The 67402-nt window shown below is 50.3% G+C and overlaps 6 protein-coding genes across 9 annotated transcripts in view; 3 read left to right on the forward strand and 3 right to left on the reverse strand.

The window, feature by feature from the left end:
* Window positions 1–3790: 3790 nt before the first annotated feature.
* EIF1AD (eukaryotic translation initiation factor 1A domain containing) lies at window positions 3791–8458 on the reverse strand. Its single transcript, XM_039244854.1, has 6 exons — window positions 8229–8458; window positions 6819–6992; window positions 6565–6673; window positions 6357–6465; window positions 6151–6201; window positions 3791–5665 (listed from the first exon to the last, which is right to left on the reverse strand). Exons 2-6 carry the CDS (start codon window positions 6903–6905, stop codon window positions 5521–5523), a joined length of 501 nt encoding a protein of 166 aa, XP_039100785.1. The 5' UTR covers window positions 6906–6992; window positions 8229–8458; the 3' UTR covers window positions 3791–5520.
* Window positions 8459–8806: 348 nt separating this feature from the next.
* On the forward strand, window positions 8807–10484 carry BANF1 (BAF nuclear assembly factor 1). The gene is made up of 3 exons (XM_039244855.1): window positions 8807–8908; window positions 9598–9735; window positions 9953–10484. The coding sequence occupies exons 2-3, from the start codon at window positions 9613–9615 to the stop codon at window positions 10097–10099; spliced, it is 270 nt and encodes an 89-aa protein (XP_039100786.1). The 5' UTR covers window positions 8807–8908; window positions 9598–9612; the 3' UTR covers window positions 10100–10484.
* Window positions 10485–16626: 6142 nt separating this feature from the next.
* CST6 (cystatin E/M) lies at window positions 16627–17974 on the forward strand. Its single transcript, XM_039244678.1, has 3 exons — window positions 16627–16872; window positions 17371–17496; window positions 17818–17974. The coding sequence occupies exons 1-3, from the start codon at window positions 16627–16629 to the stop codon at window positions 17902–17904; spliced, it is 459 nt and encodes a 152-aa protein (XP_039100609.1). The 3' UTR covers window positions 17905–17974.
* A 2549-nt stretch (window positions 17975–20523) lies between these two features.
* CATSPER1 (cation channel sperm associated 1) lies at window positions 20524–30490 on the reverse strand. Of its 3 annotated transcripts, XM_039244851.1 has the most exons (13): window positions 30321–30490; window positions 29271–29759; window positions 28088–28300; window positions 26421–26534; window positions 26086–26236; window positions 25658–25749; window positions 25402–25545; window positions 25173–25236; window positions 24898–24970; window positions 24732–24792; window positions 23230–23305; window positions 20856–20970; window positions 20524–20694 (listed from the first exon to the last, which is right to left on the reverse strand). In XM_039244851.1, exons 1-13 carry the CDS (start codon window positions 30463–30465, stop codon window positions 20668–20670), a joined length of 1764 nt encoding a protein of 587 aa, XP_039100782.1. In that variant the 5' UTR covers window positions 30466–30490; the 3' UTR covers window positions 20524–20667. The 3 variants fall into 3 exon arrangements, with proteins under 3 accessions (XP_039100782.1, XP_039100781.1, XP_039100783.1); XM_039244850.1 differs by having other exon boundaries at window positions 29271–30490; XM_039244852.1 differs by lacking the exons at window positions 20524–20694; window positions 20856–20970; window positions 23230–23305 and having other exon boundaries at window positions 24898–24936.
* A 20984-nt stretch (window positions 30491–51474) lies between these two features.
* On the reverse strand, window positions 51475–59329 carry GAL3ST3 (galactose-3-O-sulfotransferase 3). The gene is made up of 3 exons (XM_039244875.1): window positions 59216–59329; window positions 55500–55736; window positions 51475–53086 (listed from the first exon to the last, which is right to left on the reverse strand). The coding sequence occupies exons 2-3, from the start codon at window positions 55622–55624 to the stop codon at window positions 51916–51918; spliced, it is 1296 nt and encodes a 431-aa protein (XP_039100806.1). The 5' UTR covers window positions 55625–55736; window positions 59216–59329; the 3' UTR covers window positions 51475–51915.
* A 2881-nt stretch (window positions 59330–62210) lies between these two features.
* SF3B2 (splicing factor 3b subunit 2) overlaps window positions 62211–67402 on the forward strand; it is a 16013-nt gene continuing 10821 nt past the window's right edge. Inside the window, exons 1-9 of one of the 2 annotated variants that reach the window (XM_039244835.1) lie at window positions 62211–62379; window positions 62557–62606; window positions 62909–62986; window positions 63713–63961; window positions 64176–64226; window positions 65873–65990; window positions 66516–66616; window positions 66924–67020; window positions 67210–67301. In XM_039244835.1, coding sequence (XP_039100766.1) covers window positions 62247–62379; window positions 62557–62606; window positions 62909–62986; window positions 63713–63961; window positions 64176–64226; window positions 65873–65990; window positions 66516–66616; window positions 66924–67020; window positions 67210–67301 — 969 coding nt within the window. In that variant the 5' untranslated portion in view covers window positions 62211–62246. The remainder of the gene's footprint in view (window positions 62380–62556; window positions 62607–62908; window positions 62987–63712; window positions 63962–64175; window positions 64227–65872; window positions 65991–66515; window positions 66617–66923; window positions 67021–67209; window positions 67302–67402) is intronic. The other variant, XM_039244836.1, reaches the window with a different exon arrangement.

Genomic DNA, 67402 nt, shown 5'->3' on the forward strand with positions numbered 1-67402 from the left:
TGACAAGAAAGGAAAACGCACAATATTAGATATAAATAAGGAAACATAACATGGATATAGTCAGGATCGCAAACGTAAGGCAGTTCTGCGGATAACTCTGCGATGAGTTTGAAGGCATGGACAAGATGAGAAAATGGGAAAACATTTTTCCTTGAAAGTACCACGGAATTCAGAACAGAAACCTAAACTATTATCACCAAAAATCTAGAGTTAAAAATCTCCCCACCCGGGGAACCTGGGTGGCTCAGTCGGTAGAGCAGCTGACTCTTGATTTCAGCTCAGGTCATGATCCCAGGGTTGTGGGATCGACCTCCACATTGGGCTCCACACTGGGTCTGGAGCCTGCTTGGGATTCTCTCTCTCTGTCTCTGTCTCTTTCTCACTCTCCCCCCCCACCCCCACCCCTGGCTCCTCTCCCCAGCGTGTGATCTCTTGCTCTTAAAACAAAACAAAACTTCTCACCACCCTAAACATGCCAGGCACAGTTGGTTTTACAGCAAGTTTTACCAAAATTTTTAGAAATCCAAAATTCCAATACTGTACAAGCACTTGTAATGAAAATAGAGCACTCTCCAACTCATTTTATGAAGTTGGCATAACCTTAATACAAAAACAAGGGCAGCACAGGAAAGAAAAAACTTAAACCATCTCACTTCTGAGCCTGGATGCCAAAATGCCCCCCAAATATCAGAAAACCAAGTGCAGCAGTATATTGGAAAATATATTACGACTGTTTTAGTCCAGGAATGCAAGGATGTTTTAGGGTTAGACACTGTCAAGGCAGCTTACCACATTTACAGGTTAAAGGAGAAAAAACACATGGCTAGCTCAGATTACTAGGTGTGCTCCTTGGCACCTATATGCAGGTGGGGGTGTGGTGAGGGAGGAAGCGGTTGGGAAAGTCCTAGTGGAAATGACCTGCTGTAAGGCTGATGCTAAAGTGATACAGGCACAGAGCCTGAAGGGCCATAAGTCCCAAACCTAACCCAAGGAGGTGCCACTACTCTTCGCATGGACTGACCAAGGCATGGGGGAAGGGCAGGGGGGGACCTCTTAGAACACTCAGCTCATTCTGGGAGTTCTACTCACTCATGGTTGGATTCTGCCACTAAATTGGGAAATGGAGGGGGCATCCAGCTTCAGAGAATGACAAAGGGGAGTACTATGCAGAACACAGGGCTGTACCTGCATCAGGAAGCTTAGCTATGACCCACAGGAGCTAAATGACTGATGAGAGATGGAGAAATGGCGATGAAAAGGTTTTAGGGGGAAAACAGGGGCTATGAAGTACATCACACAATCACTGAAAGCTAGAGAAATACCTAAGGGCAGGCTTACAGATGCAAAGCCAAAAAAAAAAAAAAATCACAGAGACACATGATTGAGTGGTTAACAGTCAAAACAGTACTTAGAGGAACATTTGTAGCCATAAATATGTTAGAAAACATGACTGAAATTAAGCATACAGCTCAATAAGGTAAATAGGAGCAAATAAACCCAAAGAAACAGAAGGAACGGGCCAATAAAGTAGGCAGACACCTTGCAAAGCTAGTCAAACAAAATGCAGAGAATACAGGACAAACGTTTGTTAGTTTTATCTGCTCTCACCCGTCCCCTTAGTCTGGTAAAAGAACCGCTCTATTGAGTGGGAGCATGCTGTACGTATGGATCAGGTTTGGCTCATCTCGCCTCCCGCCAAACCCCCACCCTCCCTGTTCAGCCGTGGCCACAGTGCTTGCTCAGGAGGAAGTACACAGATGTTACTGAAGGAACTCTTTGCCTGTAAGGACTGAGTGTAAACTGGAGCCTCCTGCTAATAACAATGGTAGCAAGAAAGAGCCTGGGCCACCTACAGAAACAGGTTAAGCCAAGAAATGAATGAGAAAGGGTCCATATGAAATCATGCTGGCCCTGGATCAGCTCTGCCTCGAGCTGTAGTCTTGGACTTCTGTCAACGGAGCCGTAGTTTGCTTCCGCTAGTTGGAATTAGATTTTGTCACTTATAAGAAAGTCCAAAATAATACTCCAAACAGCTTGAATACACATGAAATATGACTCAAAAGAATAAACTGCCAAAATGGACTCAAGGATAGAAAACCTGAACAGAATGGCACAGAATTAAAAAGCAAAGATCTACCCCTTAAAAAGGAACCAAATAGGGGCGCCTGGGTGGCTTAGTCAGTTAAGCATCAGTCTGCGACTCAGGTCATGATCTCATAGTATGTGGCTCTGAGTCCCGTGTCAGGCTCTCTTCTGAAAGCTCGGAGCCCAGAGCCTGCTTTGGATTCTGTGACTCCCTCTCTCTTTGCCCCTCCCCTGCTCATGCTCTCTCTCAAAAGTAAATAAACATAATTTTTTTTAAAAAAGGAACCAAATAGATATTTTTATAAATAAAGCCTACCAAACTTTAAGGCAACAAATAACTCCTGTTCTACAAATTATTGCAGGACAAAGGAAAAGATTATGATTAAAGGTCTCCAAATCCGTTCTACAAGGCTAACATAATGCTGTCTTCAAAATGGAACAGGGACACCATTAAAACAAAAAGTGAAATTGGCCCAGAAGTAAATACAAAAGTCCTTAAAAAAAAAAAAAAAAGAATAAATCCTCTAAAGGATTTATAAGGCTTTTTAAGAGAACCCAAGGACGGCTCAACGTGAGGAAGTCCGTTCACGGACATCAGCACAGTAATAAAATGAAGCCTTTTGGTTAACTTAGTAGATGTCAAAATCCATTACTGTTAAATAAAGGGTAAAAAACCTTTGGTAAGCTGGGAACAGAAGGAAGCATCTTCAGCCTAATGACATTTATCTACCAGAAGCCTAAAGCAAGAATTCTGTGACATGACATGAGAACCACTCCCACTGAGAGAAAAACAAGGACGCCACCCAACACTACGCTGGAGGTCCTGGCCCCTGTAATCCCCAAAAGAAAATGAGTGTCAAGGATAAAACTACCACCAGTAGGACATGATTGGACTACCTAGAAAGCCAAGAGAATTAACTGAAAAACTACAGAACTAAAGAATTCAGGGGCGCCTGGGTGTCAGTCTGTTAAGTGTCATGATCTCATAGTTCATGAGTTCGAGCCCTGCGTTGGCTCTGTGCTAACAGCGTGGAGTCTGCTTGGGATTCTCTCTCTCCCTGTCTCTCTCTGCCCTTCCCCTGCTTGCATGCACACTTTCTCTCAAATAAATGAACTTTTTAAAAATGTTTAAAAAAAAATTCCTAATTCTAAAATTCTAAAATGAACCAGAAATGTGAAAGGCCACATGAAGACCACCTTACAGAAGAATGTATATACCTCATTTCTGGAAAGACTCAAAACAGTTAAGACAGCGCCTTTCTCCATATCAAGCTAGATATATTCATTTATTTACTAATGTTTATTTTTGACAGACAGAGCTTGAGCAGGAGAGAGGCAGAGAGAGTGGGAGATCCAGAATCTGTAGCAGGCTCTAGCCTCTGAGCTATCAGCACAGATCAGCAGAGAGTCCGAGGTGGGGCTCGAGCTCATGAACTGTGAGATCATGACCTGAGCTGAAGTTGGACATTTAACTGACCAAGCCACCAGACACCCCTCAAGCTAGATTTAAAACCCTGCAAACGAAAATCTCAACAGGATTTTTAAACGGAAATTAACAAGTTCCTTCTAGAGTTCTTACGTAAGAGAAAATATGAAATTTTCAAGGAATAGTGAGGCAGGGGTGAGGGAGCTATGAGATTATCCTGCCACAAAACGTGGTAGGTACACATAGAACAGATTAGAAATTCCAAAGGAGACCCATAAATATGCAGGAATTCCGTTTATTTTAAAAAGACATTTTAAATCTGTGAATGAAGAATGACCCCCTCAGTAGAGGATATACAGAGGACTATCCCTTTAGAAAAAAAGTGACTTCCCATAAAAAATAAATTTCAGATGAGTTCGATATACACATACATATCCTTAACTCATCTGAAATTTATTTTATGTACACAAAGACACATATACACATGGATATGTTTAAAGCTGTTCTAAGGTAGAGAAGGAACGTGAACAGCAGCAGATAAATGAAGCATGACAAAAACCAAAACTTACACAGTCCTCAGGCAGGACAGACAAGCTAAAAAGCACAAAAGGTTTAAGTCCCACCGGATTACATGGGGGAAATTAAAGACAGGACAATCCAGAAGCACATCTGTATGGCTGGTAAGGAAAGGAGAGAGTTCCCGCCAAAGGCTACGGTTTCTTAATGAAGCGTGTGGTCAGCATAACCGGGGACGGGGGGATTGGTAGACAACGCAGAAGTTTTGAGATACAACATCCCAGAGAAGATCTGCTAGGCGGTGCCGTGTCCGCTTGAAGTCTGTAATAAAGAACTTCACGTAAAGCCAGGACCTAGGTTGGTGGTGTCCTGTACTGGTTACTTGAGCAGAGGCAGAGAGGGAAATGGTTGGCCAGGGTTAGGTCTCACAACATGAATACAGTGTGGGGAAACAAGGCAGCGGAGGGTGTGGGAAAGCAGAGATAGGAGAATAATGGTAAGAAGGGGTGGGGCGGGGGTGGGAGGGAGGACTGCAGATAAAGAGGAGGGAGTTGAGCCAGTAAGCAGGAAAAGCCAGGAGGTGGTGACCGCCCAGATGTGGGAATTCTAGAGGGGCTGCAACTCCTACCAATGGCAGGGGTCCAGGAAGTGACCAGCGATGGAGGCAGCAGGCCTGAAGTGGAAGACAAGGAACTAGGGGGCCACAGTGCTGGGGAGGCCACCCATGAGACGTAGACAATGATGACAGAAGCAGGAATAGGAGACTAAGCCAGGAGGTAAACTCTTCAAGGTCTGAACAGTGATTAGGTCAATGTCAACAACGAACAGGGAGTGTAGGGCCCAAGGGAAAAGCTTCAAAGGACAAGGGGGGTGGTTTGCAAGAGGGCCGAGGAGTCTGTGTAGCCAGAAGGCCTAGCCACAAGGCCGCCACCAACCAGAGGACGTACCCAGCAGCACAGAGGTGGGCGTTCCTGCAGTGGCTACAGTGGCGGTGACTAAGTGACTGCCAGAAAAACAGCTTAGGAGGCACTATGATATTTGTCCTGAGTGCCTCTTAGAGGCGGGGGTGCTAGGTCCTAGAGCTGTGTTCCTGAATGCCTGACTCAGTATTGTTTGCAAGCAGGCAACAGAGCGGTTGCCCCGTTATTAAATACATGCACGAAGGCACAGCACAGGGCCTGGCGCTTATTAAGTGTCCGGCAAGAATCCAGGAAAGGTTCCAGCCATTTCCATCTCCTGCCTATTTAGGACCTGCACCAAGGAGCAGTTTTTAACTTCACGAGTCCCTCCTCCCTCCAGAGAGCCACTCAGACACCAGCACAAGTCGTCACCCACCAGGGGTTTAATTCTCCTTGAGCAGAAGGTCAGCTCAGAGAGAGGCCCTGCCTTGTCCCCTGTCCAGAGGGGGAAGATGTGCAGGACACCCGAGGAATGTCTGAGCTCAGAGGAGTCAATACTAGTCTCTGGGCAAGAGAAGTGGGTCGAGGGACTCATCAGGCTGCCTCCTCCTCCTCGCTCTCCTCCTCGCTCTCATGATACTGTCTGCGGTTGGTGTTAACAAAAAGGTCAGAATCATCTTCAGAGCTGGATTCTTCTCCTGAGGACTGTGGCTCCACCGGGAGTTCTGGCTGAGTCTGTCTGCATGGGGGAAAGAGACAGGGTTACCCCGATGCCTTCTGGGAAAACTAGATCTGCAATTAAGGAGCCCCACAAAAAGGCCAAGAAAAACGGTCTAAAGACTACCTCCCACCCCACATCAAAAGTTTGCCAGAGCCACTGGTTTTAATAAGGATTCCAATCACCAACACTTAATGGACTCACACTACATACTATCAGACTAAGCAATTTTACAAGCATTAACTCCTTTAATCCTCACAAAGCTCTCATTTCATAGGCGGGGGAAATCCGGCTTAAGACATCAAGTAACCTGCTTAAAACCATTCATTTACAAGTGGTAATGCCATGATTTTAACCCCAGGCATCTGACTTTCAAGCCACACTCACAACCAAACACTTAGGCGCTCTCACCAGAGACTCTACACAGAGAGAAAGAATGTCTCTATTTGCCCCTCCAGCCTCCAAGGCCTTAACCCCTATTTTCTGTTCTAAGGCTTGTTCCTCACCTGTTCCTGCTATTGTTGTGCTTCTCAGCCACTTGTGAGAAGGCCTCTGGCCTGTACCAAGAGAAGAGCCACGGTCAGAAAAGACAGAAAAATCTATGAGCAAAAAAGCGGTTTCCAGCTGTCCTTGCCTGGGATGCCATGATCTCCCCTCCCCCAACTCCACAGCTAGGAAGTCAGTCTCCCCAGAAATGAGACAGACACCCTACCAGAGCCCTTCCTTCTGCAGTGAGCGCACATGGTCTTTGCAGAGCACGAAGGAGATCTCAGCCTTCACTTTTTCTCCCTCTTCAATCGGGTCAACGATGAGGAAGTCGCCTGCAGGTTAGAGACAAGAAAAGACACAATAAATCCTGCTTGCCTGGGGGAAACCAAGCCCAAAGGAAATAGCTGTCTCCTACAGGGCGCCTCTCTCACCTCTCTTGATCCAGATGTTCTTCCGGTATTTGGAGGGCATGCTCACTAGGAAGCGCTGTCCCTGGGCTGTCTCCACCTCATGCAGATTGTTCCCTGGGGTCCTGAGTACCTGGTCCAAGAAAGACCAAGAACGAGTCAGCCTCATCAGCCGGCTCGAACACTCAGTACACTGTGCTGCCCCCACCGCCATGCCAGGGTCCCAAGGGGAGCAGAGGGATGGGGAAGCAGAGCAGCTTATGCCCAATGCCACTCACCCTCACGATCTGCTGCTGGTCGGAGGGCACCATATGCTCCCCCAGCACCTCCTTCACCACATGCTTCCTCTTGGTGGCCTGAGACATGCTGGGTCCCGTCCCAGGGTGGCGAGGGATGGGGAGACTGTCAACAACTCCTCCTGAGTTTCTTGGATGGCAAGTTCGGAACCAGGACTGTTCCAAGACGGAGAGAGGCCTTTTACTGACGAGTGACTATGTCCTGGTTAAGAACGTGACCTCTAAAATCTAATTACTAGGATTCAAATTCTACCTTGGATATGCCCTAGGTGTTCAACTTCCCTAGTTTCAAGAGAGAAATCGTAGCTAATTCCGATCACTGTTAGCAGAATAAAATGAGGCAAGCAAAGCACTTAGTACAGCACACGGCACATAAAAACAACTCATGCTTGGGTGGCTCAGTAGATTAAGTGACCAACTCTTGACATCGTCTCAGGTCCTGATCCTGAAGTTGTGAGATCGAGCCCCGCAACTGGCTCTGTGCTGAGCCGGGAGTCTGCTTGGGGTTCATATTCGTTCTCTCTCAATACAAACATTTTATTTATTTTTGTTGTTTTTAACGTTTATTCTTGAGACCGAGAGAGACAGAGCATGAGCAGGAGAAACGCAGAGAGAGAAGACCCAAAACCTGAAGCAGGGTCCAGACTCCTAGCTGTCGGCACAGAGCCCGAGCAGAGCTCGAACTCACCAACAGCGAAATCATGACCTGAGCCAAAGTTGGGACACTCAACCGACTGACCCATGCAGGCGTCTTCCGAAATAAACATTTTATTTTTATTTATTTTTTAATGTTTATTTGTTTCTGAGAGAGAGAGCGAGCATGAGCAGGGGAAGGTCAGAGAGAGGGAGACACAGAATCTGAAGCAGGCTCCCGGCTCTGAGTTAGTTGTCAGCAGAGCCCGACGCGGGGCTCGAACCCACGAACCGTGAGATCATGACCTGAGCCGAAGTCGGACGCCCAACCGACTGAGCCACCCAGGTGCCCCCGAAATAAACATTTTAAATAAACATTAAAAAGAAACCCTCTTATCACGTGTACTGGCATCATCACAGAAACGAAATACATGTTCTACTTCCGGCAACCACCCGGGAAAGAGTGTGAGATCAACTGTATGCTCCTCAACACATCTGTACATCGTTAGCACAGCCACACAACACAGATGTTCGATTTTTCAACACACTACAGGCAGAGACCGATGGTCCGAGCCAGAAACAAGTTCATAAAAGGTCGGGTAAGCCAGCGTGGTCTGCGGCCTCTGCTGCTTTCTGGCTTGGGTCCGAAGACAGGACTGGTACCACCAAAGGAAACCCCAAAGTGTCACCTCTAGCCGCTGTCCCCTGCCCTCCTCCCTCCCCTAGAGGAAAGACGCTGAGAGCGAGACCCACACTTACTCTCTGGCCTTCGTCTCCCACGGGCTGCCCGAACGATCTCGTTCTCCAGGGCGCTAAGAGCAGCTCGCCCACGACTCACTTCGCAGCTAAGCCAGCGAAGGCACAGGAAAGGGGCCTGCCGGCGGTCACGACGACAACGGCGTGGACATAGACTCACTTCCCCCGCACCTCCCACTCCTACCCGATTCCAAGCCGGGCGACGACGAAGACTAAGCGAGCACTCCTCTGTCGGAGCCTTCCGAGCACCGTACTTCCGGCGCTACCTCGGAAGCCTACTGGCTCCCCTCCCCCGTCTCGTCCGTCTCTCTAACTCTTCCCACCGCCAGGTCGGCCAAGGCTAAGGTTTTAGGTTCCCGATGCCGTGCAGCGGGGACTGCAGTTTTCCCTGAGGTCTCAGCTTCCCTGAGACCGGACATACTGCCCCGGAAAGCGAGACCCCAGAAGGCCGCCGAGCTCCCCGAAAGGCAACCCGAAAGCAAAGCCCACTAAAAGCGCCGTTGAGGTCGAGAGCGCCTCATCTCTATGGCTCTAGGCGGCTAGAAGCGCCCAATTCGGAATTTTTTTCGAGGAGGCTCTTGAGGCGACCCGGAAGCGGAAGTGGAAGAAAGTTCTAGTGGGTTGAGGTATCGCTCGGAGCAGCTGGGTGGCGGGAGGAGCCGTTACGGGAGCCGGAGCTGCCGGTGAGCACTAGCTGCGGGGCAGGGCCGGAGCTGGTGGCGGGAGGAGGCGCGGGGAGGCGAGGTGGAGAGGGGCCTGGGCGCCGTAGCGGCCTAGAGGACGCGCCGCCGGAGAGGGCCTGGCCGCCGTGCGGGGAGAGGGCGGGGCGCGGCGCGGCGGCGCGTGGAGGGGGCGGGGCGGCGCGCGTGGGGCGGGGCCTGTGGGCGGGGCGGCGCGCGAGCGCGAGCGCGGACCCGGCCGCGCGGGAAGAGCAGGTGTGCGCGCTCGCTCTCTGGCGTGCGCGGGCAAAGGGGCCAGAGAGACCCTTCATTTGCTCTTGGGGCCAGGAGAGCCGCTCCAGGCGCGGTCAGTGCCTTAGCCCAGCCAAGGTCACAGAGGGACTGACAGCTTCGGGGCGGGCCCTGGCTACTGACTTTGGGAATCTTCCCACTGCCCCGAGTGCGCCACCTGTGAGGGCAGGAGAGTTTTTTTTTTCCCGGGCACCGCTTAAAACCCAGTTTCCGCGCAGAAGGGTTCTTTTCCCCGACGGGGAACACAGTCTTCATGGACCCCGGTTCTCTCCTCCGTGAAAGGAGGAGAATCGAGTTAGCCGCCGTAGTGGCCCGTTTCGCATTCTCTTAATAGATCAGTGCCCCTGGGCCCTTGGGAGTCCCGGTTTCCAGCCCTAACTACATTTTCTTGGGATTCTCAGATTAAGCCGATCGAGATGACAACCTCCCAAAAGCACCGAGACTTCGTGGCCGAGCCCATGGGGGAAAAGCCAGTGGGGAGCCTGGCCGGGATTGGTGAAGTCTTGGGCAAGAAGCTGGAGGAAAGGGGCTTTGACAAGGTGCGGGGCGACTGCGTGCACGTGGGCAGAGGGCACGCCACCATGTTTCCTGGCAGTTTGGGGGTGAGGAAAGAGCGAGAGTCACTGTCGGGGGTGGACAGTGGTGTGTGTTCTGAAGAGATAGCCAGAGCCTGCCCTGCTTGTCAGCCTTCCGTCGTTTGTTTCTTGGTCCCACGGAGCACTTAGCAGCGTTCCCTTTGCTTTGCCCGTTTTGCAGGCCTATGTGGTCCTTGGTCAGTTCCTGGTGCTAAAGAAAGATGAAGACCTCTTCCGGGAGTGGCTGAAGGACACGTGCGGAGCCAATGCCAAGCAGTCCCGGGACTGCTTCGGGTGCCTCCGAGAGTGGTGCGACGCCTTCTTGTGAGGCTCTCTGGGCAGCTCCCAGCCCCCAGCCCCAGCATGGAGTTTCCAGAGTTTGCAGCCGCGCGGGGACTCCTCCCCTGTCCTCCACAAAGAAAGAGATTGTCGTACTCAGCCTCCGATGTGCTCCAAGGTCTTTCGGGAGTCCTCTCCCCTCACCATTTCAACTTTTTTGAAACTCTCGCCCTTGCATGCATCTCCCTTCACCTTCCCCTGCCAGTTTCATGTCAACAATTACCCACTTCTCCGACTGGATTCCTGGCCCTTCCCTGACCCCCCACTCCCCCTCCCACCTCTGGTCCGTTTTATGCTATTTGGCTCCTTTTTTGGCAAAACAGTCACTGTCCTTGTAAAGTTTTTTAAATCAATAAAGTCAGTGGCCTTCGTGACTGGGCTCTGTGCATTGAAAAGCAGCTGGGCTGGGACTTCCCCACGGGCCCAGCAGGTCCGCCACACTCCTTATCAGTGCAGATCGAAACTAGCAGCCTCCTTCCCACCCTGGAGGGCAGCCACCCTAGCCACGTAGGCCTCAGCCAGGTGCCTTGGAGTGTCCCTTAGTAACCTGGCAGAGAGTGTGGGTTGAGATCTTCCTGGGATCTGGGCGGGCTGTGAGGTTCCAGGTATCATCTGAGTCCACAGCTGGCGTAGGCAGCACCTGGTGGAACAGTCAGTGGGAGTCCAGGGTGCCAGGAAGAGGGTGAATCAGATGTAGGTAAGAGTTCACCTGGCGATCGTCGTGTGCTTTCCTGGTCTTTGGGTGGAGTGGACGGGGCCTCTGGCTGTCTCTTAGAAAGAACATGAACATCTCAACTATGAGGGCTTGAATGAGTTGTACTTCTGTTGGGTATATTTTTGCCCTGGTCTGTTGAACACTCGGTATGAACGAGGCCCGCAGCTAAGATCTTTGCAAACATTTTTTTTTTCTCCCATTGTAATAGGTAATTGTTTTCTCTTTTACAGGTGAGGAAACCAGAGGCTCAGAGAGACTAAGTCATTTGACCATGGACTTACTGCTAGGAAGTAGCCAGATTGGCCCTCAAAATGTAGCTCAAAACCCACGGACCCGAGGGCCCTTTGTTCCCTGGTCATGTCACTTGACCTCTCCGAGCCTCTGTTTCCCACTTGGAAGATGAGGTTGTTGTAAGGATCAGGTGAAACGCTAGCTGCTTAGCGCCCAGCCCTGCCTGGCTCTCATTCTGTCCCTGGAGCACCAACGAACTGCTTGCTTACAGAATTTTCCCCAGAGGGCTTACAGTCTGGTGAGCAGAGCACGACAGGTTTTAAATGCAAAAACTGGGATACGATGAGAAGATTCTCGTGATCCCAGGGAAAGGAACAACTAAGGAAAAGTTGGTAAATTCAAATCCATTAATAGAAACTTTGTCTAAAGTACCAGAGAGAGTGGCAGGGTAACCCAGGGTGGGAAAGGATATTTGCAAAACCACCAAGGGCTGCATCCAGAGAACTGGCCTGTAAGATGAAGCGACCACGAGATAGAAAAAGTAAAAGACCTGAAAGGCAGCCATGAGAGGAATACCCAAAATGGTGGATAAGCTTATGAAAAGGTTCTCAATCAAATCATCAGAAATGCAAATGAGATGCTATTATGCCCTCCCTGGCGAAAATTCCAAAGTCAAACAATACTGTGGGCTGACGAGGGAATGAAGCAACACTTTCCATCCAGCTGGTGGGAGTGCAAATTGGCGTGAGCCCTCTGGGAAACAGTTGGGAGGTTGGGCGTTTTCTAGTAAAAAGAGAAGACCCCTCCTGCCACCTAGCAGATCCACTCCCGGGGCTGTCACTAAGGTCACTCGCACACCCGCACCTGGAGTGTTCACACCAGCTTTATTTATAACAGCCCCCCAACTGGAATAACTCTAATGGCTGTCAGGGCCAGTGAACACGACCAAATGACAGGTGAATTTCAATACAGAGTGAAGCAGATGTCAAATGCTGTGATCTCATTCATGTAAAGTTGACAAGCGGATCCTTGCTCAGGGGTCTCTGTATGGGCAGTAAAACTAGAAAAAAAAAACAAATGCTTATTGTAAAAGCCAGTAGTAGAAGTGGCAGTAATTCCCTTTAGGGGAAGGAGGTGTGAGGAGTGGGGGGCTTGGGGGTGGGGGTGGCCGTTTCCATTTCTTGACCGTGTGGTGACGACACAGGCTTTGACTGATTGTTTTTTGTTGTTGTTTTTTTTTTTTTTTTTAATATTTTTATTTCTAGGAGAGAGAGAGAGACAGCGCGAGCAGGGGAGGGTCAGAGAGAGAGGGAGTCACAGACTGAAACAGGCTCCAGGCTCTGAGCTGGCAGTCAGCACAGAGCCCGACGCGGGGCTCGAACCCACGAACCGTGAGATCATGACCTAAGGGAAAGTCGGACGCTCAACCGACTAAGCCACCCAGGCGCCCCATTATTTGTTAACACATACGTGCTGTTGTGCTTTTCTGTTTAAGCTCCGTCTCAGACTAGTGGAAGGATAAAAAGAAAACCAAAAGTAAAGCCCCCGGGACAGCGCGGTTATGTGCTTGGTTGGAAAGCGGAGTGGTTATCGGCGGGCACCCTCCAGAAGGGCACCGGGAGGCCAGAGCAGGGCCCGGCTTGCATTGGAGACCACCTTCTGGGAGGATGCCGGTGTGACTCCCAGCCCGCCGCGGTAGTTCAGGCCACATTTCTGAGGTTTTCCCGGATGGGCCCAGGGTCACCTCAGAGTCCCCTCAGCCTCGACCCCTTGTGTTGTGACGCTGTCACGCGGGCCTGCTGCGCTTAGGCAGGGGCTTGGCAGGGCCGTGCCCTCCCCCCACCTCAAGCCTGACCCCCCCAGGGAGCTGCTGACGCGCAGTGAGGTAATGGAGACCGCCTCCTCCCCCACAACACCCTGCCCAGGGCGCCTGCCAGGTTTTGCCTCTCCTTCTGGCAAGGAGGCCCGCCCAGCAGAAGCTTGTGCGCCACGCTGCCTGCTCTGCCGCCTCGTCGTGGGCTCTTCCCTGCCTTGCCCACGGTCTCTGTCTCCGAAGTGGCTGGAACCGGCCTTCTCACCTCTCACTCGGGGCTCGGGCAGTGTCTGTGACAGGTTAACAGGTTGAAACCCTTGATGCGGGCCCCTCAGCGCATCCCACCCAAGTCCCTGGTTCAGTCCTAGAGCAGCAGGGGACAAAAGGCATCTAGAATGTGCTTGGTGACTGTGGCTTCAGAGATCCAGCCCCAACTTAGCCTGCAGGACAAAGGGACCGAGGCCTGTAGTGTCGGAGAAAGCAGGCCTGAGTGGGGACGGGTAGGAGGGTATCCAAATGTCAACCCACACGGCTCAACAGGATGTGCCCGGCCAGGGGGCATGGGTGGGCAGGGAGGTCAGCCATTGTGGCCCACCGTTCCTCCCTCCCCGGCTGTCCCCAGCCAGAGCTTGACCCACTCGGCCGCTCTAGTCGTGAGTACTCAGATCTGGACAGAGCTCGGGGTGAACCCAGCTTCCGTGCTCTGGAGTCCTGAATGGGTCCTGCTGCCCCTGGAGGGAACTAACGAGGGGGCACAGGATGAACCCCTCCCCCGCCCCTCTCTGGCCCAGGAGCGGCCCGGATGGTGTGAAAGGCTCAGAGTGTATGCTCATGGCCATCACCCCCCACCCAGTCCCGTTGCCCACACCCCCTCAGGGACCCAAGGCTCTTTCTACTGTCACTCCTGGCCTTGACCGAGGATAGCCTGAAGGCGCCAGCCAGACCTGGTTCTGATCTCCGGTCCTCCGTGGCTTGCTGTGCAGCCTGATGCCAGCTGCTCACTCTTCTGAGCCTCAGTGATCTCTCCTGTTGCCTGGTGTAGGTTTGTAAAGATTCAACCAGCTAATGAGCCCGAAGCCCCTGGCACTCTGGGGCCACAGATGGGAGCTGCAGTCACAGCTGGACCTCAGCCTTCTTTGCCTTAACGTCTCTTTTCCGGGATGTGGTTTGGGAAAGGGGAGCAAAGCCCTGGGGGAGGGACGATCCGTGGCCCAGCTGAACGTCCAGGGAAGAGAGTTCGAGGCGGGCAGCACAGAGGCCCTGGGTAGCCTGATCCTAGGGTGAGAAGGATGTCGAGAGCCCACCCTGGTCAGCAAGCCCCACCGGCCAGGGGCAAGAGGGGGGTGCCGCGGGCAACCTGGATTGGGATCCATGGGCCACAGCACAAATGAAGACTATGCCCTGCGGCCTGTAGGGACGGCCACCCCAGCGCTCACATCTGGCCCAGGCCTCCTTCTGAAGCCAGAGTGATCCGGACAGGATGGAGCACAGGCTGAGGGCTCGTCCCCAGCCCTGGGAAAACCCTGGTGGGTTTCCCTGCCTCCAGGGAGCCTCCCCCTACACAGCAGACCTCATATCCCCGCGGAGCGGTCCAGGACTCACAAACTAGGACCCTGGCATGCGGGTACCAACGGGCTCCACCACCGACACTTTTCCTTTGACCTCCCCCACGTCCCCCCTAGTAAAACGGCTTCTGCTGAGCAGTTATGAGGATGAAAGAGTGTGTCGAGTGTGTCGAGACCCCAGGGCAAGGCCTGGCACGTATCGGAAGCCCATCAATTGTTTTTTAGCCTTCCCCATCCCTCTTTCCCACCAAGACACGGCTTCTAGCTGCGTGACCCTAGACAAATGACCTGACCTCTCTGATTAACCTTCTTCATCTGAAAAACGAGCTTGATGCGTCCTACCTTAGGGTGCTTATGATAGACCAGTGGGTGAAAGGTCTTTGGAGATTGTTAGGTTGTGTTCCAAACTGTGGTACTCGTTCACCGTTCACCGGCACAAAGGAGTGAGGGGGAGGGGAGGGGCCAGGGACTAAGGGACCCACAGGCCTTTGGTGAGTCAGAGCCGAGGCCTTGGCTAATTTTCCAGGGAGCTGTTGGATGTAAGAGTAGCCATGGCTGAGCTCAAACAATGGCAAAGTAGGACTGGGAGAGCTTGACCCCCTGGGGCTGAGAGGCTCCTGACCCCCTGGGGCTGCCTCTCCCTCCTCGGCCCTGAGCCTCTTACTCCACCCCTCCCAGGTTCTCTCGGGTTGGGTTTCTGCCTCCCCATTGAGCCAAGAGGGAGCCAGCTCTCCCACAAACGGGGATCTGTCCCTTTAAGGCAGACACCTGAGCCTGCCGCTTGTGACTTGTTCCTTGGAATCCCAGATTGGTTTTCACAGCTGAGCTGAGGGGGTGGGGAGCAGCTGGGCCAGGTCTCCCTGGGAGGAAATCACTGCCCTTCCTGGCCCTGGGATTCTGCGACTGGGAATTTTGCCTGCTCATAATATGCATCATCATAATAGCCACCAACAGTTTGTCAGGTACTTTAACCCACTGCTTCTTACAAACCCCAAGTGGGATCCTTGGAGGGCCTAAGCACAAACAAGATCTTAGTGCCCCAGGGCAAAATGCACCCCCCCCCCCCACAAACTGTGATTAAAAGTACAAGCTACACCAAGCTCTAAAACACAAATAAGGAAGCCCACCAAGATTCAGACTTTTCCCCCATTAGCTACTTCAGTGCTGTTATTAATTACCAGGTTTTTCAAAAACAAAAACAAAAAACAAAACCTCATAGTGTCCTATTTTGCTGCTACCTTCAGCATGCGCAGTTGATCTATGGGTCGCCCAGTCTCGGGTGTTAATATCGGAATAACTTTAGCAGGTAAGAGTGGTCACCTATCCTCAGATGATGACACAGAGGCCTTGGGAGGCCAAGGGACTTGTCCAAGTCACCAGTCAGTAAATGACAGAGCCCTTTCTGGCCATCTTTATCTTTGGGCTCAGTGTGGTTCAAGACCGCAGATGTGAGACTGACTGCCTGGGCTCAAAAGTCAGCATCTTTATTTATGTCATTTATTCTTTTTTTTTTTTTTTTACTGTTTGGATGAATTTTATTTTATTATGTCATTTATTCTTTACTAGCTGGCGTCCTGGGGAGAATCAGTTCTCCCTCTCTGCATCCTGTTGCTTCCTGTGTAAAGTGGAAACATTACTAATTCCCATTTCATGCTGGTTGTGAGGGTCAAACTGTGCCCAGCTCAGCACACTAATCTCCTTTCCTGTTGTTTTTATAGGACCAGAACTTCTCTAAGCACTTTGCCTGTTGAGTCCTCCCAGCTACCTATTTTACAGAGAGGGAAACTGAGGCAATGAGTGATTAAGTGATTAAGTAATTTCTTCCATGTTACCCGGGTAGTAAACGGTGGCAATAGTAAGTCCTCGCTAATGGTTGTTGGTATTTCATACCGGTTGAGCCTTCCATGAGCTGTTTGAGCTGTTTGCATCGTGGCACTTGCCGGGGACTGTCACCGCCTTTTCCCTCACCAAACTGGGTATGTCCCTGGAGGGCAGGGCAGCATCGTGGGGGACACAGGTGTGCTCGGGCCTTGGACTGCCCCCTTGGGCGCGAGGAAGAAGAAGGCGGGCTCTCAGATCGCCCAGGTTCATTGATCCCTCCCAGGCTCGGCGCTGGGTGGGCGGGGCGGGTGGGGCGCTTGCCTATAAAAGCGGCGGGGCAGCGCGGGCCTGGCACTGACAATCTCGAGGTCATGGCGAACCTGAGCTTCTCGCGGGCTCTGGGCCTGGGACTGGGGCTGTTCCTGCTCTGCCTCCTGGCGCTGCCCCGCGATGCCTGTGCTCTCCCGGGGAGTCGCTTAGTTGGAGAACGCCAGGACCTGTCACCCAGCGACCCGCAGGTGCAAAAAGCAGCGCAGGCGGCCTTGGCCAGCTACAACATGGGCAGCAACAGCCTCTACTACTTCCGCGACACCAGGATCCTCAAGGCCCAGAGTCAGGTGTGGCTGGGCGAGCGGGTCAGGGGCGAGGGGCAGCCCCCCCTACCCCAGGCTAGGGCAAGGCCAGTAGGGCATTGAGCCGGCGGCCAGGTTAAGGGGGTACCTCAAGAGTAATCAGGACATTTTAATACAATGTATTTTTTAAATTGGATTAATGCCAAGAATTCATTATGAACAACATATCTAGATTTCAATGGGCAGGATGCAGCCCTGTCTCACTAGCCTCACAGATGCCCTGGCCCTGAGGGGAGGATTGGGGAGAGGGGAGTGAGGGAGATAGAGCAATGGCCTTCATTCAGGACATGAGCACACCCGGGTCTCAGCTTCCTGTGTGGCCCAGGCCTCTGGCCCTCATCCCAGGGATCGCCCCTAGAAACTTCCCCACCCAGGGTCTGAATCCCGAGGCCGAGGCCAGCATACTGAATGTGGAGAGGTGAGAGGTCAGGGTCAAGGGTAGTCTTCCAGTACCCCTCACCTGCTCCTGCCCTCCATCCCCAGCTGGTGTCTGGTGTCAAGTATTACCTGACCATGGAGATGGGGAGCACAGCCTGCCGGAAGAACATGGCCGCTGGAGATGGCATAGATATCACTGCCTGCCCCCTGGCCACAGGAGTGCAGGAGGAGGTAATAGCACCCCACTGCCCAGCACCCAAGGCCCAAGGTTGTCCAGCCTGAACTGGTCTGCTTGGCCAGGCTGATATCTGGCTGAACCTGTCCCTGCCTTCTGGATGACTCAGCCGCCAGGCCAGGGTGGGGTGCAGAGAGGAGGAGACTGGGGTTTCTCCCTTACGGGAGTGGGCTAGCAAGATCCGGGAGCTAGCCCTGGCCATCCGACTCTTTGTCCCTTTGAGCCCGTGACTGCCGCTCTCGCACCCCAGAGTGCAGCGTCGCAGGCTGAGGATGGCATTGCGGGGCCCACACTCACCTCTCCTTCTCTCCCTGCAGAAACTGCGCTGTGACTTCGAGATCCTCGTGATCCCCTGGGAAAATACCTCCCGGCTCCTAAAGCATAACTGTGTGACCATATCCTAGACCCCGTCAGGCATGGGAACCGGAAGGAGCAGGTGCAGTGGGGAAGGCCCTTCAGGTCCATGGACGTATCTGTCACAATAAACTGTTGCCACTGCTTCTCACACTGGACTCTCCTGAGTGCTTCCCTCCCCTCCCCCAGGACTCAGAGCTCCCAGCCTGTGAGAGTCCTCTGCCCGCACGTGGGCTAGCAGAGTCCCCACAGGCCATGAGACCATGAGGGTAGGGACACTGGTCAAGTATACACTGTGGGCCATATGCCAGAGGGACTTCTCAGTGCTTTGCTCCAGGCAAGACTCTTGGAGGGGGACGGACAGGAAGCCCCAAGGGGACCGGAGGTCACATCTCCTGTCCACAGGAGGGATGAGGGGACAGATGCAATTCGATGTCATTTAAAGAAAAAGGAACTGCAACATTTTATGCACAACTGCAGATGTGGGTGCGATTGATACTCACTATCTGCACACATACACACACACACACACACAAACCACAGTACACACTTGGATGCTCCAGAAACACAGGTGCACACAGAAGCAACACCCTCCACCCCAAGCAACCCAGAGATATATATAGACCTCCAAACACACAGCCGCAGAGACCCACATCCCCCCCTGGGAGCTGGGCCTCAGACACAATGCACGTGCGCGTACACACACACACACACACACACACACACACACACACACACCGGAACAGGAAGAGCAGTGACTAGATCCCTTGGGAGCACCAGGTGTGGGCCCCAGCAGGCCCCGGTGGGCTGAACTGCGGTGGGTGCGGATCTGGGGAATGTCCCTGCCCCTGGCTTCTGTCCCTCCAGGCAAGGCCTACCATCCCCCATCGTGCCTGCCTCCAGTCCCCTGCCCGGTGCTGGGACCTAATGAGGAGAAGCCCCGGGTCCCAGGCCCTGCCCTCTGTTCTCAGAGGCCACATTGGGGTAGGGATGGGGAGGTGGAAAATAGAGGTAACTTCCAGAACACTGAGGAGCTAAAGGGCTGAGTTTGACTGGAACTAAGGGTGCAGGGGAAAACTTCAGCCCTGCTTGAGCCTGTCAGACAGGCATTTCAGACAGCCCAGGGGCATGGAGTGTGGAGGCCAGCCTCCCCTCCTCCCGTGTGCCACCAGGCGGGAGCCTCGACACTCGGACTGGACCGGCACAGCGGAAGTGGCAGGAAATGCTCGTTGAAAGAATGTGTGAGGTGGTGTGCGAGGCGAGGCCTGGGGATACCTGCCAGGTGGCCTCTCTGCCCCCGAATCTGTGAATCTGCGCAGGGATCCCAGATGGCATTTCAGCTTCAGTCTATTCCCAGGCCTCGGGCCAGCGAGGGAGGGCTGCTTCTGCCCCAGGGCCTGGAGTTTTCACCTTTATCTGGCCCAGCCTAGAGGTGGGGGGAAGACTGGCCAAACCGTCGCCCCTCGGCCCCCACTGGAGTCCCGCTCCCACTCGAGTCCTGCTCCTGACCCCCTCCAGCCTGTACTGTGCCCCAGCCTCACTCTACCAGGGACAAGGTGGCTGTCATAGACAGTGCAACCCCCCGACTCTGGCTGCGAAGCGCCGGGGCCGGGCTCAAGCCTGACTCCGCACTAGGTCTCCGGCACCCTGCACAGGCCCAGGCATTTGTGGACCTGGGTCAGAGCCTTACCTCCAACAAAGCCATGGGGACAGGCTCTGGGCATTTTGCCCAGGTTCAGGGTGAAGGTAGGGGAGCTCGTCTAAGCCCTGGACCAGGCAGGGTGCGGAGTGACCATTAGTCTCATTGCCTGCTTTCCTCCAACAAAGGCTCATCCATCCCCCCAACACACACTCACACTCACACACACTCACACATGCTGTGTTCTCACCCTCCCCCCATCTGCACCCCCACCAAGGCCAGAAGGACTTGAACAGCCTCCACCCTACTTCCCTCACTGAGGTTCTTTATTTTTTTTTTTTTAATTTTTATTTATTTCTAGGAGAGAGAGAGAGAGACAGCGTGAGCAGGGGAGGGTCAGAGAGAGAAGGAGTCACAGACTGAAACAGGCTCCTGGCTCTGAGCTGGCAGTCAGCACAGAGCCCGACGCGGGGCTCGAACCCACGAACCGCGAGATCATGACCCAAGCGAAAGTCGGACGCTTAACCGACTAAGCCACCCAGGCGCCCCCCCTCAATGAGGTTCTTTAATGTGACCCCAGGCAGGGCAGGGTATAGCAATGACCTCTGACCTCTGGGTGCATGCTATCGCCATCAAGGCGGCACTCTTGTACTGGATCCTTGACAGGCCCCGATTCCTGGGCTCTGAGCCCCTGTTTCTGGAACCTACTGATCTCCCAGGCCCCGACAACCAGGGGCTGTTCCAGCTGGTTCTTTTTCTCCCAACTCCGAGGCTAGATGGACCTTCCTCCCCAAAGCAAGGCAAGTGCCCACTCACCCCTCCAGCACTGAGCCTGGCCCCCTTTCCAGCTGCTGCTAATGCACTGCGGGCCTGAGCCAGGATGCGGGCCCTGGCAGGGCGGGAGGGGCTGGAGGGGACCGAGAACAGCGCCTGCCATGCACAACACACTCTCTCTCTCTCTCTCACACACACCAGTGCACACAGTTCCTCTGCCCTGTGCCTTGGCTTACCCAGGGAGGACACAGAGACATTTGGGGTTCTAAAACTCTGTTAGGGCCCAGCCCTGCGGGCCCGAAACCCATTCCAGCAGATGTGGAAACTTGTCCTGACCCACCCCGGTGGGCAGCTTGCCAGAGGCCGAAGGCGTCATCCCGAGTCTCTCTCCATCCAGGGGTCACTTCCTGAAGTCCTCGTCTCCAACCTGCAGGGGTGGGAGGGAGGGTGACTGAGCCAGTACCGGCCTCTGTCCTCTCGCATGCCCCCGTGACCGTCAGGGGCACGTCTGGGCGTGAGCCACCCATGCCTGGCTTTCTGGGGTCCTGCCACAGGCCAGCCCCTCTCCTCTGGTCCTGCCCGGCTCACCTCAAACGCAGCATCCACAATCTCATCCAGGACGGACGCCTGGGAGCGGAATTTCTGTTGATGATGCTCCACTCCGGCCACCAGTTGCAGGAAGTGGAACAGGAGCTCCTGCTGCCTGGGGGTGGGAGGGGGGTGAAGGAGAGGTGAGGGGCCCTCTGGGCTCCCAGAGGCCCCCTTCCCTTCCCCCCACAGCCGTCTTGCTTGCCACCCACCAGCCCGCCATCACAGCTTTTCTGAGTGTGGCCTTTCGTGGTGTGTCTCCTCCTCCACAAGTGAAAAGCCCGTGTGTGCCTGCGCCACAGAGGATTCTAGCCGTTGTTTCCCACCCCCCGCCCCCGATTATCCATCCCTCCCTCCATCCACACGTCTGCTTGCCCCTCCAACTACGCATACCTCTCTAGGCACCCAGTCACCCACCGACCCATTCACGCCCCCACCCACCTAGCCATTCACTCACTCATCGTACCACCCTGACCTTGTCGTTGCTCACCCGTCCCCCCCATCTACCTGCTCAGTCCCTGGTCCCAGCCACTCACCCCTTCTCCATGTTGTGCAGTCAGTCATCAACCGAATCCCCCTCCCCAACCATTCATGCAGCCACCCAGCCATCAGCCCCCTCATCACCTGCCTGTTTTATAAATCCATCCACCAAATGACACTGAAATAAAGGATGCTGCCACCTGCTCTGAGGACACAGGAGTGAACAAGAAACCATCCTTGCCCTTAAGAAGCAATGCCTATGGCAGAGCCAGGAAAGCAAACCGAGTGTTTACACTCGGGAGAAGTGCAAACACAGAGTGCTGAGGGTCCTAACCCCAGGAGGAAAACCCCATCCAGTTCTGGGGATCAGAAAAGGCTTCCAGGGGCGCCTGGGTGGCTCAGTTGGTTAAGCGCCCGACTTTTCTCAGGTCATGATCACATGGTTTGTGAGTTCAAGCCCCGCATGGGGCTCTGTGCTGACAGCTGGCTCAGAGCCTGGAGCCTGTCTCAGATTCTGTGTCTCCCTCTCTCTCTGCCCCTCTCCCACTCGTGCTCTGTCTCTGTCTCAAAAATAAACAAAACAAAACAAAACGAAACAAAACAAAAGAAAAAAAAGAAAAGGCTTCCAGAGGAAGTCCCATGGAGCGGAGCTGGAAACACACATGAGGGTTTGCCAGGCTTGGGCAAGCTTGCTGGTCCCCTACTCCGGAAGAACGGGATTACGCTGGGGGCCAGGGCACACCTCAGGGAAGGAGGCTGTAGAGAGTGGATGAACTGGAGAATGCAAGATGCCCAGACCTTATCCTAAAGGAGGCAAGACCCTTGCAGGGTCTCAAATTCTGGCGATGAAAGAAAAGCCCAAATTACTTTTAACGAAGACCACTAAGAAAGGAAAGATAAGACAAATGGACAATAACAACACAAACAAAACCAGAGAGCACTCTTAGTGGAGATAGACCAGTGGGGAAGAGTCTGGAGGCCAAGAAACCCCCAAGGAAAGTGTTTCAGAGGTGCCAAGAGTCCACTATGCCAGGGACCAAGTTGCTGGAATGTGGCGGGGAGAGGACGGCTGGGGGGGGGGGGTTGCTGAGGTGAAGTGAGCAGGGTTGGAACTCAGCTCTCCCCAATCCTGGTCACTTGAGACTGGGCATTGGCAGCAGAGAACAGTTAGAGAGAACAGTGTGGGCAGAGGCCCAGATGTGCCAGGTGGGAGTGGCCGTAAGGAAATGAGGGAGGTTGGCAAAGGCTTGATCCCAGAGGGCCTTTGGGGCTTGAGCTCTGATGGGGGGTGAGAAGAGGCTGGAGGCTGCCCCATCGGCTGGTCTGGAGCCAGGCTGGCTGAGGTCGAGCGGGGCCCAGCTTTCAGAGAGAAGGTTCTCTGAGGAGCCAGGAAGCAGGAGTCTGTGCCATGGTCCCCCAGCCAGGAGCACAGCCACGAGTCCCCAGCCGTCCTGGACCAACTGGCCAATCGATTCGACAGGAATGGGGTGCTGACCATCTGCTTCCCAGGCCTTTGCCCAAGCTGTTCTTTGACCCATCCTTCTCATCCCTCCACCTAACCGAGAGGTCCACTGCCCTCCATGGCCCAGCACAGGTCCTTAGCAATAGGGCTGTCATGAGCGGGGCCTAGTCTGTGTCCTCTTTGGGTCCCTGGAACCCTCACAGGGCCTGACCCAGAGCAAGAGTCAGGAAGGAGCTTTCATGGCCCTTTGGGCACCACTGGTGGGATTCTCTTGGTGGCACGAGACAGCTGTGGGTGAGCAGACCTCTCACAGCCTCCATGTCCACCCATAGGCTCTACGTGAGCCTTGGCTCTCCACCCCCCTTCCAGAGAGGTGGGCAATGTCCCTTTCCTGGCCAGACCATGGGCTCCCCTCCCTCTGCGCCTCCTTACTTCTCACTTATGGTCCCAAATTTCTTCTCAATGAGCTGCTTCTGTTTGGTGCCTTCACTCACTACCTCTTCAGGCTCTGGAGGTAAAAAAGGGGAATGTCAAGGAGATGCCTGGATCGAGAGCAGGTAGAAGAAACCTTGTGTGTCGCGGAGATATTCAAATGGGGCTAAAGGAAGGGGCACCTGGGTGGGTGGCTCAGTCGGTTGGTTAAGCGTCTAACTTGGTCGTGATCGCCTCACGGTTCACGACTTCGGGCCCCAAGTCGGGCTCTGTGCTGACAGCTCAGAACCTGGAGACTGCTTCGGATTCTGCGCCTCCCTCTCTCTCTGCCCCTCGTCCCACTCTCTGTCTCTCTGTCTCTTTCTCAAAAATAAACACTAAACAACAAAAAGCAAATGGGGCTAAAGGAGTTTTTGTCCATGATGCCCCTGAAGAGATGGCTTCTCATGTGGAGCGGGTATCAGTTTTGTTTGTTTGTCTGTCTCCTGGTAAACGTCCCCCAGTTTCCCTGAGGAACCACTCCTGCACCTTTTTGGGTCCACATCATCCAACAGGGGTTGACCCTGTCCCCTACCTCCAAGGACATGTGACTCAGACCTGGCCAATCAGAACAGCTTATTCTTTTGGCTACAGTGATTGGTTCCAAAATAGTCAGGTGATCCAAGCAAAGAGGCCTCATGTCTGGGATTTTGTCGGAACTGCTGGAAGAAGAGTTACAGCAGGGAACCCCTCTGCGGGCAGGCTAGGGGTGCCTAACCTGCCAGGATTTGGGACTTGAGTGGTGGGCGGCCATTTTCCTAACACAAGGGAAGAACCACCCTAATCACAAAAACACGCAGAGGACTACTGAGCAGAGAGATAGAAGGACACCAACTCCTGGATCCAGCCATTCCTGAAACCCCCCACACCTTCAATTTGTTAAGAAATTTGAGCCAATTAATTCCTCTCTTTCCTTAAGCTTTTTTTTTTTTTTCCCTGAGCGTCTATCCCTGATGGAGGGGCCAGGGAAGGGACCAGGTGACCCCTGGGGATCCTTAGTCCTCTAGTGTTGATGAGCCTAAGTGTGGGATTCTTGGAGCTCAGATTCTAAAGTTCCGAAGATCTTTAAGCAGGAAGCAGATCAACTGTCCCAATGTCAATTCATTCAGAAAATCAGCTTTGTAAAAATGTGTACAGGAAACTTGAGTTTTTACTCTCAGTCCACTTTGAGTGACTGGATGAGTGTGTAGTCAGTTGGAACCATGCCCTGTAAAAGCAACTGCTATAACCTTTATAAGTTATTAGAAGAAATGAGTATTTGGCAGATCGTAATCTGGCTAATTAGTCATTTCATAAAGGGGGCTTTCAAGAATTGACAATCCGTTTAATTGGCTTTTAGAGGATTGCCTTAGAGCTCTTTGGACCAAAGGTCTAAGCGCGGTAAGTTCTACTGAGTCTCAGATTCTCAAACTCTGCCACTGAGCCGGGAATCCTGTGTCTCACTGCGGAGGGAGGGCCAGCACCTGATTTGCTGAGTTCTGTCAGTGAGTCATCCAGCAGCTTCTCATGGATCCGGGCGGCCCTCTGGGAAGAAGAGGCTTTCCTGGAGCACCCTCCGCCCTCCCCTCCAGCCTCTGCCCACCCCTCAGGCTTCCCTGACTGGCCCACCTGCCCCACCCGACTCAGTACCTCCTGCTTTACTTTCTCCAGGCCTTTGAGCAGAGCCATCTGGAAGTTATCGACCAGGACTGCAATCACCAGGCTGGGATGGGGGGGGATGGGAGGGGTGGGGGGAGGGGATAACTCTCAAGGAGGAAGTTATAGGAGAGGCCCCTGCAACTCTCCTCTGGATTCCTTGTAGCAAAACCAAGGGGGGAGGGCTGGAGAGGCTGGGGAGGGGCGCCCCAAGGTCAGGCGGGGATTGGGGGTGAAGCTGGGGAGCAGAGTAGGGGTGGGGTCCTCACTTGAGGAAGATGAAGTATTGGATGATGATGTAAATCATGAGAATAGGGATGATGTACCAGGCTCCTGGGAAAGAGGGTGTCACGTGAGCTGTGAGTTCCTGGACAGCCCTCACCACACCCCTGCCAGCTAGCACCAGAAGCCCCGCTTTGCAGAAGGGGTCACTGAACCCTTGGGGGCTGCCCTCCCAGCCAAGCCCCTGCCCTCCACCCAGCCTGGGGCCTGTCCCACCCTGGGCCCGATTGTCCATGTAGATGAGGGACCAGTCGTCCAGGGTGAGCATGGTGAAGAGGGTGAAGATGGTGGTGAAGATGTTCTGGAAGCGCTTGGGGTCAGATTGACGGAACAGAGCCCGGAGCACCACGGAGAAGAGGACTGGCTGTTCAGGGTCAAACCAGGCTCACGGGGTCCCGCGCCCCCTCCACAGCCCCCCTCCTTCCACCGCAGCCCCTCAGGCTCCCACCCCTGTCCCCACAGCACAGGATACAGAGGCAGGTAAACATGAGGATGAGGATGGCTGTGATGGATGGCAAGGACCGGACCAGAGTCCCGGTCACTTCCTGGAGGCTGGTCAAGAAGCTGTGGGCAGAAGTGGAGAGAGGGGCTGAATGAATGAGAGGCGTGGGAACCTGCCCAGCAGCCAGAACTGAAAGTGTGCGCAGGCGGTCCCCCCCCCCCCCAATTTTGCCAGTGGCTTGGGACCGTCCAGCCCTCTCTGGAAAACGATTGATCTGAGCAGATAGCAGGAGGCTTATCAGAAGCAGGCTGGAGCCTGGAGCCTCTTCATCCCCCATCCCCCATCCCCCATCCCCCATCCCTTAAACAGGTCACAGGAGATTTCCTGGTTGCCCCCGCCTGTGGCCCGATTTCCTGTGGAGTCCCCACACCAGGGCGGGCCGCCATGGCCCAGCTGACCTGAGCCTCCGCAGGACCCGGATGGCCCTCAGGGCCCGCAGGCTCTTGAAGACCTTGAAAATCCGGAAGACACTTTGGTGGTAGACAAAGGAGAAGGTGTTGAACTGCAAGAACATGAAGTCCAGAATAGCCATGATCATGATGAAGAAGTCTGAGGGCACAGGGGCGAGGGGGGAAGGGGGCTGTCACTGGCTCCTGCCCAGGCTCCTCGCCCAGACCCCCAGGCGACCCAACGCCAACACCCTCCATCAGCCCACTTTTGTCCTCAGCCTCCTCTAGCAGTCCAGTGGCTCCCTCCGCACACACACGCAGACACGCACACCATTCTTACTCACCCAGAAGGTTCCAGGAGTCAGAAAAATACTTGAGGCCTAGAGCAAGGATCTTGAGCACGGCTTCTATTACGTAGATGCAGAGGAAAATGGAGTCCAAGGCCATGAAGAACCACTCTGCAGGGACACAAGCGGCTCACTCAGGGCCGTCGCCAGCAGCCCTAGCCCTTCTCCTCACTTCCCTTCTGGAACCTCACACAGCCATTCAACGAGGACCCAGCTCTGCCCTAATGGCTGCCTGTCTTCACTGCTCTGTGCCTCAGTTTTCTTGTCGGCGAAGCAGTGATAATATTGTCATTGGCCAGGGGCACCTGGGTGGCTCAGTTGGTTAAGCATCCGACTTCGGCTCAGGTCATGATCCCGCAGTTCGTGAGTTCGAGCCCTACATCGGGCTCTGTGCTGACAGCTCAGAGCCTGGAGTCTGCTTCCGAGTCTGTGTCTCCTTCTCTCTCTGCACCTCCCCTGCTCACACTCTGTCTCTCTGTCTCTCAAAAATAAATAAACATTAAAAAAATGTATTGTCATTGGCCTGGCCCCCTGAACTCGGGACTGACCTCCTGCATCAGGAAACTTCTAGAAGCTTCTGCCTGTCCATCAGTCTTGCCTTTTAGAAACTAAGGAAGAAACTGCTGGAACGGAATAAAGATACATTTGAGGAAGACCACCTGCACAGAATCGGAGAGTGCCAGAAAGTGTCTCAGCCTCATTATAATGTTAAAATGCCCCTCTGATTATTCACCCCAAGCCCCAATAAAAGGAGTCTGCTTTCCCTTGTTGGGGGAATCACAGCTTTAGAAAGTATTCCTCTTGGGGCGTGTGGGTGGCTCAGTCGGTTGGGTGGCCGACTTCGGCTCAGGTCATGATCTTACAGTTCGTGGGTTTGAGCCCCGCATCAGGGTCTGTGCTGACAGCTCAGAGCCTGGAGCTTGTTTCGGATTCTGTGTCTCCCTCTCTCTCTCTGACCCTCCTCTGCTCATGCTGTCTTTTTCTCTCTCAGAAATAAATAAAATGTTAAAAAAAAAATCTGGAAAAAAAAAAACAAAAAGAAAGTATTCCTCTTGATCTCCTTATTTCTACAGATATACATGACCTTGTGAGGTCTCCACCTGGTGTAACCTGCCTGTAACTCACCAGGCAGCAGACCCACCTTGATCTGGTGATGATACCGATGTGTCTCAGCATTTTTGTGAACATTATATTCATTTCACACAGAAAGAATAAGAATGCAGCCACTCTTATTCTCTCTTTAGTTAATGTGTACTGTGGCAGGCCTTTCTTTAATCCTATTACCAGGAGTCCTAGAGGCTCGCTTCCCCACCACCCTCACCCCTCCACAGCATCCTCTCGGTCTCCCGGCCCTTCTGGGCGACCTGGGTTCCTCCAGCTGCCCAGCAAAGCAGTGCGTTTAGGTTTGATGCGCCACCTTGTGGCTGTATCACAAACAGCACGTCCTCCAGTTCAGCTGGCCTTTCTGTCTCTGGCTGGTTGGTTGATCTCAGCAAAACCTCTGAGCCTCACCTTGAATACTGGGCAATGTTGGCGACTTCCCAGGGGTAAGAATCAAATGAGCTAAGTTACATTAACCACCTGACACTAGATTAGGTCCACTAGGAGGCCGGGAGCAAGATCTATGGCCTTTTCTGTGTGAAAGGGGATTCCCTAGCTCTTACCACCCCGGACCTCGACTTCAGCGAAGGTCTGGGCCACAAGCATGATAGTGTTGAGGCTGACAATGAAGAAGATGAAAGCTTCAAAGGGTAGGGAATCAGTCAGGTTCCTAAGCATTTTCCGGAGGCGCTGCATGAAGTAGCTTAATTTTTCCCACAGCCTGTAGAAGAGGTCCATGGTGTGCAGCCTCTTATGGGCCCGCTGAGCTCTGGTGGCTGTAAGGGGGACAGAAAGTCAAGTCTGTGTGGGAGGGAGGGGCATGGGGATCCCGCGCATCCTCCCAGATTAACTTGGGGATAGTCTTCATGCCTGCCTACTTGCCTCCCAATCACTCACTGAAGTCCTGTGCTGCTCCTGGGGCCACAGTCCTGACCCCTTCCATGGCAGATGCCAGCCTGTTTGGGATTTGTGGTCTCCTCAAGCGCATCTTGGAAGCTCATGCTTCTATACCTCCGGGCCTTTCTTTACCCACATGGCAACTTATGCATGGAAAACCCCATTCTCCTCATGACCCCATCATCTTGATAAACTCTCCCTCTCCCTCTGAGATCCTGCTGAAACATCTCCTCCTTTTAGCTGCCTTCCCTACTCCTATCCAGTTGGGCACCTACTCCTCTCTGCTTGTTTGTGAGACTGTTGCTCTGTTTACTGAACCACTAGAGGCCACTCTTGGGGGACTGTGCATTAATAGCTAATGTCCCTCCCTGCCCTCAAGGTCCTCATTCAGACACCGGTTCCCAGTCTCTGAGCATCCCAAGATGCTCATGGTTTAGTGGGGGAAATGTGGACAAATAAAATCCACAGTGGTAACTGTCCTGATTGGGGGGGGGGGCTAGTCTAGGATTGATCCCCAGTCTTGGAGCCCATTGAGGGCAGGACTTGTTTTCTCTCTGCTTCTAGGTTCCAGGCAGGCCCAGCACCCATATTAGACAAGAGGACATGTTCAATCAGTGAATATACACATGCAAGGCAATGACTGGATGAATAAGTAGCTGATGGCCTAAAGAGGTTCATCATTCAAGGAATAAAAGATTGGATGATGAACAGTCAGGTGAGTGAATAGCCAGTGGACTACGCATGCAGGTAAGAGTCATGCCTCATGATCTGCAGAAGGTCAGGGCCCAAATCAGGCCTGAAATCTGGGCCAGGCAGTGGGAGTTGGGGCTCTGGGGAGCAGAGACTCACTTTTACGCTTCTGCAATTGCTCTTCTTCTTCTTCTTCTTTCCAGGTTTCCGAGAAAGTGGTGGAGGAGAGATCCTGAGGATGGACTTTGTTGGATATCTGGGATGCATACGAGTGCACTACACTGCGGGAACGACTCAAGCTGAAGCCTGAGTACTGTATGTGTGCCGTGCTAGGCTGGAGGCTTGTTAGATGAGAATGGACAGAGATGAGGGAGCGTCTGGCCACACTGTGAGACCTGTGTGGGCCAAAGACTTGGGAGCTACTGTGATGGTACTCCCCGTAGCGCTGATCACCCTGAGGATCATAACGATGTATAGCATGTTGGTGCTTGCCACGGTGGCGCTCCTTGTGGTGGTGCTTGCCACGGCGGCGCTCTGCATGGTGGCCATGGTGGCGTTCTCCGTGGTAGCCCTGGTGGTGCTCAGTTTGGTGGCTGTGAGGTATGCGATCCTGGTAGGACCCCGCATAGGAATTGTGGGAATGGGTCTCTGCATGATGAAGAGACTTTGTGGGGTGGTGGACTTTGTGATGGTCCTTACCATGGTGATAGACCTCACTGGGATGGTGAGAGCCACTATCTTTCTGGTTGTAAGGCTTACCTTGGTGATGGAGCCCACTATGGTGGGAAACTTTGCCATGACGGTGAGACCTATCATCATGGTGAGACTCCCTATGGTGGTGAGATTGCCCACCATGCTGGTAGGAATCATCATGGTGGAGAGGTGTATCATGATGCCTCCTGCTACCATGGTGGTAATCACCATCAAAGTGACCATCATCAAAGGAATGATGGGAAAGAACAGTGCCACGAGAAGGAGACAGGGCAAAGGATGTGAAAGGGTGGGCTCCACCATGATGGTGGGCCTCACCATGGTGGCGGGACTCATCATGGTGGTGGGACTCTCCGTGGCGGTGGGACTCTCCGTGATGGTGGGATATGCCATGATGGTGGGACTCTCTATGGTGGTGAGACTCACTGTGATGGTGAGACTCACCGTGATGGTGGGGTATGCCTTGATGGTGGGACTCACCATTGTAGTGGGACTCACCATGGTAATGAGACTCATGATGGTGGTGGACTCCACTATGGCTTGGCCTGTGATGTGGCATTGGTGAGTTGGGGCGAGATAAAACATCCAAAGTATTGGTGTCTGCCTCATTTTGAGCTGTTTTAGCCGATGAGGGTTGATCCATGACTATACTGGGACCTCTGAAATGAGAAGAGCTCAAATGTGGGCTCAGAGACTTTCTCTCGGAATTCTCCCTTTATGATGTCACTAGCGGGCCCCTTCCCAGGTCTAATTCTAAAATGCCTCCTCCTCGGCATTATAGTTCAGAATCAAGGATCATTGTTTCTAACCTTCTCATTGTAAAATGAGGAAACTAAAGTCAAGAAAAGGGAGGGGATTATTTCCCAAGGGTCACTGGGTAGATGGCAGAGTAGGAGGTCCCTAAGCTTGCCTTGTCCCAAAGGCCCTAAATAACACTCACATCAGGGTAAATAACCTAGAAAACAGTCTGAAAACTGGCAGAACAAACTCACAACTAAAGGTAGAGAAGAGGCCACATCAGAGAAGGTAGGAAGGATGAAGACACAACTTGAGATTGAAACAGACCATAGCCAGCCACAGTGGAGAGACAACCGTGGTCCAGAGAAGGGTGAAAACAGACTTTTGCACCAGGGAGCCCATGAACAAAGAGGATGAATCCCCATGATATTTGCCTTGGAAAGCAAGAGGGGCCGAAATTCATGAGTTCTTACAACCAATGGGACTTAAAGCCTGGAATTTTTTTGTGTTTGTTTGTTTGTTAGGGAGAGAGAGAGCACCAGTGGAGGAGAGGAGCAGATGGAGATTGTGGGGTTATTTCTTGAAAATGTATTGTAAAGTCCTAGAAGGTGAACGGGGCAAAAACTGAAATATCAGCAATGTTCTGGTCTCAAGGCTGTCAAACGTGATAGCACTATGAGATACAGAGCCCCTTGATCTCCCTAGAAGACAGTTAAGATACAAAACCTGTTGTAACTCCCTGAAACTCCTTGAAACTACACCTACTCCCTGAATGTCTTCTTGTAGCCAGCAGGTGCATGTCTGGTTTATGTCTAAAGATCCTTTGTGTTCTCTTTCCATGCTTTGATAGTCCTTGATACTTCTATCCAATGAAAATATGAAATAAAGTCTATGTGCAGATCCCAGGCCACAGCTGCTGCTGCTCTCTCGCAGAGGCAGTCCTGCATATCTGCTCCCTCTGGTGTCTGAGAACTTCTTCAGTGCACGGCCACAGGAGGGAGAAGAGAGAGACAGACAGACAGAGAGACAGACAGACAGACAGACAGAGAATCCTAAGTAGGTTCAATTCGCAGCACAGAGCCCGATGTGGGGCTCAATCCCATGACACTGAGATCATGACCTGAGCCAAAATCAAGAATAAGAAGCTCAAAACTGAGCCACCTCAAACCTGGAATTTTAAAAATCAGCAGGCTCCGCTCTGGGAGAACCTGGAGGGCATTAGGAAGTAGAATTCCTGCCCTTAAAGAGACAGCATGACCAACAGCCCATGCAGACACAGAAATGTGAAAAAACACCAGGGGTTGGGGGACAGATGGGAGGGAGAGTAATTTTCTCATCTCAGAGCATGACCCAAAGGGACACAGATCACAAGGAGATCTCTCAGCATAAACAACAGACACTGCACTGTGGGAACAAGTGCAGCCCACACTCACTACCTACGTTGCTTACACCAAGCCTCACCCCCTCACACTTTGGTGAATCTGCCCTTCCCAGCTACACTGGCCTTAATGCTCCTGCTGTGTGCCCCCTCCACCAGGAGACCAGTGCAAACCCCACCAACACCTCATCTCTTTACCTGCATATTTTGTGGGACCTGAGGCCCAGTGGGGGGGGGGGCACCCCTGCTGGAGGTCAAACACTACCTATAATAGGCAAAGAGAGCTTCTGCAGACAACTGAACTGAAGGAAAAGAGGCCAAGACTCAATAGCAGAGCACACACAATACACATAGGAGATACTACTCCCTGAAGCTCCAAGCGCTAGGAATGGGACACTCCACTACAGACCTTTTCTTTATAAGGCTATTATGTTGAGAGCAAGAGAGGTAGCAGATTTTCCTTACACACAAAAACAGACGCAGAGAGTTTTACAAAAGGAGGAGACAGAGAAATATGTCCCAAATGAAAAAACAGGACCAAATCACAGCAAGAGACCTAAGGAAAAAGGATATAAGTAATATACCTGATAGAGAACTTAAAGTAATGATCATAAAGATACTTACTGGACTTGAGAAAAGAATGGAGAACATCAGTGAGACCCTTAACACAGAGATTAAAAAAAGACCAATCAGAGATCAAGAATACAATAAATGGAATAAAAAAATACACTTGATAGAATAAATAGCAGACTAGATGACGTAGAGGAATGAATTGATGACCTGGATTGCAGAGTAAAGAAAAGTAACCAAACTGAGCTAAGGAGAGGAAGGAAAATTATGCAAATTGAGAATAGTCTTAGGGAACTCAGTGACTCCATCAAGGGTAATAATATTAGCGTGATAGGGCTCTCATAAGAAGAGAAAAGGGGGCAGAAAATTTATTTGAAGAAATAATAGCTGAAAACTTCCCTAATCTGGGGAAGGAAACAGATATCCAGATCCAGGAGGCACAGATATCCCCCCACCAAATTCAACCAAGGAGGTCCACACCAAGACACATAGTAATTAAAATGGTGAAAGTAGTAATAAAGAAAAAAATTTAAAGCAGTAAGAGAAATGAAGTTACACACAAGGGAAACCCCATAAGGCTAGCAGTAGATTTTTCAGCAGAAATTTTTGCAGGCCAGAAAGGAGTGGTATGATATACATTCAAAGTGCTGAAAGGGAAAAATCTTCAACCAAAAATACTCTCTCCAGAAAAGCTATCAATGAGAACAGAAGGAGAGACAAAGGGTTTCCCAGACAAACAAAAACTAAAGGAACTCATGACCACTAAACCAGCCCTACATAAAAACAAAAACAAAAACATAAAAGCAGTAAAAATAAGTATTTCTACAAAAATCATCAAGGGATTTCATAAAAAAATGGAGGGGGGATGTAAAACATGACACTATATACCTAAAATGTGATGGGAAGAGGAGTAAAGGATGGGTTCAAATTTAAGTGACAATCAACTGAATATGGGCTGGTATAAGCAGATGTTATATACCAAACGGTAATCACAAATCAAAAAACCAGTAATTGAAAAAAGAGAAAGGAATCCAAGTATATCACTAAAGAAAGCCAAAAACCATGAAAGAGAACAAGGAAGGATTAGAAAAAAATCTATAGAAACAGCCATAAAACAAGTAACAAAATGGCAATAAATGCATATCTATCAGTAACTACTTGGAATGTAAATGAACTCAATGCTCCAAACAAAAGACATAGGATGATTAAAAAAAAAAAAAAAAAAGACATAGGGTGACCGAGTGGATAAAAAACAAGCCCTATCTATGTGCTGCCTATAAGAGGCTTATTTCAGACTAAAAGATGCAGATTGAAAGCAAGGGGATGGAGGGGCAGCTCAGTTAGAATAGCATGCAACTCTTGATCTTGAAGTTGTGGATTTGAGCCCCACACTGGGTGTAGAGATTGCTTAAAAATAGAATCTTTAAAGAAAGAAAGAAAGAAAGTTAAGGGATGGAGAAACATTCATCACGCAAATAGATATCAAAAGAAAGTGGGGTAGCAATACGTATTACCAATACTTGTGACCAAAGAGATTTTAAAACAAAGACTGTGACAAGAGACAAAGGACACCATATAATAATAAATGGGACAATCCAACAACAAGATATAACAATTGTAAATATGCATCCAACATGAAAGCACCTAAATACATAAAACAGTTAATAACAGGGGCGCCTGGGTGGCTCAGTTGGTTAAGCCTCCTACTTTGGCTCAGGTCATGATCTCATGGCTGGGGGGTTTGAGCCCTGTGTCAGGCTCTGTGCTGAGAGCTCAGGGCCTGGAGCCTGCTATGGATTCTGTGTCTCCCTCTCTTTCTGTCCCTCCCCTGCTCACACTCTGTCTCTCTCTCTCCCTCTAAGATAAATAAACATTAAAAAATAAATAAAAGAAACAGTTAATAATAAACCCAAAGGAAATAATTGGTACTAATACAATAATAGTAGGGCACTTTAACACCCCACTTATATTTAAAAATTTTTTTAATTTTTTAACATTTATTTATTTTTGAGAGACAGAGAGAGGCAGAGCATGAGCAGGGGAGGGGCAGAGAGAGAGGGAGATGGAGAATCTGAGGCAGGCTCAAGGCTCTGAGCTATTTGTCAGCTTAGAGCCCGTCGCGGGGCTCGAACTCACAAACCATGAGATCATGACCTAAGCTGAAGTCGGATGCTCAACCAACTGAGCCACGCAGGTGCCCCTAAAATTTTTTTAAATGTTTTATTTATTTTGTAGAGTGAGACAGAGAGAGACAGAGTGTGAGTGGGGGAGGGGTATAGAGAGGGAGACACAAAATCCAAAGCAGTCTCCAGGCTCTGAGGAGTCAGCACAGAGCCTGACGTGGGGTTTGAACCCACAAACCGTGAGATCATGACCTGAGCTGAAGTTGGATGCTTAACTGACTGAGTCACCCAGTTGCCCTAACGCTCCACTTATATTGATGGACAGATCATCCAAAAAGAAAATCAGTAAGAAACAATGGCCTTGAATTACACACTAGATCAGATGGATTTTACAGACATATTCAGAACATTCCATCCTAAAACAGCAGAATAGACATTCTTTTCAAGTGCACATGGAACATTCTCCAGAATAGATCACATATTAGGCCACAAAACAAGTGTCAACAAATGCAAAAAAATTGAAGTCATATCACGTGTCTTTTCTGACCACAACACTATGAAACTAGAAGTCAACTACAAGAAAAAAATCTAGAAAGACCACAAACACACGGAGATAAATAACATGCTAATAAACAATGAATATATCAGCCAAGAAATCAAAAAATAAATAAAAGGGGCACCTGGGTGGCTCAGTTGCTTGAGCATCTGACTATGGACTTTAGCTCACATCATGATTTCACGGTTTATGAGTTTGAGCCCCACGTTAGTCTCTACACTGATAGTGCAGATCCTGTATGGGATTCTCTCTCTCTCTCTCTTTCTCTCTCTCTCTCTCTCTCTCTGTCTGCCCCCCCTTGCTCATGCTCTTTCTCTTTCAAAATAAATAAACATTTAAAAAAAGAAATAAAAGGGGCGCCTGGATGGCTCTCTCTCTCTCTCTCTCTCTCTCTCTCTCTCCTAGAAATAAATAAAACATAAAAAAAAAGAAATAAAAAATTACATAGAGGGGCACCTGGCTTGCTCAATCAAAAGAGTATATGACTCTTGATCTCAGAGTTGTAAGTCTGAGCCCCACATTAGGTGTAGAGATTACTAAAAAGAAAGAACATTTTAAAAAATTACATGGAAACAAATGGAAATGGAAACACAATGGTCCAAAATCTTTGGGTAGTAAAAGTAGTTCTAAAACGAAAGTTTATAGCACTACAGGTCTACCTCAAGAAACAAGAAAAATCTCAAGGAACCTAACTTTACACCTAAAGGAGCTAGGAGAGGACAAACAAAACCCAAACCCAGCAAAAGGAAGGAAATAATAAATGATATAAAAACTGAAAACAAAACAAAACAAAACAATAGAATATCAGTGAAACCAGGAACTGGTTCTTTGAAAAGATCAACAAAATGGATAAACCTCTAGTGAGAGTGAGAGCTAGAGTGAGAGAGAGAGAGAGGACCTAAATAAACGAAATCATTAATGAAAGAGGAGATATAACAACCAACGCTACAGAAATACAAACAATTGTAACAGAATATTATGAAAAGCTACATGCCAACAAACTGGACAATTTAAAAGAAATGGGTAAATTCCTAGAAATGTTAACCTACCAAAACTAAAGCAGGAAGAAATAGAAAATCTGAAGACATCAATTACCAACAATGAAATTGAAGCAGTTAAAACAATAACAACAACAAAAAAACACAACTCCTCCCAAACAAAAGTCCAGGACCAGCCAGCTTCCCAGGCAAATTCTATCAAACATTCAAAGAAGAGTTACTACGTATTCTTCTCAAATTATTCCAAAAAATAGAAGAGGAAGGAAAACTTCTGAATTCATTCTATGAAGTATTCTGACACCAAAACCAGATAAAGACACTACCCACACACACAAAAGAGAGCTACAGGACACCAATATATCTGATGGGTATAGATACAAATATCCTCAACACAATATTAGCAAACCGAATCCAATAATAAATTTTTTTAATGTTTGGTTTTTTTTTTTTGAGAGAGAGAGAGAGAGAGAAAGAGAGAGACAGAGTGCGAGCAGGGGATGGGCAGAGAGAGAGGGAGACACAGAATCCGAAGCAGTTTCCAGACTCCAAGCTGTTAGCATAGAGCCCAATGCAAGGCTTGAACTCATGAACTGTGAGATCATGACCTAAGCTGAAGTCAGATGTTCAACCAACTGAGCCACCCAGGTGCCCAACCAACAACATATTTTTAATAACAATCAAGTGGGGTTTATTCCCAGGATGCAAGGGTGATTCAATATTTGCAAAATAATGTGATATGTCACATCAATAAGAGAAAGGATTAAACACAATTTGATCATTTCAATAGATGCTGTAAAAGCATTTGGCAAAGTACACTTCCATTCATGATAAAAACCTGCAAAGTAGGTCTAGTGGAAACATACCTAACCTAATAAAGGCCTTCTATGAAAAACCCACAGCCAACATCATACTCAATGGTAAAAAACTGAGAGCTGGGGTGCCTGGGTGGCTTGGTCGGTTAAGCGTCCGACTTTCACTTAGGTCATGATCTCGTGGTTCGTGGGTTCGAGCCCCGCGTCGGGCTCTGTGCTGACTGCCAGCTCAGAACCTGGAGCCTGTTTCAGAGTCTGTGTCTCCCTCTCTCTCTGACCCTCCCCTGCTCACGCTGTCTCTCTCTCTCTCCTATAAATAAATAAAAATATTAAAAAACAAAATCAAAAACAAAAAACTGAGAGCTTTTCTCCTAAGGCCGGGAACAAGACAAAGATACACATGCTCATCACTTTTATTCAACATAGTACTAGACAGCAATCAGACAACAAAAAGAAATACAAAGTATCCAAGTTGGTAAGGAAGAAGTAAAACTCTATTTGCAGATGACATGATACCATATATAGAAAATCCTAAAAACTCACACACAAAAAAATACTAGAGCTGATAAAGAAATTCATTAAGTCTCAGGGGCGCCTGAGTGGCTTAGTCAGTTAAAGCATCCGACTTTCGCTTAGGTCATGATCTCGTGGATCGTGGGTTCGAGCCCCACATCGGGCTCTGTGCTGACTGCCAGCTCAGAGCCTGGAGCCTGTTTCAGAGTCTGTGTCTCCCTCTCTCTCTGACCCTCCCCTGCTCATGCTGTCTCTCTCTCTCTCTCCTAGAAATAAATAAAACATTAAAAAAATAAAAAAAATAAATTCATTAAGTCTCAGATTCAAAATCAATGTACAGAAATCTGTTGCATTCCTATATACCAAATTATTATGCAGCAGAAAGTGACATCAAGAAAACGATCCCGCTTACAATTACACTGAAAACAATAAAATGTCTCGGAATAAACTTAACCAAAGAGGTGAAAGACCTGTACTCTGAAAACTATAAAACGCTGATGAAAGAAATTCAAGATATTTCAGAGAAGTGGAAAAACATTCCACATTCATGGTTTAGAAGGACAAATATTGTTAAAATGCCTACTACCCAAAACAATCTAGATTTAATGCAATCCCTATCAAAATACCAACAGCATTTTTCACAGACCTGGACCAGAGAATCCTAAAATTTGTATGGAACCACAAAAGAACCTGGAAAGTCAAAGCAATCTTGAGAAAGAAAAACAAAACTGGAGGTATCACAATTCCACATTTCAAGTTATATTACAAAGTTGTTGTAATTAAAACTATGGTACTGGCATGCAAATAGACCTACAGATAAATGGAATAGAATAGAAAATTCAGAAAGAAACCTACAACTATATGGTCAATTAATCTTTAACCAACAAGGAATGAATATACAATGGGAAAAATATAGCCTTTTCAACATACGGTGTTGGGAAAACTAGATAGAAACATGTAAAAGAATGAGGGGCACCTGGGTGGCTCAGTTGGTTAAGCGTCCGACTTCGGCTCAGTCATGATCTCGTGGTTTGTGGGTTCAAGACCTGCTTCGGGCTCTGTGCTGAGAGCTAGCTCGGAGCTTGGAGTCTATTTCAGATTCTGTGTCTCCCTCTCTCTCTCTCTGACCGTCCCCTGCTCATGCTGCCTCCTTCTCTCTTTCTCTCTCTCTCTTTCTCAGAAATAAATAAATAAAACATTAAAAAAAAAGAATGAAACCAAACTACTTCCTTTTCTCAGACACAAAAATAAAGTAAAAATGAATTAAATACCTAAATGTGAGGCCTGAAATCGTAAAAGTCCTTGAAGAGAGCACAGGCAGTAATTTCTCTGACATCAGCCATAGCAACGTTTTTCTAGATGTGTCTCCTGAGGTAAAGGAAATAAAAATAAACTACTGGGAATACATCAGAACAAAAAATGTCCGCATAGTGAAGGAAACAATCAGCAAAACTAAAAGGCAACCCACTGAATGGGAGAAGATATTTGCAAATGACAGATCTAATAAAGGATTAGTATCCAAAATATAGAAAGAACTGGGGTGCCAGGGTGGCTCAGTTGGTTGAGTGTCTGACTTCAGCTCAGGTCATGATCTCATGGTTCATGGGTTCGAGCCCCGTGTTGGGCTCTGTGCTGACAGCTAGCTCAGAGCCTGGAGCCTGCTTCAGATTCTGTGTCTCCCTCTCTCTGACCCTTCCCTTCTCATGCTGTCTCTCTCTCTCTCTCTCTCTCTCTCTCTCTCTCAGAAATAAATAAAACATTAAATTTTTTTTTAAAAAAGAATAAGATATCACTTCACACCTGTCAGAATGGCTAAAATCAAAAACATAAGAGGGGCGCCTGGGTGGCTCAGTCGGTTGGGCGACCGACTTCAGCTCAGGTCATGATCTCATGGTTCATGGGTTCGAGCCCCGCGTCAGTCTCTGTGCTGACAGCTCAGAGCTTGGAGCCTGCTTCAGATTCTGTGTCTTCCTCTCTCTGACCCTCCTCTGCTCATGCTGTCTGTCTTCTCTCAGAAATAAATAAAAAATATTTTTAAAAAAAGAATGAAAAAAACCATAAGAAACAAGTGTTGGTTAAGATATGGCGAAAAATAAACCCTCATGCGTTCTTGGTGGTAATGCAAACTGGTACAGTCACTGTGGAAAACAGTATGGGAAGAAGTTCCTCAAGAAATTAAAAATAGAACTACCCTATGACCCAGTAATTGCACTACTGTGTATTTACCCCCCAAATTAAAAAATTGTTATTTAAAAGGGATACATGCATCCCTATATTTATTGCAGCATTATTCACAATAGCCAAACTATGGAAGCAGCCCAGTGTGCATTGACAGTTGAATGGATAAAGGATATTGTATATATAATATAATTTATGTATCTTTTATATAAAAAAGATATAAAAAAGAATGAAATCTTGCTATGTCGCATATGGATAGAGGTAGAGAAGAGAAGGCTAAGCAAAAGAAGTCATTCGGAGAAAAAGCAATAACAAATAATCTCACTTATATGTAGAGTTTAAGAAATAAAACAAATGAATACAGGAAAAAAAATAAAGAAAGAAAGAAACCAAGAAATCGACTCTTAACTATAGAAAACAAAACTGATGGTTACAAGAGGGGAGGTGGGTACGGTTATGCATTAAATAGATGATGGGGATTAAATAATATACTTATGATGGTTTTAAAAGATTAAAAAAAGAAAGAAGGAAAGAAAAGGGGAACACCGAGTGGCTCAGTGGGTTAAGCATCTGACTCTTGATTTTGGTTCAGGTCACAATCTCACAGTTTGTGAGTTTGAGCCCCGTGTTGGGCTCCACACTATCAGAGTGAAACCTGCTTGGGATTTTCTTCCCCCAGTCCTCTGCTCCTCCCCCACTTGCATGTGTGCACACTGTCTCTCTCAAAATAAAGAAATAAACTTAAACAGAAAAAGAGAAAGAGGAAGAAAAGGGAAGGAATTGACCTAAGGTGTCCCACTAGTCAATGGCAAAGCTGGACAAAGAAGTCCAAGGTGACGCTGGGCGCCCCGACCGTTGCTTTAACCTTGTTGGTGGAAAGAGGACATGTGGTCCGCAGTCCTACCTAGATACCAGTTGGCTCTGGGGTTCAAACTGCCTAGCTCCAGCATAAATAGGTAAGTGACCTTGAGCTAATTGCTTAATATTCCTATGCCGCAGTTTCTTCTGTAAAAGGGAGATAATGACACCTATTTCATAGGATCAAAAAGTTAAGTTATATAAAGCACAATAAATGTTAATTTGGTATTACTATTCTCTCCATCCTTTAGTTATGGAAAGCTCCCTCCTGCATTATTACTAAAATAAAACTATCTGGCATTATTTATTGAGCACCTACTTCATGTACTTTAATTTAATCTTCACAATAATCTCACACAATGGATATTATTATCCCATTTTACAGAGGAAGGTGCTGTGGCTCAGTACATATGAGTTCCCAGTGAATACAAATTTAAAGGCAGTGCTAACTCCAAAGTCTTTCTCCTTAACCACCATGCTGTCCTGTCTTCCTGCTGAAATTCACTGCAAAACTTTTCCTGTACATGTGAGAAATGAGCCCACTGACCCAACCAAAGGAGGGATGCAGAGACTTGGAACATAATGAAGCGAGGCTTTAATCAACGTTCTTGTAAGAGCGGGTGTCTTATGGACAGGCACAATGGAGGCGGGGGGCGCGGCAGGCAATTTCTATCCTGGCATGTTAAGTCCCTCCCTTGGCTCCTCATTGGCTGAGTACTACAGAGGTTACAGCCTTACCCGGAGAGCGCCCATGCCCATGTGAGCAAAGAGTAATCTGATTGGAACAAATATACATTCCCTTGAGGTGAGGCAGAGACTTCGGTCCCTCCTCCCTCTGTTCTTTGGTGTGTGCTCATTGCAAAGTCCGCAAAACTAAGCACGCAAAACAGAGAGAGGAAGAACCAGGAAATGAAGTGTCTAAGGGTTTGGGATTCTACTGTGATGGGGTGGGGGGGGGGGTGTCGCACATATTTCTAATAGGTTGTAAACCTATTGTTAACTAGACAGCACAGCTTTTATTTCGTATTTTTGAAAATGAATCATCTCCCTTACTTCTCACATATACTGAATTCATTCTGCCCAGTGCAGCTCTTCTGAAAGCTCACGGGTCACAGTCAAGTGCATAGTGGCATTGGGTACCACGTTCCCAGGAATGAAAGAGACATGGCCCTTGCCCTCAAGGGGCTCAGTATCTATTGCTAACAGCAGACAAAGAAAGTTTGTCTAGTTTGTGCTAGTTGTAGCACAAATCCATTCTTTTCTTCCTGGGTACATGGCCTTTCAAATCGACAGTACACTTCCCAGTGAACTTTGCATCTAGATGTGGCTAAAGAGAGCGGAGACAATGTGAGAACTTCCCAGTCTTGGGTTTAAAGTGTTGGGCAAGGGCGCCTGAGTAGTTAGTTGGTTTTGGCTCAGGTCGTGATCCAAGGTCATGGTGGGATCCAGCCCTGTGCTGAGCATATAAAACTCTGATTTCTCGCTTCCCATGGACTAGAGTGTGGACATATGAAGCAGATAGGATCAACACTCTAGGGCAAAGTTTTCTTTTCTTTTCTCTTTTAGGGCAAAGTTTTCAACTCGGGTTTTGCAGAAGCATAGAACTGCTCTTGACATGTTTCTAAAGTAAAGGATTGTGGATTGTGATTAAAAACAACAACAGGGGCGCCTGGGTGGCTCAGTCAGTTAAGCGTCCGACTTCGGTTCAGGTCATGATCTCACAGTTCGTGGGTTTGAGCCCCGCGTTGGGCTCTGTGCTGACAGCCCAGAGCCCAGAGCCTGCTTCAGATTCTGTCTCTCTCTCTCTCTGCCTCTTCCCTGCTCATGCTCTGTTTCTCTCTGTCTCAATAATAAATAAAACATTAAAAAATTAAATAAAAATAAAAACAACAACATTATTTTTGAACTTAATGTGCCCTGTGATGCCAGTGCTTTCAGCAATGGGTAGTCACCAAGCAGCCTAAGAAACCACTAGGTCGTTCAGCCCCGTCTGGCAATGCACAGTGGAAATGTGTTCATCCAGGAACCTTTCCTTAGTTTTCCAGGTGAGCGCAGGAAATCTGTTGATCATTTGTGAATACTGGGTTGCCTGCACAGGAGGAGATGAAGACTGATGGCATTAGTCTCGCCTTCCTGAATTACCTCCCCCAACCTCCCCTTATGCACTGATGACTGACTTACAGGAGCAGATACAGTTTTTGGTATGATAGAAAATCAGAGGAAATTTTCCTTCTAAATAGATCATTTTTACACGCCAGGTGCCTCCCTGGGGCTTTGCTGTTGACAGACACACTATAACACATGGATTATGCAGGTTAGAAGCGAATTTTAGCCTGATGTCATATTTTTGCATGTTTCTTGTTTAGTTATTTTTTATGCCTTACTCTTGTATATCTTATTAATATTTGTGTTTTACAAATGTGTCTAATGGTCCAGTGTGGTGATTTTTTGTTATGAGGTATGAAATGAAAGAGGAGGAGTTTAGGATTATGAACAAATCTGGTAAGTGTTCCTAGTAAAGAATTACAATGTACAAAGACAGCATGGCTTCAGTAATATTGAAAAGAACCTGGGGTGCCTGGGTGGCTCAGTCAGTTAAGCATCTGCTTGCAGCTCAGGTCATGCATGCATGATCTCACGGTTAGTGAGTTTGAGCCCCGCGTCGGGCTTTATGTTGACAGCTCAGAGCCTGGAGCTTCCTCTGGATTCTGTGTCTCCTTCTCTCTCTGCCCCTCCCCTGCTCCCTCTCTCTCAAATAAATAAACATTTAAAATTAAAAAAAAAAAGAGGAAAGAACTTAACTACAAATTACATCCATTTGACAAGTAAATGAGCTCATTGTTACCAATTGGTATCTCAAAGCAAACAGTTAAGGCTTTTATTTTAATTATTTTAATGTTTTTTATTTATTAATGAGAGAGAGAGAGAGACAGCGTGAGCAGGGGAGGGTCAGAGAAAGAAGGAGACACAGAATGTGAAGCAGGCTCCAGGCTCTGAGCTGTCAGCACAGAGCCAGACATGGGTCTCAAACCCGTGAACCGTGAGACCATGACCTGAGCTGAAGTCGTATGCTCAACTAACTGAGCCACCCCGGAGCCCCAAGGCTTTTATTTAAAAGGTTACATACAGTAAAAAGGCTTGAAGAACAATTTGGTAGCAGAACTTACTGCCTAGAAAAGAGAACCTAATAATGCCAGTATGTGAAATTAGTCACTAAAATACTAGTGCATGATGCTGAATGAAAAAGTGAAAAGTTGACTTATTGATAATATCACATGATGCTGAAAAGCTGTTTGTTTGTTAATAAACTGAAAACCAAGAGGTGCCTGGCTGGCCCAGTCAGAAGAGCATGCGACTCTTGATCTCTGGGTTGTAAGTTTGAGCTCCATGTTGGGTGCAGCTGGGTAGCTCAGTCAGTTGAACATCTGACTCTTGATTTCAGCTCAGCTCATGGTCCCAGAGTCATGGGATCAAGCCCTGTGTCAGGCTCTGAGCTGAGCATGGAGCCTGCTTGGGCTTCTCTCTCTCCCTCTCTCTGTCCCTCCTTGCTTTCTCTCTCTCAAAATAAATAAACATTTAACAAACAAACAAACTGAAAAAGAACAGATTCTTTGTCTAGGATGATAAGTCTGCATATTTCACCAATAAATGCTATGCTATACAGTAGTACGTGTAAGATATGTAAGTGATGGCGATAATCAAGAAACTTTTTGTGCTGCAAACAGCTTTGACAAACAAAGAAATAAACAGCCAAGCTATACTTAGTGTTTTCTTCATATATGGATTCAAATGGTCTGTCTTGGAAAAATTGTCTTACGGTTTGAACTGATGGTATTCCCATGAAGGGTTTGCCCCATAAGACTTTTCACTGCCCTTGTTAAAACAAACAAAACACAACCCAAACCCAACAAGCAAAAGCTTGATGTTGTCATACATACTGCTTTCTTCGCAGAGAGGCGCTAGTGTCAAAAACTCTTGGATGGAAAATCAGCGATGCTGCAAAATGTTTCACTGTGTTAAACAAAGACTGTTTTGCTTGAGAATACTTAAAAAAAACTTTGTCATATGATCCAGAATTCTACTTCCATGTAGGTACCAAAGAATCAAAAGCAGGGACTTGAATAGACACCCGTGTGCCCGTGTTCACAGCAGCGTTATCCACAACAGCCAAAGGCGGAAGCAGCACATATATCCATGGACAAATGGGTGGATAAACAAAAAGTGACACATATACATAATGGAATGACACTCACCGTTAAAGAGGAAGGAACTGGGACACTTGCTACAACTCTGATGAACCCAGAAGACAGTTAGCTAAGTGAAATAAGCCAGACACAAAAGAACAAATATTGTGCCCTTCCCCTTGAATGAGGTACCCAGAATAGGCAAATTCAGAGGCAGAAAGTTGAATAGTGGTTAACAGAGGCTACGGGGAGGGGATAATGGGAAGTTATTACTAAATTCCATTTGGGAAGATGAAGAAGTCCTGGGGATGAACAGTGGTGGTGGTTACCCGACACTGTGAGTGTGCTCCACACCCCTAAATTGTACACTTAACCATGGTTCACTGGTAAACTTTATTACATATATCCTACCACAGTAAAATTTTTTTATTTTGAAAATTTAAAAAAATCCTGTAAAATCTGGGACACAGAGCACAGAAAAATCTCCTGTCATGTATAGGAATCTGGTGGTTTCCCACTTTGTACATGGGTCCATCGGGAAAGCATTCGTTTGGTCACGGAAAGATGCTGACTGAATGTACAAGATGGGTCATCTTACCTAATGGTTGAGGACTCCTCCATTGATTGCCTTCTAATAGGAATTTACATGGGACACAAATGTCTTCCCATTTAGTGAGCATTTTAAGAAGCCATCAATACACCTGTCTCCCAGACCATCAAGGTATCAAGTTCTCAGTTGTGCTTTGTTCAAGTCTCTGCAAATGGCCAGCCCATCAGATATTGCTCGTGAGTTCATATAAATCTGCACCTTGGGCCCTTTTTCCTTCCCACACAAAGTGGATAATATCTGCATTGCCCAGCATTCTGCCCACTGGGAGGATGTCCCTTCACCACTTTCAGGGCCACCTGTGAATGAGGAAGCCGCTGTCTACTTCTGGTCATCACTAGCCTACTGTGCAGAGCCTTCTGTAAAGCAGGCTTATACTTTTCCCTCATCTCCTTGACACCTTTGAGTGTAAACCAAGGGAAAGGAAGGGAAACAGTAGAAAGAGGTGCCATGGGAGTCTGAGCCACCGGGTCGTGTGGTTTATTTGTGCCCTCTGGGTCTGCTTGGGCCCGGTATCATTTATACCCCTTCAATTTCGAATGGGATGCAACTGAAAATCCAGTTTCATGATTCTGCGGGTCAGATAACATCTGCAGAATATTTGGGTTCCAGAAATCAGGCATTCAGTCTTTACCAAGTCCCAGTAGCAAGGCAGAAGCTGCTTTTTTAAAATGTAGAATAGTCACTATCAGAAGATAGCCACAGCCCAATTTCCAAGGGTCTTAGCTGTGATGGTCCCATTTGGGGCTTGGCAAGAGTCTCCGCGTGGCATCTTCAGCTGACACCTAAGTCAGGCAGCTTGCAGCACAGACTGGACTTTTGAAGAGCCTTTCTTAGATCCAAACCTAACGTTGTCAGATGTGCAGATTACCTAGGAAATGAGACAGAGCAGCTTGCCCAAATATGATACATGTGGGCTCCAGTATCCAGAAGGCATACACCGTACATTGCTCCTCTTTCTTCATAATGCATGGCGTAAAGGGCAGCAACTGGTCTCTCACTTGAAGACACAGCCAACGTTTCCCAGACCTCTGGACCCTTAGAAACTCTCCTGATGTGTCAGGTCCTTGAACTCCCATAGGGTGTATCTCTGGCATACATATGTCTAAGGCACCCAAGGTGCTTACTCTTTCCCACTCACCATCCAGTTAGCGTGTGGTATCAACTGAGTTTATCAGCATGGTGTTCTCAAGACCGTCAGAGTCCCTCTGGACTTTTGCAGTTCATGGGAGAATGGCCTAAATCAGGGTCAAGACAGTAAATACTGTTATAACAGATACTCACACGGCAGATAGTTATCCGTGGTATGGACATACAAACTGTAATTTCCCATATACATGGGAATGTAAAAGAAAGCATTTACTTATACATTTACTTTCACATACCACTTGTTGGCATTTATATTGATTTTCTGCAATAAAAATAGCTAATATAGGGGCACCTGGGTGGCTCAGTCAGTTGAGAGTCCACTTCAGCTCAGGTCATGATCTCATGGTTCATGGGTTCAAGCCTTGCGTTGGGCTCTGTGCTGACAGTGCAGAGCCTGGAGCCTGCTTCAGATTCTGTGTCTCCCTCTCTGTCCCTCCATCCCACTCTCTCTCTCTCTCTCTCTCAAAAACAAATAAACATTAAAAATTTTTTAAAGATATTAAATGTAGAATTGCAGCTGTGATTAACATTGCCACATCATTAAGTTTTCTTTTCTGCTGTCAAATAGGTAAGTTATAAGAGGAAATAGGTAAGTTATAAGAGGATATACCTCTCTTGAATCATTAATAGTGGCCCTAATCTCTGCACTTTCTCCAGCTTTGGTACCATTTTTAGTTTCTAACTTGTCAGGGCTGAGAAAACAATTCCAGGGGTTTCCACTTGCCCCCCTCCTTTTTTTTTTTTTATCATAATAGCTCACAGTAGAGCAGCAGGAAACCAATGGGAGAGTCTGCCAGCTACTGAGCATTAATATCACAATAAAATCTGGGATGAGAGAAATAACTACGGCCCAAATCTGAGGGCCTTAGGAATGTGGCCTTTAACCTCTAAAGGCCTCCAGTGCTAATTGGTCTCCACGGGTAATAATATTCGAATTAACATTGGAAACTACAGTGAATTTGTACAGTGCCATTGTAGTGAATCTGGAACTATATTTTCCCGACTTCTCTTCCCTGCATTGTTCTGACTTAGTGTGGGTGCAAGTGACATTTGATGCAAGATTTGGAAAGTAGAAGTCAAACAGGAGCTGTTTCACCTTTTTTCCACTAGGAAGGTTGGTGTGGGGGCGCCAGATGTAATTTGCAACTCATCTGTGATGATCCTTATTTAGGGGGTCACCTTGTTGGCCTGGGGCAGCATGTTCTACAGCTCCTCCGGCTTATGGATCTTCCTTCAATTTCTGTCACTTAAAAAACATTTTTTTTAAACATTTACTTATTTTTGAGACAGAGTGTGAGCAGGGAAGGGGCAGAGAGAGAGAGAGAGAGAGAGAGACAGAATCTGAAGCAGGCTCCAGGCTCTGAGCTGTCAGCACAGAGCTGGACGTGGGACTCGAACTCACGAACCACGAGATCATGACCTGAACTGAAGTTGGATGCCCAACCAACTGAGCCATCCAGGTGCCCCATCTTCTGTCACTTCTGTTCTGGTGCAACTATGGCTTCCTGACAGAGTGCTAGCTTCTTTTATAGGTCACCTGAATCATCAAAGTTGGAAGCTGACATGCAGAGAGGAACTGATGTGGGTTCTGGTCTATCCTGTAAGATCTAGCTCATCTTCACAACTGCCAGTTTTTTCTTACTCTTCTCCACCTTACATTCATCTCAACTGCCTGGCTTCTGTCTTTGGCTCCAGCATTAGATAAAAAGACAACAGTCTTATATAATCAGCTCTCACAATTATGTAGGGTCTTATTCTTAGAACACATCTTCATTGTATATAAGCACTCTAGCAATTTCGTTTCACTGATCAAATCCTGGCTGATCCAAAGTATCCCTTTGAAAAGACATTTTTAAAAAGTAACTTTAAAAGATACACAAACTGTCATTTTCTTTGTTAGAAGAAACTTAAAGTTCAGTCCACACCTTCTCCCTTTGTGAACAAAGGTAAATAAACGAATGTCTCTGTAGATTTCTTATTTTAACAACGGGCTTATGACAGGTTTTGTTTTGTTTTGCTTCTTAGCACTGCTACATGAACACAGAATCAGGAACAGCTCCTTTGGTTGAGGAAAGAAGGGAAGGTAATGTGATAGACTGAATGCAAAAACAGCCCCCTCCTATCCATGATGCCCCTTGAAATGGGACTCTGTACCATGTATTTCCCCATCCCTTGAATCTGGACTGGTCTTTTTTTTTTTTTAATTTATTTTAATTTTAATTTTAATTTAAAATTTAAAAAAAGTTTTATTTCTGAGAGAAGAGAGAGAGAGAGAGAGAGAGAGCAGGGAAGAGGGGCAGAGGGAGGGAGAGAGAAAATCTTAGGCAGGCTCCACACTCAGTGTGGTGACTGACATAGGGCTCGGTCCCACAACCTGAAATCATGACCTGAGCTGAAATCAAGAGTTGGGTGCTCAAACAACTGAGCCATCTAGGCACCCCTCAGCCTTCCCATTTGTAATGGGGTTTTAGGCTCTGTCTCCTGCTCCCCTGTTGCTTGAGTGTTGTGAAAAAATCCTATGAGATTTGTATGGGAGTAGAGAGTGGGGATGGAGGAGGCTGGTCTTGTCCTGTCCTTTGCCCACTGGAAGGTGCAGGGGGGTCTTTTGGAGAGGAGAATTCTTGCAGTCATTCTGGGTTGAAGGAGCAAATCTCAGGTCTCTAAGATTGAGAAAGGGGCTGCCATTTTCAGCACCCCCCCCCCCCCCCCCCCCGCCCAGGGCCTCTCCTTCTCCTATCCTTCCCCTCATCTTGGTGCCCCCGGGGGATGCCCCTCTTCTCAGGTACACAGCCCTGCAGCCCCATTCTGCTTCTCTGGCATTTGCAGTAGCATTTGCAACTAGAGACCCTTCCTCTGCCTGTTTCAGTGACTCTTCTCCATCTACAACGGAGGTCCCCACACGTGCGCTGCTGCGCCAGCCAGAAAGGGGCTGCAGATGGTGAGAGATCATGACCCTTCTGCTCTGGGGACAGTCCAGCCTCCCTCGATGGTCATCTCAGCCATTCCATTCACTCCAGAGTCCTACACAGGACAATCCAAACTTCTAAGCAGGACATTCAGGGCCTTTCATAAGCTGGTGCTGGTGTGCCTTTCCCACCAGGGTAGCCCAGCACTGCCTGGCCCACAGAGGCCCCAGCTGTCTCACACCCGGGGCATGCGTGGTTCTCTGGAGCACTCTGCCCTGTCACTGTTAGTTGGAACAGCCTTTCTCCAGGGAGCCTCTCCCAATGGCTCAGGAGATACTTTACACATCTTTCTATAATCCTATATATCAAGGCTGCTGCTTGCCCCTACAGTGCTTTGAACAAAGTAGAAAAAGGCACCCTTACCTCAAAATGCTTTCTTCCATGTGCCAGGAAATTCTTGTAATACGTGTGCCAAACTGTGACATCTACATGAAAGGTGTCCATCCAGGAGGAGCCCTGATGACGCCAGACCTGCAGCTTTGGGAACCTTTCCGTGTGCCAGGCATTGTGCTAAGCGCCTTATCTCAAATCTTGCTCACAAAACTCAGGACTGAAATGGTTCATTTCATAGGTGAGGAAAGTGAGGCTCAAGAGCTAGGACCAAGGTTATGTAACCAGTAGGTGGCTGGGTCATGGTTTGAACTTTAAAGCACATAAGTGCCTCCATTAAGTCATCGTCACCCAGCTGCTTACACATTGGTCCCAGACCTTATGGTGAACTCCTTGGGTGCAGCGACCACATTTCATCCACTGCCCAGCTCTGGACATGAGTAGAGTGGGCAGTACCACATGTGTGTTGATGGAAGAAGCCTCTCTGCAAGACATTGGGACCCAGGGGCTAGAGCCTGTTCCCTATAGCTGAAGCTGGGGATGTTTGGATCAAGGAGTCCCAGAGGGCCCCCACTCCACCTCACCCCACCCCACCCCTGCTTAGTCACTGAAGGCTAATACTTGATTTGGTGCCTACTTAGGGTCTGCCTTTGCTTCTACAGAGAAACCCTCTTCCAGGGCTTGATTCTAGATGCTTCCAGTTAGTTCTTGAATCCTGAACTGTGCTCTCTGCTGAAGCAGGGCAACATTGATAAAACAAAAAACAAAACAAACAAACAAACAAACAAAAAAGAAAACCCCACCAGCCTGACAATCTGGGAAAGCAGGGGAGGTCTATCAAGGCAGAACTTAAAGGCAAGTCTGAATTTTCTAGGAGGGCGCAAGACAAGGTGAAGGATATTCTTGGCAAAGGTATGATCAGAGAGGCTGAGAGCTGGAGGTGGGCAGTGGCAGACAGGCACCTTCTTGGCTGGGAGTCAGACCATGATTTTCTTTGTATAGACGACTTCGAGTTTAGTGCAATTCTTTACTGCTGCTTAATGCCAGAAACCTAATCGTGACTTTGCGTGTCTGCATTCTTTTGCCTTTTCCAGAGCTCTACTGGTAAAAAGTGGGGTGCTCTAAAAGCAGCTGCTTTTCAAGCCCAGGGACTGTCATTCAAACTGTCAACTAACCATTGCAATCTCTCTTTTCCAAAGAGCTCAACAATTGTCAATGTGAAAAATAAAATAAAAAGGAACTGATAGCAGTGTTTCCCTCTGAAGCCTGAAGTGCTTCCGTCTACCCAATTCTAGTCCCTCCTTCAGTTTACGTGCCCCACTCCAGTTCCAATGTCTCCCCACGAGCCCTATGAGGCCCATGGACCTTATCTGCCTTGCTCACCTATGTCCCCAAATTAGAGACAATGTTCAGTAAGTGGGGCTGAATTGAATGAAAAGGAATGATTTGGACGTTCTCAAAGGAAAATAAGTAGCCAGTGGCCAGTCTGCCTCGGTGAGCCCAGTCACTGAAGAGGCTGATAAGACTTGCAAGCGTCTGGGAAGGGCGGCGGAGGAGCTTGGTTGAGCCTGGGCCCCCTTCCTTATGGTGACAGTCACAGCTGCTATTCTTGGGCATCTGCCTCATCCTCAAACGTGGGAAATCTGCCTTTCAATGACTGACAAACAACCTGTGCCTTTTGAAGACATTTTATTAAAAAAGAAAAAAAAGAAAAAGAAAAACCAAACAAAAAGCCCAACCCAAGAACTCTTGGTTCTGGGAGTCTGGGAGCAGTTTAGGTCTTCGGGGAGGGTGGAACCTGGAAGACAGATGGTGTGGGGGGTCTCTGACCCCTGGGCTCACCCGCTTGAAAAAGACAGGTGGGGCTCAACCCATAGAAAAAAGGCAGGGTGGGCAGTTCTGGTCAGGCCTCAGACCTCTCGTCAAAGGGACCAGCCAGTTAGGGAGGAGAAGAGGGTGGCCCGGGGCTCGATCGGGCCTATCAGCACCCTCCACGAAGGCGGGGTTCAACCCATCCCAGGGAGGCCGGCTCAGATAGGGAGACGAGGCCCCAAGTACTGAGCAGAAGAGGCCTCGGTGAGGCGGGTGCCGGGGGGCAGTCCCAGGCAGGGAAGGGCCCAGACTCTTGAGAGCTCAGTGGCCTTGGAGGCCGCGGGGCAGCGCCCGGATGGGCCGCGGCGGGGGATTGTCCAGGACCGGTTCGGGCCGGGCCCGCGCGCCGCCCCGGCGCTTTTGCTTGCGCAGCAGGTAGCTCGAGTACTGCACCTCGGGCATGGCCAGCTTGAGGCAGGCCTCGGTGGCGGGACCGGCGCCGCCGCTGGGCAGGTCGTAGCCCATGATGTCCACCTTGCGGCTGGGCTGCCACGGCTGCAGCTGCTTGGTGCGGATCTGCGCGGCGGGCCGCAGCACGGGCTCCTCGCCGAAGCAGCGCCGCAGCAGGCGTTCGCGGGCCTCGCGCAGCTCGCGCGCCTCGCGCTCCACGCAGGCGCGGCCGGCGCTCGCCACGCGGCGCCAGAACGTGGCGTTGAAGTGGTCGTAGAGGCCCGCGTCGAGCGCGTTCCAGGTGCGCGCGGCCCGCGCGAGCGCCGCGGGGATGGCGGCGAGGCGCGAGCTGGCGGCGCGCGCGTTGAGCTTGGCGTAGAGCACGTCGTCCAGGTCCCAGGCCAGCAGGCGCCGCAGCAGTACCAGCGACTCGTCGAAGTACTCGGCGATCATGACGAGCGAGAAGACCTCCTCCACCTGGCGGATGAGGCCCGCCAGGTAGGCGGCGTCATCGCGCGGGCTGCGCTCGTTGTCGCCGCCCAGGTCGTAGGCCAGCGTGTTGTGCGCGAACATGGCGAAGTGCTCGCCCGCGCGGTAGTAGGTCTCGGGCGCGCGCAGGAAGGCCTCGAGCGACGCGTTGGGCACGCGCCGGAAGGCGGGGCAGTACTGGTTGTAGTAGCTGAAGAGCGACTCGAACATGGCGGCCGGCTCGCGCAGGATGGTGACGTAGACGGTGCCGGGCGGCATGAGGCGCTCGAGCTCGGCGCGGTCGAAGCGCAGGTGGCTGGCCAGCACGTGCGGCGGCCGCGTGGCCGGGTGCACGAAGTGCGCCGAGAAGTTGCGCGGGTAGCAGAACTGGTGCTCGCAGCTCGGGTGCGGCAGGGCCACCGTCAGGTTGTGGCGCTCGGCGAATCGGAACAGGATGTTCTGCACAGTCGTGCCCGCAGTCTTGTGCGTCTTCAGGAAGGCCACCGTCATGTGCTTGGGGCGCGGCGGTGCGTCCCGCAGAGGCGGGCAGCTCAGAGGAAACAGCTTGGGGTACCTGCGGAGTTCGTGGGGTGTGCAGCGGGGGAGGGTGTGAGAGGGATGCTTCTCAACCCCTGCCCCTCGGCAAGGATGGTGAGATGGGCCACAGAATGGTCCAACCCGGACTGTACCCATGAGCCGATAGAGGGATATGCCAGGCGGCCTCTACTATGACCCCCAGTGATCCCTGCTGGCCTCTGCGTATTCACGCCCTTGTGTATTTCCCTCCCCATGAATATGAACAGGACTTCTTGATGCTGCTGAGGAGTGGAATAGGGCGTAAATGATGGGATGCCACTCCTGAGATTACATTATAAAATGACTGTGGCCTCTATCTTGGTCTCTCTGTCTCTCTCTCTGGGGTAACTCATGCAAGGAGAAGCAAGCTCTTGTATGGGGAAGTACTGAGGGGCAACAGTCCCTGAGGAACTGGGCCCCCATTCTTTCAACCTGCTTGAAGAACTGAATGTTGCCAGCAACCAACCGTGTGAATGAGCTTGGAAGGGGAGCACTTCCGATCAGACCTTCCGATGAGACTGCATCCCTAGCAGCCAGCTTGATTGCAATGCCACGTGACCTTGAGCCAGAGGTACCCAGCTAAGCCACACCTGAATTCCTGGCCCACAGAAGCAAGATAATAAGTGTCTTTTAAAAATTATCTTTAAAGTTTATTTATTTGTTTTGAGAGAGAGAGAACGTGAGTTGGGGAGAGGCAGAGAGAGACAGAAAGAGAATCCCAAGCAGGCTCTGTACTGTCAGCACAGAGGCTGATGCAAGGCTTGAACGTATGAACTGTGAGTTCATGACCCGAGCTGAAATCAAGAGCATGATGCTTAACCATTTAAACCACCCAGCCGCCCCAAGATAAATGTTTGATGTTTTCAGGTGCTAAATTTTGAGGTAATTTGGTTACACAGAAATAGAAAACTAATATAAGGACAGAGGCCCTTGGAGACCCTTGAGAAAGTCTCTTCTACACATGCAGAAATTGAGGACCAGAAGGAGGAAAGTCATTTACATTGTCTGGCAACTCAACAAAGTCACCACATTCTCTTGTTCTCTTTTTTTCTCATTTTTACTCTTTGGCTCCCCATCTTATAGATGAGTGGCACGGGCTTTGAGGCAATCTGTTACATGATTCTCTTAAATCCTCTGGAGCCTCATTCCTTCATTCAACAAGGTTTTTGATCTTTGTTTTTAGCATCTATGTGTCAGGCACTGTTCTAGGCTCAAGAAACATGCTAGTACAAATACCAGACAACAATCCTAGCCTTCATGAAGCTTTCATTTCTGTTTCCTTATTCCTGAACCAAGGGTGTTTGGGATTACAGATGACCTGTAAGTTCCCTGCAGACTTTGAGTTACTCTTATTTCTTTTCTATCCTAAGCATCACGTAATGAGGAGAACTCTAAGCAGCTTTTTTTTTTTTAAATATTTTTAAAAAATATTTTATTTAAACACACAGAGAGAGAGGGAGACACAGAATCTGAAGCAGGCTCCAGGCTCTGAGCTAGTTGTCAGAACAGAGCCTGACATGGAGCTCAAAACCACAAACCATAAGATCATGACCTGAGCCAAAGTCGGATGCTTAACCGACTGAGCCACCCAGGCGCCCCAACTCTAAGCAGCTTTGAGAACACCACTGAGATTTCTTATCTGTGGCTGGTTTGGGCTCAGGATAATATTTATACAGAGGCCCTACTGAAAGACCAGCAATTCAGGGCCTAATCACACCATTCTCATGGGCAGCCGTGTAGAAAATGGGAAAGTTGAGGCCCTGAGTGGTGCAGGGGTTTGTTGGGTTCACACAGTGAACCGTGAAGTAGGGTAAGGGAGTCCAGTTAGTCATCACGTATCCTGTATCAGGGTGACTAAGTGGGTCACACACAGCACCATTCCCATTTTATAGATGAGGGAACAGGCTCAGAATGAGTGAGGAGATTTGCCCAGCACAGCAGAAGTAATGAGAAGTTATTTGCAGTCCTCTGGGAAGGCGCTCAGACTGTGATGCCTGCCGTGGGAAGCATTTGGACGACGGGATTAGAATCCCAGTTTAGTCACTGGCTGACTCTAGGACTTCAAGCAACCTTTCAAGGCCAGTCCCTGCCCCGGGAGGTTGTGTGGATCTACAGAGAATCTACAGGAAAGCACTACTGGAATAGAGGGAGGAGGGGCGCCTTGGGTGGCTCAGTCAGTGCAGCATGCGACACTCGTCCTTGGGGTCATGAGTTCAAGCTTCATGTTGGGCTTAGAGCCCACTTAAAAAAAAAATAAATCTAGAAAAATAGAGGGAAGGAACAAAGCCCAGCAGAAGGCAGACCCTTCTGGCCGATAGAAATGGAAAGGAGAGCTCCCAGTTCTGTTGCTGACCAGGCAAGAACGCAACTCCCCTGGGTCCCACCCATGCACCAACACCCTGCCCCCTTACCAGCTGAGCTGTGCCCCCTGGTGGATGAGGAGGCTTAAGGTGCTGCACCCTAGCACCAGCAGCAGGATTTTCCTGCGGTTCATCATCTTGGAGGCCTGCTGCAGGTGCTGGAGGATGGGTGGCATGATGGGGTACCCGCCCCTGGACCAGCCAGGGCCTCGCTATCCAGGACTCCCTTCGCCGGCACTCATGGGGGCTCCTGGGGCTCTGGTAGCAGGGCCAGTATTCCTGAGAGGCCTGGCAGGAGAAGGAAGCAAACAGGTTTGCAGCGGGCAGAGGAGATGGGCTGTGGGCCCCAGCAAGACTGCTGCAAAGGAGAGCTCCAAAGGGTGGGGTGAGCAGAGAAGCCAGAGAAGATCGGATTCCTACCTCCAGTTACCAAGACCCTATCTCCACAGCTCTAGATAACTTAGTCTTGGGTGGAATTACAGGCTCTGGGGTGTGGCCAGCCCTTCAAGCAGTAGCCACGCCTGCTTTGAGCCCTGTCTCAGCTTCTCTGCCTGGTCCTAATTCGTCTTTGTCTTGTGGTCATTTGTTTCTGTTCTCCTCCGCCCCCACGTAGACTTGCCTTAGCACCAGCGCTTGGCTTAAAGCACAGAAGTCTCCATTCAGAGTTTCCCTCCTCCAGGATTCCTTGCTTGAATGCTTCAGCCAAGAGTCGGTCTTGACTCCCCAGAGACCGAGGTCCTCAGAAACCACTGTCTGGACCTATATCTTCTTGAGCCTCTTGACATGGGCAAGGGATCAATATTGCAGGCTTACTAGATGTACTGTATACTATTACATACTTAATTCCATTTAATCCCCACCACACCCTAGCGTAGGCATTATTCCCCATTTTACAGACAAGGAGACTGAGGCTCTAAGACGTGGCTGTGGCGCTACTTGTCCCTGGTCACACAGTGTTGGCAGAATCAGGATTCAGACCTGCTCTCTCTCTGGCTCCAAAGCCCATCCCCCTAGACATAATGTGTGCTGCTTCCACAGAACACGGATTTCTCCCTCCCTGCTCTGGACTCTGGTAGAGTGCTTCTGAGCCCTGAGCCTTCCTAGCTTGGCTCCTGCCCTGAGGGCCCAAGACCAATAAATCCATGAGAGAAAGAAAGGGAGGAGCTGAAATCCCAGAACCCTATCTGGATTCCATCCCTAGACACCTGAAACCCCGGCCACTCCATCAGCTGACTCTGCAGTGAGCGGTGCCCGGCCAAGGCCATGATATGGCGGCTGGGGAGAGGGGTAGGGGTGTGGGGAATAGAGAGGGGCCTCCTGCTTGTTGCCCTGCTGAGATTCTCCAGAAGAAGATGGGCCTCCATCCCAGGTTAGTGGCAAGAGCAAGAGGCGGAAGCAGGGAGGGCCTGGTTTCCAGCCAGTCACCTGTCCCCACACAAGTGCCTTGGCTCAAGGGCAGCCTGGCCTTTGGCAGTGCTAGTGGAGAGGCAGCTTCAGCAGCAATGCCTGTCTCCCCACTAGGGTGGCGTCTCTGTCTCGGGGGCTTTGGTCTCCAGGTCTGGGTTCAGCTTCAGCCTCACACACACATCTCTCGAAAGGGGACAGGGCGCCTGGAACCCTATGGCCATTGGCACGTATGTGGAACTAGGACACCCGGGTCCCAGGAGGGATGAGGGATTGTAAAAACTTTTGACCATCACTTCCCCTTGGGGCCTAAAGCTTGGTTTCCAGTCCCTCTTCTTTACCACCACCTTTCCCTCTCCCCTCAGTAATCCCGGATTACATTTAAACCTGTTTGGGAGGAATGACGTCCTGGTTAGGCCTTTCCTTTCTCCCCAGGCCCCATCCCCTGGCTTCCCCCACCAGCCCGCAGACGGACTTAATCTGCCCGGAGCCGAGGGGGGTGAAGGGTCCGCCACAGAGGGCAACCAAGGGCATAACAGAGAAAGCCTGAGGCCCTGCTGTCTTTGCAAGGATCGCCAAGGACAGAGAAGGCTGGCCATGGCGGGGTGAGGAAGCCTACAAGAGAAGTCACGGCTGTGGCCTCTGCCACTCCTCTTGCCCAGAGGATTTGGTGATAAGATGGGAGTTTCCCAAGGGGGCAAAGTGGGAAGTCAACCTAGTCACATCCCTGCTAAACTCACTAAAACTGTCCTATCCCCAGAGGACTGTGGGTCGGCCAAGGAGGTCAGGTCTGGAGGGAGCGCCACCGGGACTCTCCCTGGGAAGTGCTTTAACCAGGCCACGCAGAGGACAGCAGGGTGCTTGGCGGTCTCCTCCGTGGTCTCCCTCAGCCCCCTCCCCTTCATGTCTTAGCCCTGGGGACCCAGTCAGCCAGACCCTTGCCTAGGGTCCCCTTGGCATAGGGCATCATTAGCACAAGGACTCCATGGACACCACCTGTAAGGTGGGCACCAGTCTCTGCTTGGCCATCGTCCGTGTCGGGAGGCTCACCACCTTCAGATACAGCCTGGCCCGTTTCTGAGCAGCCTCAGCTGTTTCTAAAAGTTGTTTCTGGGACAGCTAGGGTCACCTACTGTGGTTAGTGCCCTGCTCGGCTTGTCCCCCTCCACCTTCTGCCCACAGGATGGCTCGTGTTGCGGTCTTAGACCACATGAATCATTTTTCTCCATGACAGACCTTCAGGTATTTGAAAGCAGTACCCTTGTCTCCTCCGGATGGCACTCGGCCAGGCTAAACATTCCAGGTCCTGAGAGAGGGTGCTCCTTGGACACTGCAGGCGGCCTCCCTTCCCTTGCCAAGTTCTCTCCATGATGCTCCTCTGGAGATGGAGTCAGGGCACTGGCACCCGGGGAGGGGGCTGGCTGGGGCTGGATCTAACCTCTGTAATCTGCAGGCTGGCGTGGGGTGGGTGGCGGGCTCCCGGGGCCCTGGCTCCTACACCTTGTGTGCTTCAAACTACCCCTCTGCCTCCCCTGTGTCTTCTCCGTGGAGAGAGTTTCCGTCAGCTGTCCCAGACAGGTCAGGATGCCCAGTCTCATCAGAGTATCAGTGCTAATTTTAGTCAGAACAATTTACCTCAGGCTGCTGCCTGGTTTTGCAAATTGCTTTCCTTTCTCCAGGGAACCAAAGGAAAAAAATGGTATAGCTAGGCAGAGCTTTGAAACCTGGCCTGGACACCCATCTGCTCCCAAAAGAGCCCTTTTCTCTCTCCTCTCCCAGCTTAGGGCCAGTATGGGTGCTCTTAGAGGCTTGGACCACCAGCCCTGACCATTAGATGACCTGGAGACTCTGTCCTTACTAGAAGATGGCACAGCCCAGTGAGGGAAACTGCCCAGGGCGCGAGAGAGGACGGGGCCAAGGGCTCAGGGGGTTGCAGTTTAGTGGCTCAGGAGATCAAATATCTTTCCACCTCTCTCTTTTCCTTCCTTTTTCCTCCCAGCCTGCTGCCAGGTCCTCCCCAGCCCCCCCTCCTTGCCGTCTACCCGCACGTCATCCCTGCCTCCAAATTCCCTTCATCCTCCTCTCTCCATCACTACCGCCCCTCCGGCCCCCATTCCCTCAATTTCATCCCCACCTACCCCAGGGATCCGGTCACCAGGATCTGGTCACTATAGGGGGATAGGCCAGACTCACCCTCTCACCCCGGCTTCTCTCCTTCCCCGGGGGTAGAGCGCGCCCACTCCCCCGCCCCGTGCTCTCCAGGCGCTAGGCCCCCACCACACTCTCCCGCCCACCCCTCGTCCCCCGTCCCGGTCCGGTCCACCCCAGTCCCCCGGCCCCACGCCGGCCACTGCAGTACTTACGCCGCGGGCTCTGCCTCCGACCCGGGTTTGGGGTGGTCGCCGCTATCTCCAAACCCTTGTCGCGAAATCCAATGCGGATCGGAGGGCGCCGGGGGCCCTGAGCGCCGAGTGCCGGTTCGCTCGCCTCTCCGCGCCTGGATGGGATCAGGTGGCGGCTCCGCTCCTCTCCGCTCTGCCCGCCGCCCGCCCCCCATCGCACACCGGAGGCGGGGCGGGGGCGGGGGCCCAGCAGCGTGCAGGGGAGGAGGAGGGGAAGGGGAGCGGGAAGGGGAGGGGGCAGCTCTGACTCGAAGGCTGCCCGGGAACAATCTCCGGGTGGCGTCCTCGGATGCGGGCATCGCCAGGCAACGTTGCAGAGAGGTTCAGCAATGTGGCCAGCATCTTGCCCTCTATAGAAGGGGAAACTGAGGCCCGGAAGGTTTCTGGATACTCTGGCCATTGCTGAGCATTCCTGGGCTCTACTGGGAGACCCTGGCCTGGTGGGTCCTAGGGGAGTTAGAGACACAGGTACCTTTACCAGCATCCACATGCTCCCGCCCTCCTCCTCTGTCCACTTCCAACAGAGAAGCACAGCTCCAGCCTGGGGGCTCCTCCCATCTGCACCCCCTCCCCTGGGGACCCTTTTCTTCCAGCCCCTGAGGCAGTCCTCTTGCTGCTGACCCTCTCCCACCCTACAGCAGGACTCCGGACTCACTTGCTCCTGACCAGAGCCTTCGTGCTTTGTACTGGGAATCTGAGAACCCAAGTTCAACCCTTGTTGAACTTAAGGCCCAGAGTCCAGAGCCAACTCCCTGGGCCTGGATATTTTGAGCTCTAGGATAGAGAGCTGCTCTTGGAGCTGCTTGGAGACTGCAGAGATGATACATGTGAAGGCTGTGTGTAAATTCCTGTGTGGCTGTGTGTGAATTTTCTACTCCCTTCTTAGGCCCTAACTCCTCCCACCTGGAGATGGGCAGCAGCACCTCCCGAAGTCATGGCAGACACCAACACCACATTTAGTTCATTGGTTCTCATGAACCCCTGCTTTCTCCTGCCCTCTTGACCTAGTAGGGCAAGGAGCCTGGAGGTGGGACAGCCAGCCAAACTGGGACTTGCAAGGAATTGGATTCCATTCTAGCCCCACACAGGTAGCTATTGTATGAGAGTCCTTGTTAAGAGGGTGAAGGGAATGGGGACTCTTGGAATCAGGAGAACTGCCTGTGGTCCCAGTTTGGCCTCTTGGGAATGTCAACTTCTCTCTGCCTCCCAGTTACCCCCTCTGCACAGTGGGAGGTTCTGTCCTGCCTGGGTCCCAGAGCTGTTATGATGAGGTCCCAAGACTTGTCCCCTTCTGGCCCTAGCTGCATTACCTCCTCACTCATCAGACATCAGTTTATCCTGCCTCAGGAGACCCCTGTCACCTTCCCCAGCACGTACACATGCCTAGAGCCCTCCGGCCTCACATGACCTGCCAGCAGCTCTCCAGTTACAGGGAGCAGAAAGATGCTTCCTCTGGGTCAGAATGGCTCTGCCTGAGTGGGCTGATGAGCTGCAGGGTAGAGTACCACGGTTATTCCTTCTGTCCTTTCTGGGTTTGGCTTCTCCTTTGGGACTGTCAGTAGAATGGGATGGTGATGTTGATTTTAAGAGGAAGGATCGAGGCTTGGACAGGAGGAAAGAGAAATTCCTAGCCAGGGCTATAATGTGAGCAATCTTCCTGGCCCAGTCCTTTTCTGTTTCTCTTGAACCCACCTTCCCTCGACCTGGCACCCCATTATTTTTTCCCTGCCCTCAACTACTTCCGTTTTTGGAGGGGATCAGTGAAATGGAGTATGCTAGAAAGAAGGTATGCAGGGTGTGGGTGTGGGTGGAAAACGAGACCATTTTGAGTTTTCCAGCTCACTCACCCAACACCACACAGTCACACAGGCAGTGAGCCTGTCAGTGACAGGGAAGGGCTAGAATGAGAAGGGGACTTCAGAGCTAGTGGCCGAGGTGGGGAGAGACACTGAGTTGTTGGGTCAGGATAGGGAAAGGTGGAAGCTGGACAGGCAGGGGGCATCGGCTCATTCCTCCCTCAGGTGGTGGCGGAGTGGGTAAGAGAGGCAGCGGACTCCTCTGGTAGCCTGGTGGAGACGAGGGGAGAAAAGGTCCGGAGTTCATTTTCGGGACTAAAAATGACGCAAATCCTGTCGCCCGAAAGACCATTTTGTTTGTTTTTTCCCCTCACTCATTAGGATGCACCTCTTGAACGCCAGACAGCAAAAAGACCAGGTCCCTGACCACGTTCTTGCGGAGGAGGTGGGGAAAGGGAGGCAACACTTTTAAGGACAAATGGCAGATGTTTGTACATGTTGTGGGAGCTCCAAGGAAGGAAAAGAAAGGAAAGCGGGAGAAAGCTTAGCGGAGACATTTGAGCCGGTCTGATAGGTGGAAAAAGGGGCTTTACTGTGGCCCTTCCCCCAGGTCGGCAGCTGGAGCTCAGCCCGTTCCTCTCCCGGCTCCGATCCTCTTTCAGCCCATTCATCCATCCGTGGGCCGGCAGACAATCAGATACTGTTTTATCACAGGCATCGGCTGCAACCTCCCGCTTGGCGCCCGCAATCCGCGGCCGCCGGGGGAATGAGTCCTTTAGGTCTCCCCGAGGAACGTAAGCGTCCGGGCCTCTCACGCCTGAGTTCGGAGTCGGGCCGGAAGGCTGGGAGATCTGTGCTTGGGCGGGTCTGACGCAGAAAGCACACCCTTGGGGCGGGGCCACCTCCCCCCACAGCCCCGCCCACGCTCCAGTTCTTGTGTTCCCCGTGCTTCAGGCCGGATCGGTCCTCGCGGAGTCGGACCCTCAGAGAACGGGACCTGAGTACTACGACTCCCAGAAGGCTTCGCGGCCCGGCCTCCTAGAGACCTTCGGAGATCCGAAGGAGGTGGGCTTCAATCCGAACGGTCGGCCAACCTTCCAGCGGACGTGGCGTAAGACGCTGCCGGAAGTTCCGGCAAGTGGGCACCAGGTCTGGCCCGAACTTCCGGGTTGGTCGCGCGCCTTCCTGCGGCTAAGATGGCGGCCGAGCATCCCGAGCCTCCGAAAGGAGAGTTGCAGCTGCCGCCGCCGCCGCCTCCTGGGCATTATGGCGCTTGGGCTGCCCAGGAGCTTCAGGCCAAATTGGCAGAGATCGGAGCTCCGATCCAGGGTGAGGAGATCGGGAGGTCAAGGGTCGGGGCAGCGTGGGCCTAGGGAGAAGCGGAGCTTGGTTACCCCGGAGACCCAGAGGCAGCGGGGAGGGGCGGAGGCGGACCGCTGGGGCCCGACTTGGCCAGAACGGGCCTGCTCGGCCTGACCTACCCCGTTCGTTCTGTGCTTTGCCCAGCAGGGAGTCGCGAGGAGCTGGTGGAGCGGCTGCAGAGCTACACGCGCCAGGTAAGTGTTGGCGGCGGGACGGCAGGATAGGCCGAGGTTCTGGAGGCCTTCACGATCCCTCGCGACTCGGTCTTCGTTCCTTATGTACCAAAACACAGCAAGTAGGGGCTTGCTGTTTTTGCTTGTTCTTGTCATTATCTGAGCAGTTGTAGTCGTTTCTATATATCTAGCGGTCCTCTTCAGTACCCAGCCCAAGATCTGGCAGACAGGCTCTGGTTAAATTTTGTTGAATGAATGGGAGTGAATGTCGTTTTGTGGAACGGCTCTTCTTGAACTGACCTGGAGTTCTTTCTCTTTTGCAGACTGGCATCGTGCTGAATCGGCCGGTTCTGAGAGGTGAAGATGGGGACAAAGCAGCTCCCCCTCCCATGTCGGCACAGGTAAGGAGGCTGTTCTGCTTTGTAAGATGCCTTCTGTTCAGAGATCCCTTCTCACATTAGGTGTATTGGGGGTACAACTAACAGATTAGGCAGAGAGGTAATGCAGAGATAGACTTGGGAGCTCTTCAGTTTTCCGTTGGTCCTGATCCTTACCTCCTTACTCAGTGTCTGTTTCTCCAAAATCTGTCCCTTAAGGTTCAGCTTAAATAGTCTGGAAGCCAGACTTGATCCTCCTTCTGCTGGAAAGATCCCATTTTGCCTTCCCAGGGCACAGTTCTCATTTTATTTAGTGAGACATGGCTCACTCCCTGATTTGATTTCGCACCCTGTATATTTAGTGAGTTATTGGGACACACTGTTTAAGTGTGTTTAAGTGTTTTCAACTTCCATGCCCCTTTCGAGCCAGGATATGACTTTTTCTTGGGTGTTGATTTCTGTGTGTCGGATGAGGAGTTCCCAGGTGGCCTTTAGAGATGTTCTTGAACCTCCTGAAATTGTATGCAAAGTCTGTGCTCCTGTTTTTCTGGGGAGAGAGTCTATAGCTTTCATTGCTTGGTGCCCGAAAGTTAACGTTCTCTTTTATTGATATCACCATAGAGTATTCTTTCCTTGAGTGCAAGAGCTGTTTGTTATTTGACTTTGAATCCCAGGGCTCATAGTAGATCCCTGGCAAATATCGGCAGTAGATAAAAGTTTCCTAGTTTATGTTCATGTCTTTTCCCACAGCTCTCTGGGATTCCCATGCCACCGCCACCCATGGGACTCCCCCCTCTGCAACCTCCTCCACCACCCCCACCACCTCCACCAGGCCTTGGCCTTGGCTTTCCTATGGCAGTTGGACCCCGCCCACCAAACTTGGGGCCCCCACCTCCTCTCCGGGTGGGTGAGCCTGTGGCTCTGTCAGAGGAGGAACGGCTAAAGCTGGCACAGCAGCAGGCGGCATTGCTGATGCAGCAAGAGGAGCGTGCCAAGCAGGTAGGACAGATGGCAGCTGGGCCTGGGTCTCCTCAGGGTCCTAAAGGGGAAATGGAGCCTCAGAGACAGCTGGATCCTGGGGCCAACCCTTCTGGGCAGGTCTGGACCGAAGACTAGAACACGGGCACTAGGCTGGAAGAACCCCAGAAAGCAGAGTGCGGCAGTGTGGCCTGTGGGGTGGTGGTGCTGATGTGAGCTTGTTTTCTTTTTGAAGCAGGGAGATCATTCACTGAAGGAACATGAACTCTTGGAGCAGCAGAAGCGGGTAATGCCACCCATCCTTTGGCTTCACGGTCCAGTCCATGGGCTGTGACTTGCAGTGCTTAGTGTCCAAAGCAAGATGCACCCAGGTTTTCCGTGGAGGTCATCTCATCCTTAAGTTCCAGTATCTCCCTGATAATCCCCTCTTTTCTGGAACCCAGGAGTTGATAAACGACAGACTGTGACTTGTTTTTGTATGGCTTGCAAGTTAAGAATGGTTTTTCTTTTCTTTATTTGTTTTTTTTTTATTTATTAAAAAATATTTTTAAGTTTATTTGTCCTTTTTGAGAGAGAGAGATCGGGAGGATCAGAGAGAGAGAGAAAATCCTAAGCAGGCTCTGCTCTGTGCTCTGTCTGCACAGAGCCTGACACAGGGCTCGAAACTCATGAACGTGAGACCATGACCTGAGCTGAAATCAAGAGTTAGGTGCTCATCTGGAGCCACCTAGGCACCCCCAAAAAAGTTTATCTATTTTTAATTTTTTTTAATGTTTTTGTTTTTTGTTTTTTGGTTTTTTTTGAGAGAGAGCACAAATGAGGCAGGGGCAGAGAGAGGGGGACAGAGGATCCCCAGCAGGCTTTGCGCTGATAGCAGTGAGCCTGATGCGGGGCTCAAACTCTCAAACCGTGAGATCATGACCTGAGCCGAAGTTGGACGCTCAACTCACTGAGCCACCCAGGTGCCCCAGTTTATCTATCTTTAAAAGATTATTAAGAAAAAAGGTAAACAAATCAAGAGTATATTATAGTCTTTTTAATGGTTCCTGTAGGCCAAAATATTTATTGTCTAGTCCGTTACAGAAAAAGTTTGCTAATCTGTATTAGTCTTATGTGACATCGTTTTAGGTACCTTGGGGAGGACTTTGGATTAACTTCGCCATTTGTATGGGATTTAGACTAAATGTGGAGGTTTAAGTTAGGGAATGATGCATAAGACAGTCAGTCCCAGAGATGGGTTTTCTCAGTTGTTCCCCAGTGGATTATTGATCGTATTAGAAAATAAGCATTAATAGGACCAGATGTGGAATTACTTACAAAGTGCTCTTTTTCCCTAGATTGTACTAGATCTTGGGGAGCAGGTATAAGAAAAGTATTTATTGTTCCTTAAAGATAACTTAATGTCTTGGGGCACATGGGTGGCTCAGTTGGTTGTGTCCAACTCTTGGTTTCAGCTTAGGTCATGATCTCATGGTTTGTGAGACTGAACCCCGCGTTGGGCTCTGCATTGACAGCAAGGAGCCTGCTTGGCCTTCTCTGTCTTCCTCTCTGCTTCTCTGCCACTCATGCTTTTGCGCGTGCTCACGCATGTGTCCTCTCTTTCTCTCTCTCAAAATAAATAAAAATAACCTCTTTGGGGGAAAGAAAACTTTTGTTAGAAAGTTGATAGCGGTATGAAGCTAAATGTTAAATTTCTTTTAGGAACGAGGAGTTCTCTGGGGTTTTTTGGGTATATTTCCAGGGGATTCTTTTTCTGATGAGAGGCCTCCTCCATTTGGATCAGCAGCCTAGAAGGGGGCAGGTGGTGAGACTGTCCCAACTCAAGTGGTACCTGATTGTTCTCCTTGGGCCTGTTACTTAAAGAATGCACTTGCCGGCGGCTGCCTGCCCTATGGATTTCCAAGCTGTGTCTTCACTCCATGTCTCTGGTAGGCAGCTGTGCTCTTGGAGCAGGAACGGCAGCAGGAAATTGCCAAGATGGGCACCCCAGTCCCTCGGCCGCCACAAGACCTGGGCCAGATTGGTGTTCGCACTCCTCTAGGTCCTCGAGGTAAGACCTTGGAAGTGGAAGGGAAGGGAAAGGAACACGATGGAAAACTCTTACACGTAGGTACATACTGCACGAAGTATGTATATGGTTAGCATACAGTCCAGTGAGTTGTTAAAAACCGAACAGCTCGTATAACCAGTGCCTGGACCAAGAACCAAAGCATTACTAACACCCCAACAGCTCTCCTTGGCTCCCTGTTAACCCTTTCCCCTAAAGGTGGCTATCACACTGACCTTTAGCAAAGAAGAGGATTTTTTTTTAATGTTTACTTATTATTTATGTTTTGAGAGAGAGCACTCACACTTGAATTGGTGGGAGAGTGGCAGAGGGAATCCCAAGCAGGCTCCATGCTGTCAGCGCAGAACCAGATGTGGGGCTCAAACTCTTGAGTTGTGAGATCATGACCTGAGCCGAAATCAAGAGTTGGGTGCTTAACCAACGGAACCGCTTAGGGGCCCCTAAAGAAGGTAATTTTTTAAACGAACGTTTTGTCTCTTTTGACATTGGATTTCTTTCTTTTCACAGTTGCTGCTCCAGTGGGCCCCACTCCCACTGTTTTGCCCATGGGGGCCCCAGTTCCCCGGCCTCGTGGTCCCCCGCCTCCGCCTGGAGATGAGAATAGAGAGGTGAGATGGGTGATTTCTTTCTAGGGATAAGAGAGTGTGGTCTGGGAGAAGATGGGAGGACTTCCGGGGGTTGGGGGTGAGGGAGGAAGCCATACTTAATTAAAGTGTATCGAGGTATGGCAGGAAATAGGGTCTGCGAGACCTTTCTGGGGCAGGGTTCTGAGGTCCCTCTGAGGGGAGCTGAGGGCTGATTTGGTCCAGTCAGTGTTGTTGCTCTCTGCTATTGACGTCATCTGGCTGGCAGCCTTTCTAGTACAAGAGGTGGAAATCCTGAGACCATCCCCTCTGCCTGGGTTGTCTGTTGCAGATGGACGACCCCTCCGTGGGACCCAAGATCCCCCAGGCCTTGGAAAAGATCCTGCAGCTGAAGGAGAGCCGCCAGGAAGAGATGAATTCTCAACAGGGTGAGTGTGTTGTGTCCCGCGGACCGCAGGGACAGGTCCTGGAGAGGCTGAGGCCGAGCCTGCATTCTTCCATCCCTTCCCCACGGAGAATGTGACAGAGAAACTGGCTCTTGGTAAAGAGGAGTCACTGCGGGCGAGTGGCAGGGTTACTGGTGTGAGGAGTCTGATGGCCACCTTCCTCCCTTACAGAGGAAGAGGAAATGGAAACGGACACTCGCTCGTCCCTGGGCCAGTCAGCGTCAGAGACTGAGGAGGACACAGTGTCTGTATCCAAGAAAGAGGTATGGAATGGAGCCGAGTCTGGAAGGAATGTCAGGAGACAGAACTTGGGCACTAAATACCAGGTCTAAGTGTTCAACATGTAGTAGCTGCTATTTCGTGC

This window comes from Hyaena hyaena, unplaced genomic scaffold, assembly GCF_003009895.1.
Source record: "Hyaena hyaena isolate Hyena2069 unplaced genomic scaffold, ASM300989v1 scaffold_248, whole genome shotgun sequence".
NCBI classification, from domain to species: domain Eukaryota; kingdom Metazoa; phylum Chordata; class Mammalia; order Carnivora; family Hyaenidae; genus Hyaena; species Hyaena hyaena.

What these genes read in the sequence shown, in the direction of transcription:
- CST6 (XM_039244678.1), top strand. Translation starts at nt 16,627, where the DNA reads ATGGCGAACCTGAGCTTCTCGCGGGCTCTGGGCCTGGGACTGGGGCTG. An exon ending in TCCTCAAGGCCCAGAGTCAG is followed by an intron (nt 16,873 to 17,370) that starts GTGTGGCTGGGC and finishes CTCCATCCCCAG; the next exon opens with CTGGTGTCTGGTGTCAAGTA. An exon ending in CCACAGGAGTGCAGGAGGAG is followed by an intron (nt 17,497 to 17,817) that starts GTAATAGCACCC and finishes CTCTCCCTGCAG; the next exon opens with AAACTGCGCTGTGACTTCGA.
- BANF1 (XM_039244855.1), top strand. Translation starts at nt 9,613, where the DNA reads ATGACAACCTCCCAAAAGCACCGAGACTTCGTGGCCGAGCCCATGGGG. An exon ending in AGGAAAGGGGCTTTGACAAG is followed by an intron (nt 9,736 to 9,952) that starts GTGCGGGGCGAC and finishes CCCGTTTTGCAG; the next exon opens with GCCTATGTGGTCCTTGGTCA.
- GAL3ST3 (XM_039244875.1), bottom strand. Translation starts at nt 55,624, where the DNA reads ATGCCACCCATCCTCCAGCACCTGCAGCAGGCCTCCAAGATGATGAAC. An exon ending in CAGGGGGCACAGCTCAGCTG is followed by an intron (nt 53,087 to 55,499) that starts GTAAGGGGGCAG and finishes CGAACTCCGCAG; the next exon opens with GTACCCCAAGCTGTTTCCTC.
- CATSPER1 (XM_039244850.1), bottom strand. Translation starts at nt 30,465, where the DNA reads ATGGATCAACCCTCATCGGCTAAAACAGCTCAAAATGAGGCAGACACC. An exon ending in GCAATTGCAGAAGCGTAAAA is followed by an intron (nt 28,301 to 29,270) that starts GTGAGTCTCTGC and finishes TCCCCCTTACAG; the next exon opens with CCACCAGAGCTCAGCGGGCC. An exon ending in TGACTCCTGGAACCTTCTGG is followed by an intron (nt 26,237 to 26,420) that starts GTGAGTAAGAAT and finishes CTGTGCCCTCAG; the next exon opens with ACTTCTTCATCATGATCATG.
- EIF1AD (XM_039244854.1), bottom strand. Translation starts at nt 6,905, where the DNA reads ATGTCTCAGGCCACCAAGAGGAAGCATGTGGTGAAGGAGGTGCTGGGG. An exon ending in ACCAGCAGCAGATCGTGAGG is followed by an intron (nt 6,674 to 6,818) that starts GTGAGTGGCATT and finishes TTCTTGGACCAG; the next exon opens with GTACTCAGGACCCCAGGGAA. An exon ending in GAACATCTGGATCAAGAGAG is followed by an intron (nt 6,466 to 6,564) that starts GTGAGAGAGGCG and finishes TCTAACCTGCAG; the next exon opens with GCGACTTCCTCATCGTTGAC.